Raw genomic sequence first — 72089 nt, forward strand, 5'->3', positions numbered from 1 at the left:
ACTCCTCCCTGCTCGGTGACAGCTCCGATGCCCGGAGCAGCCTTTCCTTCTCAGAGAGGCCTCTCCTAACAGCGCTCCCGTCTCTGCCACAGTCCCTTTCTCCTTCCCTGAGCTCGTTTTTCTCCACAGAAATTATCACTGACCCAAACCATAGCGTTTATCTATTTATTTTTTTTACCATCCACACTGTTTTTACCAAAAAAAGGCAGGTCTTTTGTCTGTTTTGCACACTGCTGTGTCTATAATGCCCAGAACAGTACCTGCACTTTGTAACGGGTGCACAAATACGTGAATGGAGAATGAATGAACGGATAGTGTTTCCCCCAGGGTATTGTCATGGTGTGTCTCTTGCTTCCCACATCAGCCCTGCATCCCCAGAAGAGTGTCCAGGCCGTGGAAGCCACTTAGGAAACAGATGAACCTCGGGTGAACATGCCGTGGACACTGAGACCCTTGGGGACATAGGAGTGGCCAGCACAGGACCTGCCTCCACACAAGCCAATGAGTCGGACGTGCTTTCAGCTCCTCCCCTTTCATATGGTCATTCATTCATTTCCGTACTCAATTCCTTTTACCAAAGTCAAAATTTCTTGCTTTATTCCTGGGAAATCTGCTCACTGCATCAAGGCTGCCCAAGAAATCTCTGCACTCCCAAGGCTAATGCTCCAGTGAGCAGCTCCCTGCTGGTCCACCCCGCACCCGGCTTCTAGCTCCTGGCTTCCTCATCATCCTCCCTCACATCAGGACTTTGTGTTCTCTAAGCTCACTTAAGGGGAAATGTCAATAATTTTCTTACGCTAGGTAATCATAGATTTGCTCTGGTGTGTGAGGCAAAGAGACATTTGATTTATCCCCAGTATTTATTTATACAGTCCGTGCAGGCAGTCAGCAGGCAGATGAGCGAACAATGTCGCCGTTTGTAGCAGAGCAGAGACACAAATGATTGTTCAAGCAGGTAGGCACAGCCATAGAATAACTCGGCAACCATCACTCTTTCCTGCGTGACTTGCATTCTTTTTTTTTTTTAATTCATCACCTCTGACACTGTCTAACTATTTATCGGTTTATTATCTCTACCTCAACTAGAAAATGTAAACTCTATTAGCATGGGGGCTTTCTTTTCACTGCTATATGAAGAGCACCCGATACATAGTAGCTATGAATAAATTTGTTAAAGCAGGAATAGGAATTAAATGTTGAGAAAAACAAACACCAGAGTTTTTTCTTATGGAGTTATAATCTAGCAGGGAAGGTAGACAAGTAATTAAATAATGATTTGTGTGCTCTTAACTGGGATAATTACCTTGATTTCTCCTTTGGAAGCAATGTGTTCAGATGAAAAGCTATTTAAATTTCTAGCAGTGTGTTTCATTTTATTTTAGAGATAACTGTGTAATGACTGTCAGAAATTCACTTCACAGGGAAAGAATAGAATAACCTGTGGGCCCTGATAGAGACCATTACCTTAAAATAGTGCATAAAATATAACTAATATTATAATCTTCGTTATCTAAAAGCAGATTATAGAAGGAAAATGCAGGAAAAACAGGTTCACCAATGGTGGACAAATGTGCTTTTAAGACACATAACTTTTAGAAGAGAGGCAGAAATATCAAAAAAAAGTAGACAGAACTGAAAAAGTTCAGTAATCTGGGGTCATTGAGAACAAAATTAACTATAACCACAGTCCTCACAGCTTTGCAGAACACCAGGTATTCAGCAAGTCTCAACACCCTAGAGAAGATCCTAAATCTTCAAGATTGGTTAAAGTTCAATATATTTTGTATGATGGTTCTTCACTTGTGAGAACTTTTCCATTCCAAATTATATGTTGAAGTTTGGGTGTGTAAAGATTTTGGTCATATTTTATAAACCAGGCATCAATATATTTATACCTAATAATCTGGAGTAAATGAGATCGGGAAAATGCAAACAAGGTGACATTAGAGGGCATCTAGTCTAAAAGGCGGAGCTCGGAGCCCGATTCTTCATCGCCTGTTACAAGAGCCGGATGTCAGGCGGGAGGAGCAGGCATCAGCTTCCTCACCTGCTGATGCCTGTGGGAAAAGTATTTAGGGACAGACAAATCACCACAGTTAGTTTTTTCCAGACTATATATTCTGGCTTGATTCTTTCAGAAGAATCCATAGACATAGATTACAGCCACTCTCTACCCACAGTCCCCACTGTCAACGTGACACCATAGCCATGCTCCAGCCAGGCACTCAGGACTTGGGCTTTTTGTCTTTGCCCAGTAGTAGTACACCCCCACTGACCACGCTCTTCTTCCATCATCAGTCATTCATCACTTTCCGCCACTTTTCTTTCTCTAACCCTTCTTTTTCCTCCTCATTTTATTATCTTCTGCTTTCTTTTCTTGCACAATGAGAATTGTATTCAATCTACCAATCACCATGCTTGGACTTTCATGGTTGCTCACACACATACATTACATAACCTGGCTTCCACAGGGAATTACAGACGGCCCCTGCAAGTCTCCTGACTGGTCCTTCTTTCTCCAGCAGGGAGGTTAAGAACAGAGGTTTTCAGCCAGAAGCCTGGGTTCAACCCCTGACTCCTGCTTACTGCTTACATCATCTTGGTCAAAATATTAAACCCCTCTGGGTCTCAGTTTTCTCATATATCAGTGAGGATAACAATACCTCCTTATACAATTAGAGTGAAGATTTTAAATGAGGATACATTTAAGAGCTTGGCCAAGGGCTTGGCACAGAGTTTCCATTCAAGTGCTTATGACTAGAACATTTAGGTTGGCAACCCCAGCACCTCTGGCTTTGCATTCTTTCCCCAAGGCTCAGTTAACATCCTGCTGATGAAACCTGGAGCCACCTCTCAGCGCAGGTACTTGGTCCTTCACATCCAGCTTCCTTCCCTCTCTAGATTAACAAAGGAGTAACCTGTCTATGGTCTTCCAACTAAGATGAACACAGGAAACACCTACAGAGCTTAAACAATATGCAGACACCGGAACATCACTCCAGACTTGCAGAGTCACAGTCCTTAAGAACGGTGCTATGCACGCAGGACAAAGAAATACCCGACCCAGCCAGGTTCATTTCAGACACAATCTTTCACGAGTCCGTGATTCTAGTGTCACTCTATTTCCTTCTGATTATCTGAAATCCAGTCACTTCATACTCAATGATGTGAAAGTCAAAGGCCATGTACATAAAAATGATTAAATTCTGCCTGATGGACTTTTATATAATTCTCAAGAATATTTCCTGGACTGGAAATGAAACTGTTCGATTGCAGAGTGGGTTTTTTACTCAGCTACAGGGAGAAAAGAAACAGGAATTGCAAAGACAATCCCAGATTCCCAAACTCTCCTTCCAGGACCCTGGAGAGGAAACTTAGAGAAGCAAGTGCTTATTTATTAAAGAGATTTCTTTATTAAATAATAATTGTATTAATACAACATTTGTCTCACGTGAAAAGATGCTGAAAAGATAGCCCAGTTATCCGTGGTCCCTTCTGTGTGGGATGAATATAGATACTTATAAATCTTCTAGACACAACCAGACAGCATCAATAAACTTGAGTGATGGCCCAGCACTAACATAATTAAGAAGAATTAATCCTGCAGATTCTGCAATGATAGGTGAGTTGTCCATGAGAGCGTTGTCAGCACTTCAAATATTTCTCAGCTGACAAAGATTGGACGTTTGGGAAGACCAAATATATGTAGCCAGACACAATCTGACAAGATCTACTAAGATGAATCAACCTCCCCACCCTGGGGAGAAAAAAAAAGAAAAGGTCTGTTAGGAAAGCAGAGAGTAAGCAAAGTTTTATCTCCCAGACTCTAGAAGTCCAAAAAAAAAAGGTTAACGTCAGAAATGCAGCTGATAAGGAAATGACCCTGGGTGACTTTCCTGCAGGACAGAACAGAGGGAGGTTTTCGGCAGCACGGCCACTCAAAGTGTGGCTTGCTGACGGATGCTGTTCTGCAAACTGTCGCAGTTCATGCGCAGTTTTCATATGTCAACACCATTGAGTTCAGCCTTCTTGTTTTTCATAGCGAGACTTTCTCAGCGAAGGAAGCATTGCGTTGCTTTACACTTGGATGCAAGCTCCTTGTCTCATCACGGACTGGTAACAATTTGCAGTCCAGGAGCTTCAAGCAACACCCACCTGGAGTGACCTCTCAGCTCTGATTATTTTACTCCCTGCACCGGGGGTGCTGCCCAGCGCCCTCTTTGGGGACAAGGCGCTCCAGATAGACACATTACAGCCTACGGCTAAATCCACCTCCAGGAGGTATTCGAGACCAGTGGGAGGTGACTCTCCTAAGGTCACACCCTGTCCCTGGGGACAGCCCTCGTCCAGTGATACTTTCACGCAGGGAACAAAGACCTGTCCTCTGTGCCTCAATGTGCACAATTCTTAAAGGTCAACCTGGGGCCTCTGTTGCAATTTCTTCTTCTGCCAAACCCGTTTCCTTCACAGCCCACAGGTGCGGTGCCCGGGACGCGCCGCCTCGTCCCACTAGACTCGCTGAATGCAAGTCCCGGCACGTGTTCCAGGGGACCCAACCTACGGCAACGTGTCACTCACAGAAAACAGATAACAAAACAGAGAAAGGACGCCCCATGGTCTGAAGATAAAGCGGGAACAACACGGAAAAGGCCTTCGGGCTCCTCCGTGCTGTGTTAACCCGCAGATTCCCCGCACGGCCCTCCCTCTCCCCGCCAGAGACGCCGCTCTCGCTCCCCCGCGCGTGTCCAAGTGCCACACAGGTTGAAGGTCACCCTCCCAGGTCACCCTCCCAGGCCTCCCACGCGCCCTTCCCGCGTCCTCACCTGCCAGGGGCTGCAACCCCGCTCGGCCGCTCTGCTGCTGACGCCGACCCTGCCCGGGCCGGCTAGTCTCGGCCCCCACGCCCACCTGGATGAGTTTCTCACCTGCCGGGAGAGCGCGAAGACGGCCCCCGGGGCCCGCACGTTCCCACTGTACCTTAAAGCCCGGGGGTCTCCTCAGCGCCCACCGCTCCCGCCCGGGTCCCCACCGCCGCGGAGCAGCGCCCGCGCCTCCCCGCCGGCAGGGGGCGCCCGCGGGGCCCGGGCCGCGTCCCCGCCCGCCCCCGCCGGGCTGCTCACCCGGCAGGCGCCCTGGCCCCGTCAGCCAGCGGGGCCTGGCCGAGCCCAGGTCATCGGGACGGCGGCGCTGAGACCCCCCCACGCCGTGTCTCCTCGCACTAGGCCGGAGCTGTGTCCCGCAGGGTCACCGTGCGCTGAAGGCGCGACCGCACGCAGGGGGCCCGCGGCATTCTGAGAGCTGAGGACGGGCGAGGGGGCTTTGCAAAGGTGGCGGGTGGTGGGCGACCCCCGAGGAAGCAGGGGCAGCAGGAAAAAGAGGACGGTGAGCCCCTGGGCGCAAGTGACGCCACCCAGGGAGACGCCACCCAGGGAGACACCACCCGGGGACAGCCCCGGAGGCAGGGCCGGCTCTCAGCCCTCCCCACGCTCAGCCACCCTCGCACTGCGTCCCGTGGGGCTCCCGCGGGGCCCCAGGTCGGCCACCGGTGGCGGACAGCTGTGCCACAGACCCGGGGAGAGCTGGCAGCCCAGCAGAGCCATTCTGTTCAAGGCCCCCCAAGGATGACACCGTCGCAGGAAACCCAGAGGGCTGGGCCTGCGCTCAGGTGGGGGCTCCGGGGGACCGTGCTGCGGGAGGGAGTTGTGTTGGCGTCCTCAGAGCCCGGAGGCTGCAAGTCCACGGTCAAGGTATAGGCAGAGCTGCTTCCTTCTGGGGGCTGTGAGGGGGGCTTTGTCCCATGCCTCTCCCAGCTTCTGGTGCTCTCTTGGCAGTCCTTGGCCCTCCCTGACTTGGAGACGCACCACCCCAAGTCGTCTCCAGGAGGCCATCTCCCTGCGTGTCTTCATGCCATCTTCCCTCTGCTATGTCCGTCTCTGCGCCCAAATGCTCCTTTTTATCAGGACACCAGTCATAGTGAATTGGCACCCATGATGAGCTCATCTTAACTTGATTACATCTGTAAAGAGCCTCTGAATAAGGCCACATTCCGAGGTACTAGGGGTTAGGACTTATCTTTGGGGAGACACAATCGAACCCACAAGAGAAATGGTACAAAGACAAAGACCTCAAGACAAACACAGAAGGGCATCTACTTGGAATTAACGCTGAAGAAGCTGCCTTTTTATTCACAGGCTGGTAACTCCTGGAAACTCAGATGACAGGGAGGTGGAGCAGCACTTTGGGGTCTTAGTGCTGAAAAGGTGGTCCCCAGCCCAGCAGCGACATCATCAGAGCTTGTCAGAGACCAGGGTCTGCGTTCTAACAAGGCTCCCCGGAGATTCACAGGCACATTAAAGTTTGAGAAGAGCAGCTTTAAAGGAGACGTGTCGCTCTCACAGACCTCCATAGTGAGCACACAGCTGTTTCTAAACTATCACTAAAGGGTGAAGAAAAAGGTACATCCCACTAAAAAAATAACTTTTGTTCCTTGAAAGCTAGAGGTGATAGTTGCAGGACTGCCTTGCACCATGTATCTGCAAAAAGGAGCCGAATGTTTTCTGCACAGAATTGTTGATGTAGGTTTGAAACCAAAAAGCTAACTACATCTTAGAATCTTGTGGGCCCTGGTGGGTTAATCAAGCCAAATGAGAATGCAAAACACTCTCAGCAACACTTAGTAGCTGCCCTGATGTATTGAGCAAAGGCTTGCCACTGCATCTTCAAAAAGGAAATGCTGGTGTCAGAATGTATCCCCCACCCCAAATAAGTCACACACAAAATTCACTATAATGTACTTAGACCACTTCTGGGAAGCATCAGGTTTTCAAGACTCCAAGGACCAAAAAAATACTCTTGACAACCACCTTATCATCAAGATACACAGAATTACACATTTGCATCCAATATGCAATTATGCGCAAGGACGATGTTTGACCCATGCACTGCAAACGAATGTTCTACAGCAGAAGTTGGCAATATTCTTCAGTCTTACCTCATCACGTTGTTTTTGTCCAGCTGTTCATCAGCAGGAACCAGTAAAGGACTAACTTAAAATAGGAAGTTTCTACGTTTCTATTAAGAGCAAACTTCAAGGCCAACTTCAAGAAAAAGAGACAACACTTTGTTTTCTTCAAGTGCTAGAAAACAGAAGGAAACTTTCCACTGGTTTTTGCACATGAGGCAATCCCATTGGATCACACTAATGAACCAACTCAAAGCTCAGAAGTACAGTGACTCAGGGAGTGGGGCCATACCACCTGAGTGTGGATCCTGGTTTTGCGGTTTTTCGTGTGTACATATGACTTAAACACTGCAGCGCAGTTTCATCATCTATAAAGCAGAGACGATGATACTACTAACCTCACAAGTTTGTTGTAAAGACTCAAGAAATTGACACAGGTGGAGAACTTAGATTGTTTCTGCCTGCACATGCTCAGTGCTCAACAGAAATTAGCTGTTGTTATCAATTGACAGGCCATGAGTTTGAGCTCCCAGGCTCTCTCCTTTATCATAAGAATCAGTCTGACCCCTTCCCAAAGATCCAGGACAAGATGAAGAAGGGTTGGACCCATAGTTGGTCAGGAACCAGGACTCGGAGTCTAACAGGGACGTCAATTGTACCAAATCCAGGTACTCAGACTCAAATGTGATGACAAGATGTCCTAGCAGTACCATAAACTCAGTCATCTGCAGGATCCCTGAGGTGACTATGCACCAGGCAATATTAAGATAACACTTTGCAGACCTCGGCACATGGCATAATCTAGGCAAGACTTGAAGTCAGGGAAGCTTATCTTTTTGTAATTTCCAACTCCGCCTTCTAAACCTGCTTCCTCAAGCCTGCACCCAAAGCACCGCAGGCTGTGTCTCAAGGGGAGGAGAGAACATTCCGGTGACAAACCGCAGCAGGAGCAATGACACTGGATACTATTTGCCGAGTGTTAATCAAAGCGTCCTAATTAACCAGCTCATCCAGTCCTCACAGCAAGTCTACGCTATACAAACCACTCTCCTCATATTATTGATGAGGAAACTAAACCAGAGAGGCAAGAACTTGCCAAAGCTCTCCAGGATACAGAAAACCGTGATACAACACAGTGTGATGAAGAGATACTGACAGTGAATTTTTTAAGAGTTTAGAAGTAGGAGGAACAACTGTAGACAGCAGGGTTGGAACGCAGCTTAGGATGGGACGCTTCGTGGATTTCCCTGCAGGCTCAACTGCGTACGCTGCCTCCTTCTGCGGCACATGGTGGCCTCGGACCTGTGTCAGTCTCCTCTCCTAGGCTGGCGTGAATTTGCGAGGGCAAGGACAAAGTCTTATTCATCCTTGTACTCCAAGCCCGCCCAGCACAAAGGCCCCAGCGTCTGCTAAAGTGAACTAGATGGGCCTTTTGAAAACTGGAGCTGTGTAATCACCGCAGAGGGCCCCTGCACACAGCAAACGTCTGAGAACAGTTTTATTTTCATGTTAGTTTCCTTTTAGTAGCCTGTGGTTTCTCTTCCTTCTCTGCTGTTAGCATTTGTATGGCTTATATAAAGAGACGAAGAGAGAGAGAGAGAGAGAAGAAACTACCTGGGTTAAATATGCCAAGTAGAGAGAGTGGCTAACGACTTAGGAAGCCCAAAGATACACAGATGGGAATCCGCTTACCAATTTTTTATGTTTTGGGGGGAAACGGCTAAATGTCCATCGAGAAACACGACACATTAGATAGTCTCACAAATGGCTGCACTGTAGTTCCCAGGGGTCCTACACCCCTCAGACATCACTGTTCCCTCACTTCCTCCAGGCATATTGTCACCGATGCCTTTCCTGATCACTCCACATAAAAAGGGAACCCCTCCCCACACCAGCCCTGGCCATCTCCTCCCTTCTTTATTTTCCTTCTTTGTTTTGTATCTCTCTTTCCACTGAAAATAAGACCCACAACAACAAAGACTTGTTTTGTTCTCCCCTGTATTTCCAGCACCTTAGATAGTGCCTGTGGTGTGGTGGAGAGTAAATAGAATTTGCAGAAAGAAAAAATTAATGATTCTAATCCTTGGGTTAAGCAAAAAAATCCAAATGTCAACAGTATTTCAGTTAATCAAGGTATTAAACCCAATTTAATCATTTTTAAATCCAGGAGTAAATGCTTTTTTATATTCTGCCACTTGACGTATTATACGGAGCAACTTGAGCAATATTCATTTTCCAAAAGCATCTGAGATACTACTGTGTATCAGAGGCAAACCCTGTGCTTAGCACACTTTCTCTGTGTGTGTGTGTGTGTGTGTGTGTGTGTGTGTGTATGTATGTGTCTGCCTCTGTGTCTGTCTCTCTCTTTCTCTCCCAGTAGATTATATAGGTAGAGAGAGAGATAGATAATCTCACACCTTTGCTCTATCAGTTTGCTCTTATATCCTTTGGCGATAAGCACCTGGGTTCCAGATTGTATGTACCCAAGCTGAAGGGTAAATGTCCCCCAGAAGGACTGCCATGAAGGCATGTCTATTTGCTTAAAGGATTGGAATATGGGTCATAAGCTGTGGTGGAAGAATAAGGCATAGTCACAGATCCAAAATACAGGCACTGCCTCACCAGAGGAAGTCTGCATAGTGAGTTCCAGGCAGCCCAAACCAGAGAAGCTGAAGGACAAAAGAGTAGTCTGCACTGGAAAGGTTCCAGAAGTTCTTTCTGGATTGAGTATTGTGTTCGCCTCTCTCTTCCTGAGAGGGTGGGAGAACCAATCAGAAAATCAGTCAAGAAGAACAGGGAAGGCTATCGTCAGGGAGATTAAACTCAAGTTTATCATACATGGTTTAGGATATCTGTTGGCTTTTAACTACGTATGTATATAATACGTATGTGTGTGTATGTGTGTGTGTCTGTACAGGATTATGAATGTATTTAAGCAGGCACACCCACACATTAATTTCACTGGACTTGCACTTTGAGGAGCATTTGCTTTTCCATCTTTAAGCCAATAAACAAACATGAATGGCCTAACAAGAAGCATCTAGAGAACTGGCCAATTGACCATCCTTCAAGTTTTCTCTGTTCCCTGGATATAATTTTCCTGGGTTTGCAGATACCCTCATCTAAAGCAGGTCAGACACTGCCTACTGACTCTCACCCATCTTACGCTTCTTTTTGCTTCTTTCTGCTTCTTTCTGGTGTTTGCTGTTTCCGTCCCAGCTTGAGGCAGACGGCAGCGAGGACCTCATAGGCTCCCCTGTCCTCTGCCATCTGCTCCCACCAGCTTAGCCACGGTCTGTCCTGCTCTTGTTCCTCACCATACTCCAAACACAGATTTTCTTTAAAAGCCTTTTTGATATCCTAGACATTTTTCATAGCATTTTGGCCTGTACTGACATTGCTTTTTAAAAAATTCAAGTCATTCTTTCAGATGAATTCTGGAGTTTGTGCCCCTTCCCTGACTCATGAACACGTGCTATTTAAATTTTTATTGCATCAAAAAGTATACATAAATTTCTTTAGATATATTCCCCTTTTCTTTTTAGGATCAATAATATTAAGAACTACCATTTCTTCATCATCCACATGTTGTTGGAACTTAACATACATTCTCTCTAATTCTCGTAAGAAGTAGATGTTATTCCTACTTCACGGAGGAGAAAACTGGAAGGTTGCAGAGCTCAGGTTTAGGATGAAAAGTGACTCCAAGGCCCACAGTCTGCATTATACCATGTTCCCTCTCACAATTATATTGCCAGAATTTTTCTCCTTGAGATATGTTGTTGTTAAGTCTCTGACCTTATGATCACACAGATCTCTCCTCCACTTGAAGTCAGCTTCCCTGAGCTTTTCCTAGGGTGGATGTCTGGCGCCGCCCTCTCTTGGTTTTTATGAATTTCACAAGGCACAGGCAACTTCCCCAGGTTCTCTCCTCTCTCAGTGAGCTCATAATTTGTTATCAGAATGACATTTCCTCTCATTGTCTCCTCGATCTTCTGAGCAATGGAAATTACAGCAAAATAAGGCAGAAATCAAGGTATCTGACATCACAACCACAGTGACCAACTTTGTATCAGGACCATAGGCCAAAATTCACTTGGAGGGAAAAATCCCGAAAGTCCTAAACAAGGCATTGAGAGGCCATTTACTCTGTCTCCCTGGAGGACACCTGAAGCAGATGCTGACAGCTGTCTCCCCGACATGCATCCCGCCCTCTTCCTTCCCTGCACTCACCTGCACACACTCCACGTGGTGGCCCTGGCTCTACTGGGCTAGAAGCAGAGGCACAACCCAGAATTTCTATCCCGTGGTTGGTGACAAGTGTCTCAGGTTCACACTCTATCTGCCCCCAGCCCCCACCTGCTGGGTGGAAATAAGGGAGCAGGTAGCCACTGTCACCAACTGTGCTACACAGTGAAGCATCTGGAAAGAAGCCTGGGCCCCTAATGACAATTCATCTTCAAACCCAGAGGCTGCCCTTCCTCTGACCTCCAGTATATGAGAAAATAAATTCCCTGCTGTACTAGCCTGTGTGAGCTGGGGATTGCTTGTGACTTACAGTCAAGGTTACCCTGGCTGATAGAGTCTTCTCTCCAAGACAGTTTCTAGACCTCAAGGAAAGCACATATGATGAAATATTGCATAAAGTCTACAATTCAGGGTGAAAACGTGCTAACTGTGGTGAACAACTACTGTCAATGCTTCTCAAACTCTTTCACCAAAACACCACCAATCAGAGAAGAGTGATTTGAGATGATGGTTTTCTGGAGACAGAACCAGAAGCAGCTCACCACAATCACAAATCTTTCTTGAAGTCTCATATTTTAATGTAAAAAAACTTCATGAATAATGTATATTCTACTCCATGGTAGTTAATATAAAAGAATGGATTTTTCCAAACCTTTGAGGAAAGTTGGACCCTTCTAGCACACTGTCGTGGACCCTGGATTGCAGGCACCTCCACTGCGGAGTCACGTCCCGGACGGAGTCAAGACCAGGGTTTAGCCCACCGGGCCAAATCTCCTGGGGTCTTAGCTTTACTTCACCCACAGCTGCAGGAAAAGGAACCATGACACTTCTAAAAATTAGAATTTGTGGTGTGCTTCATACTTTGACACATGTTTCAAATATATTGTTTTACTTTATTTTCACTATAAAATCTGTGAGACATATAATTATTGTTCCCATTTTACAGGGAAAAACCCGCCAGAGGATCTGTCCAAGCATTTTGATTAAGATCACAGAAGTTACAGCCGACTTTACTTTCTTACTTTAGAACCTGTGCTTTTTCCTCTAGATTATGCTGCCTATAGATTTCTGACCCATAAATAGGCGAAATCCCTAATTGAGAAAACTGAAGCTCTGAAAATGTAAGTACTATGATTTTCTCAAGAGTTCAAGGCTGGTAAATAGAGAAATCAGGTTTCAAACCCGGGTCTACCTCATTTAAAAACCCCAATCTGGATCTACTGACTCAGGGGCCCGAGGTCTCCTCATAATACGGCAGGCAGGTGTTGCATGCCAGGCGTCATTCTAAACACTTTGTGCATCATTAACTCTGTCAATTATCACTATCATCTTCCCCCCTTTACAGACGGGAAACAGAGATGCAATGCGATTGAATAACTTGCCCAGGGATGATGTGACTAGCAAGCGGCAGTGCTAAGATTTAAACCCAGGCATTCTGGCTCCCAACGTTAGTGTTCTCAGTCACTAAATGCACTGTCTCTATGGCAGAGCAGGCAGAACATTGGTGTCCTGACTGCCAGCTCAAGGCATTTCTATCTCATTAGTCATGGTATCTCTGGAATTTACACCAGGTGGATGGATGGATGGGTGGGTATATGGAAAGGTAAAATAGATGGGCTAGAAGTACAGAGAGAGAGAGAGAGAGAAATACAAGGAACAATCCACACAGAGCCTTGGTGTTTTAAGTGGAATGGCACATATAGAATCACCTAGTGCCTGTATCTGGTACATAATATACATGTAGTCAGTGAATGTTGGCTAAATATAAAAACCAGAATATATAAACAATAATTCTATGAAATGAGCATTATTATGCCCACTTTCTAGGTGCAGAAACTGAGGCGCATATAAGCTAAATAACATGCTCAAAATCACACAGCAAGGAAGTATAAGAGCCTGGGTTCAAATCTGAATCTGTCTGACAGCAAAGCCCCGTGCTGTGCTTCTCCCCGTTAGACCAGGGCGGATGATAATGCTGCGGCTGTCTTGGTTCCCTAAGGGGCTCGCTGCACGCTGACCCGTCAGTGGCATCTCCACGAGCGTGAGTGTGAGAGTGCAGGGGCGGTGGGGAGAGACTCTGCCTTGTACGGAGATTTCACCTGCCTTACGGTAAAACATAATCAACCATCTTGAGGATTCTTTCCCTCTTGCCCCATCAAATCGTGGCAAAAACAAAGCTTATTCATGCATTTTTAAGCTTTCATTCTTGGAGGTCTTGAATTAAGAAGATAGTAATTATCTGGCTCCAGGCTTTGGAGAGAGCTCTTTACAACTGCATTCTCAACCACAGCGTCAGCCATCAGGAACATCAGTAAATCTCATTTGTCACTTGTCCAGGACAGGACAAGCTCTAATACATTTAAAGTGCATTCCTGCCCATGGGCGACTATCTTCCTCCTTCTGAGGGTGCCTAAGCAAAGCTCTTCCCAGAGCGCGTCCTTGCCAATGCACGCCTTCTCCACCAGACAAGGGCTCCTGCGATTCCATGGAAGAAGTCAGAGAACCAGGTGTGGGCTGCAAAGAAATCACATAATCTTAAAAGCCATGAAAGACCTGAGAGATCATTGAATCCCCTCCACATTATACACATAAAAAGCCTAAGGATCAGTTAAGTTAAGACTACAAACACTGTCTAGTTTCCTGGCAAAGATTTCTAGAGACCTGAGCCAGTGGGGGCCAGACACAAGCAGGGACAACCAGAAGTTTAGGGTCCTTAGACGCTCCCCACTCTTCACCTGGCAACAGGACTCGCTCAGCAAGCCCCCACGGCCACCCTTCCCACCACAGACCGCTGGAGCCCCTGCCCTAGTGTGGCAATGAACTTCTCAGCCTCTCTCCCCAATTAACGGCACCTCCTGCAGAACTGAGAATGACAAATAGCTCGACATCTACCGAGCTCCTCAGGCCATGACCTCTCAAGGAATTGGGAAAACGGGGACCCAGCTCTGAGACTCCGACCATCTGGCCTCTGGCTGTGTCCATCTCAGGGTGGAAAACAGGGGTGTCCTGAGCATGCCCAGCCCACATAGTGGGTGCTTTACCCCTTAAAGACGTTAGGACCCCTTTATTGTTGCTCAGAAGTCTTGGAAATAAATAGGAACCAGATATCACTCCAGTTAAGTTTTCACAAAGCTACTTTAACAGTAGGTTGAGAATGTACTTTTTCTAAAATTTTTACCTCAAATTGTGCTCAGCTATTACATCAATCAAGATAAGCTAGGCTATGCTGAAGTTAAAAAAATAAATTCCAAAATCTCCATGGCTTAACACAACAGAAATGTATTTGCCTTTTGTACAAAACCCACCGTGCGTGTGAGCAGCAGCCGGGGGCAGGTGCGGTACTCAGCCGTCCTCCACGCGGGACTCAGCCGTCTCTGTGGCTTCGGTCTTGTTGCTCCACCAACCAGCAGGAGCCCCATGTTCTTGGAGCAGGAGATGACAGAAAGCTCAGGGGTCACAGTGTCAGCTGGGAAGCCACACGCCGCACTGCGACTCACGGTTCGTTGACTAGAAGTGATCGCGTGGCCCTGCCTGGCTGCAGGGGGCCTGGGGAACACAGTCCTCTGTTAGCCCAGGACGGAGAGACCAGGGTACAGGTGAACAGTGGTCTAGGACACGACAGCCACGGCGCCCAGTCGAGCCCGCTCCACGCGGACACGGCCCAGACAATGTGCGCCAAGTTATATAAGACCCACTCGTGTGCTGCCACCCATGCCATTTAACAGAGTGCAAATTCCCCAGCTGTAAACTCCAGGACTTGTTCCACAAAGCGTTTAAGATTCGGGAAATGACCTGCCCCTCCCACAGATTTCTTACCTCTCCCATTTTCTTTCACTCCTTGTCCTGTTAGTTGCAGCGGGAGCAACTCGGGCAGAGGCTTAGGCCCTTCTGCAGTAACTGCAGCCCAAGAACTGACGTGTAAACCAGGCTTCGAAGTTAAATGACTTCATTTCCGAGTGTTCTGCGCAGCAGCGTCTCGGGGCCTTCTGATCAGAACTATACGATGCCACTGACTGCCCCTGGATTTTCCAGCCTACCTTTAAAACAGTGCTTAGATGATTGAAAAAACTCCATGGTGCTACAAATTAGGGCGATCCCTCCCCTTCCCTTCATGAGTGTTCTGTAAGTTTTGTCTCTGAACTTACAAATGCCCGGAGAGGTTTGTGAAGCGTCACGGTCACTACAGAAACAGAGTGATGACAATGACATGGCAAACAGCAGGCTGAGCACACGGGATGCGTCACTCCTCCCACCTCTATACTGGGCCCGTCCTACCCCAGCGCCCCTACCCCACCGCAAGGACACAGGGCAACCCCTGCCCGGGACAGTTTCATAGAGGAGTCCTGCGGAGATTTTCTTTGAAGACAACTGAGGAAGAGACATTCTCAGTAAGATTCCACAGGAAGCCTCAGGTAACGGTGGAATAAATCTCTCCAGAAAACGTTGATCACAGCTGACCCCTTTCCCCGTGGCGCCCTGAGGCAGGATGGCGGCTCCTTGCGCAGAACCTGCGATTTTCCGTTCTCCTGCACTTTCCTTCGTGGCTCCTGAAGGAGATGATGCCTTGGAGCTTTCTGAAATGCCAGATGATTGCTGTAAAAGGTGATGCAATACAAGGACAGATCAAATTTATGGAATGCCTTTTATGAGAACATCCCAAAGGGCTCTGCATAATGGCTATAAAATTGTGAAACACGTTGTGGAACAGATTTAATTTTTAAAGCAGCTGAAAATCTCTATTAATGATTTACCATCATTATTCCTCATCAGGGGTCTTTAGGAATACTAATAAAACGACTCTACCTGCAATTATTTCCATCCAAGCGTTTCTTCGTGGAATTCAATCTGATCTTATAGCATGTAATTGGCCAATCAAAATAATGTTCTGGAGGGGGAAAAATGGCATTGTTTCAGTCAAAGAGCCATCCTGTTTTGTCACTCTGCTCCTCCTGCTCCTGCACCACCTGCTGTCTGTCACCTCTGCTTCCGCTTAGCTGTGACTTGCCCACAGTGACACGATGCCTGAACAACCTTAGGGGGATGGCAATTTGATGGAAAGGTGTCTGTCCTTGGGTTCCTGCTGGACAAGGTGGGTGGATTTAGTACTACTGTGTAATTTGCCATGTCTAAATCCTACCCATTCTTTACTGTCCAATTCAAGTCCCGATCCGTACCTAGTAGAAGTCATGACTGCCTATCCAACATGCACTCCAGCTCTCCCGCATTGTCTCACTGCCATGCAGTTTGGGAATCTTGACTTCATGCCCAGCCCAGTCAAGGAGTCTTGACTGGTCTCTCCCAGTCCATTAACAGCATCTCCCTTGCCGGGGTACAGGGCCCCTAACTCAGGCCCAGGTGACCAGCACACGGCATTTCCCCACTGCTGGTTCAGGTATGACCCAGTCAAAGTGTAGGTCAGGAATTATGTGTGACACATTCCTGTGTCAGAAGGAAGCTACACCCCCTCCTGCTGCATATGCCCAAGGAAGCGTGTTGCCCTGATTGCTACCGGCAGCCGTTTCATGTCCATGAGGCAAGCCAGTCCCCAGACACACGTCACATAGAGGAGCAAAGTTAAGGCGATCACAGGGAAAGGGAGACAGAAACCTCACTGCACCAGGCCTAACATCCCATCTGCTGATGGATCGTTTCCCCAGTTACATGGCTCAATAAACCACTAAATCATTTAAATGAGTTTGAGTTCAATGTTCTGTTATTTGTAATCCAAAGAGCCCTTTGAAGCTCCTGCCTCAGTGTCCGATGCACGTGGCCACTGAGCGAAAGGGAAGCCGCGGAAGGTTGGGGATGAGGATGGGGTTACGGGACAGATCCTCTCCTCGTGCCACTAAGACAGGCCAACTGCTCCAGCGCCACGGGGCACCGGACAGCGCAGGCCCTGCTGAGGCAGGGGGCGTGTCCAGGGAGTCCAATGTGATAAAGAGGACACAATCAGGATATTTTCATTAGTGGCAACATTTTAAGGTTACATAGATGATCTTTTAGTGCAATTTCAGATTGTACAGATTCCAGCCAACAAATGGATCACCCCAGGCAAATTGGATATTGGCCCCCAAAGAGTAAGGGAAGTCCCAGCACCTACTTGCTGGGAGAAGGTGTCCTGCGATCCTGCTTGTGCTGGGCAGCATCTGCCCAGAAACCCCGGTGAGCTGAGCCTTCCGTGTGGATGTACCTGTGCCCACAGCCACTCAGTGCAGAGGTGCAGGGGCTCTCGCTTCGGAGAGGCCTAGTCAGTCCAAGAAGCACTTGCTGGGCACCTGTGCAGTGCGGAGAACGCAGAAAGGACAGGGGAGAGATCTACCCTGAGAAATTCGTTCTTGGGCTTCTGGACAAAAAGAGAGAGAGAGAGAGAAACAGAGGGAAAGAGACCACAGAGCCTCCGTCCTCCAATATATAACAAAATTAATAAATAAAAATCAGCCAACAGGGAAGAAATAGGAAGGGTCATACTTCATGCCATAAGCCTTGAAAGTGACATCTAAGGGGTGAATAATCCCCTAAGTAGCAAAATAAAATTTCCACAAGTGGCACAAGCTGTAAAAGGACTTAGTAACAACACATACTGGTTAGTGCTCAATCGGAGATATGAGCGGTATAGAAAAAGAAATGTAGTGTAGGAATTAGATCTCGCGATTGTGGGAACATGGAAGGCGGTTGCTCTGCCTCTGCTGTTGGGGCTGAAGTTGGCCCATCGGGAAGAAACGAGGGACAGAGTGAGGCCGGAGCAGCCTGGACCCGCACCTGTCTCTCGCCGCCTCTCATCGAGACGACCGAGCGACCTGCAGGAGGCTGCACGCAGCTCCTGAGCCCCCGGGCCTGGGCTGGTGCTGCTCCCAGACCTTCCTGATACCTACTGGCTGCTGCCTGTGTCTCCAAATAGTCCCTGTTCCTTCTGCCTATGGGGCACCATTACTCCTGGACGTCCCCTGTCCTACCCTCCCATAGTGGGCCATACTCTCGGAACACTGCATCCTGCCTGCCCCCGCCAAGAGTCAGTCTGCTTCCAGCCAAGCAGGTGCTGTCTGTTCATAACGATGCCCCTATGGCCGTGATCTTCACACAATCAGAAATGGAGAAAATTGTCACTGTCTCAAGAGATAAGCCCAGGACACACAGACTCTCCCACACTCGTGAGGCCCTCAGGTTGCCTGGCGCCAGCCTCCTCAGCCCCCTCCGTCCCGTGGGAGTCTTTGCTCACAGCAGCCCAGGCACCGGGGCCAGCACAGAGGCAGGACACCCACAGTCGAGTCCTACCTCGGACCCTGACCTGCTGTGACCCTTGGCCTTGCGTCCCTCCCAGCTCTGCAGCTCTTGGATTCCACGGTGTCTGCTCTGTAGAGGAAGGACCCCGGGCCAGCCCGGCAGAGGCCTGTCCTCGTCCGGGGCATTCTCGCTGACCTGGCTCCAGTTTTAGGGGGCCAGAAACACAAAACACAGATCCGCGTTGCCTGGAGGACTGACCACCAAGGAGCGTTTTCTCCGCCACATTTCCATAGTGCTCGCTCCTTTCTGTCCGGTTTTGTAGTCCCGTAACTTTCCCAGGCCCCCCACTGCCTCAGCATCCCCTAGCAAAATGCCAGAACCGCTCGCTGCTCAGAGTCCACGGATCTCATCTGGCAGAGCCAGAGCAGAGACATCACAACAGAAGGTGCTCAGCTCATGCCCTCCTCACCTTCTCGTCCCTGTGGTTCAGTCTCCATTTCTAGGGGCCACAGCACACACAGAGTACAGCTAATTCAGGAGACAAGAGACCTGGGTTCTTCTCAGTGCTCTGCCTGGAACTTGCTGTGTGACCTCGGGCAGGTCGGTTAACCTCTCTGGTTCTGTTATCCATAAAATGAGGTTTTGGACTGGGATTCTCTCTAAACTCCTTTCTAGCTTTTATATTCAATAGTTCGTGGGCTGCAAATCCACAGAAGGCTTAATCGCTTTTGACTGATCTCATTAATACAAATGAAGGACAAGACCCTGTCATTTCAAGAGAAGCAGCCGAGACGCCACAGCGCTGCTCTCCTCTGGTGATGAGTTTGCAGGTCCCAGGAAGGGAAAGCTCCTTATTGCTTAATCCCTCTCTCCAACAAGCTACACTACATATAAAATCCTTTAATCACATCTGGTAAGTTCCGCTAAGCCGTGGGGTGGAGCTGGGATACGACGGATGTGCTTTCTGCCCTTCGGGATTCACTCGCTCGGTCTCCTCCGCCGGTGGCTCCCAGGTGACGCCAGGGTCGGGCGGCGACAGAGAAAAGCAAGCGCTTCTCGGGAGCGAGCTGAGGCTGTGACGGCGGAGCCGGAGCCCCCTGAGCAATGTCGGCAAAGGAGGCGTCCTCGCCTTGTGATCAGCCTTGCAAGATGACCCCTCCGTGAGTCGTTCTGGTCCCTCGGGCTTCACCGGTGAAACTAACCAGGCTTAACTAGCCTCTCCCCAGGACTCGCCGACCATCACCAACAGCTGGCTGTTGAGTCAGACCACCTGGAGCCCCCGACGCGCCCCGTGCCACCCGGCCTGCTCTCCACAGCCACCGTGGAAGCCTCGCCCTCAGTGGGTCAGAGAGACAGCTTTGAGACTATTTCTCCTGGCAGACGTCTTTTGCCTCATCCAATCAAGTGAAGGCCGAAATAGGCCAAAAAAGCTAAATAAGAAAGAATTTATCCTGCCTGACTGCCTTCGACCTGAGACATCAGTTTTTTCCTGCCTTTGGATTCTAACTGAAACGTCGACTCTTCCTGGGCTCCAACCCGGCAGCTGCACCATCCACCGTCCTGGTGCTCGGGCCTTCAAACTCGCACTGGCACAACACTGTCAGCTCTCCGGGTCCCCGGCTTGCTGACGTTCCCCGCAGGCCTTGGGACTCGTCAGCCTCCGTAATCACACGGGCCAATTCCTTATACTGAATCTCTCTCTCCCCCTCGCTCCGCCTCCCCCTCTCTCTGCCTCTGTCTCTCTTTCTCCCTCTCTCTGCTTCTCTCTCTGTCTCTCCATATATCTACACACACACACATCCTCTACTAACACAAGCTCCTCGTATTTTAGTTGCTAGAGTCTCCTATGTGAGGGTCAAGTTAGCCTGTTTTCTCCTTCTGAGTTCTGCTCCGTAGTGAAAAGTGTCACAACTACGGTTGAGTGTACTTGGGGACGCCCAGGGTTGCTGCAAACATTGACTCGTGTTTCCATTTGCGTATCAAGTGAATGAAATGAAGGCTTCTAAACCGTCTGTAAGCCTTCTGATGCTCTTACAGAGCCCCCGAGAGCCATCTTTAACCATGATTAACGTTCTTGCTTCAGTGGGACTCTTTCACTCCTGTGGTTGTCAATCAACCCCTCGCCAAGGTCCCTGTGTTCAGGGCAATGTCGGGGGTGACTGCTGTAGTCCCAGTTCTTGATATGTCCCTGTGCTTTAGAATCGGTTCACTCAGAGTTATTAGGGCACCAAAGCCATGTGAGTGACAGCCTTAACGTGTGCTCAGCTGTCCCCCCAGCCTCGGGCAACCCCGTGCCAGAGCAGAGAGGTTAAGTGTTCAGCGCTTTCCCTCCCCTGTGGCGACTGCAGTCAGCAACAGAGATTCATGGCAGCCATTGTGGGCTCTTGTTGCATCGTTTGTCATGAAAATGAGGCATTAGAATTTCAGTGCCTAATATGCTCCCTGAGTTATAGCGGAGAGTGGAGCTGCTCCTTTGGTATTTCTGATAATATGTAGCTTTGTCAAAGCTGATGGCAAACGATTGGTTCCAAAGTGCCCTGGGAAAGCACACTCTTCATGTCCAATGGCTTACATTGTGGGGAAAATTACCATCCGTCAAAATGCAAATGGGAAGAAGCTCACAAGCCTAGAGGAAGCCATTCTCACCCTTGGAAAATGCTTTAAGGTGACACATGTGGATGACAGGCGGAGGACCTCCATGGCAGCCTGAGTGACAGCAGCCTGGTGTGTGGCTCTCTGGCTGCCGACATCCCGCCGAGTCTCCACACTCCCCGAGAGCAGCAGGCCCAGCCCCGTGTGCAGGAGAAAGCAGCTGTCCAGACGGCACTGCGCTGCGTGCAAGTTCCCCACGGAACATCCATCTGCCTCAAAGTGTCCCCCCACCCCCCATGATGATGCTCTCAGAATGGCACCTTCTGATTTGCGTTATGAGAGCCCTCTGGAGATCAATGCATTTAACTAAATTAAACTTCTATCCCCCCAGAGAAAGATAATACATTCACCAGTTTGTGGGGCTCATGTACAGGGAAAAACTAGGGCCAATTGTTGAGAGCTCTAGGGAAGAAGATTTTAATTCAATTAGAACGCCAACGGAAAGTGTTCTTGGCAAAGATCTCCCTGACACCAGAAAGTATTCCCACAATGACGACAGTGGATGGAAAGTTGACCAGGTGAGCATTAAGGATACTTTTGATTCTGACTTCTATAATTTTATCATTAAGTAACAACAGGGAGAACACGGGGATTCTCTTCCCTTCTTTGGAAAACTCATTATTAATGTTAGGATATCACTGGACAGGAAAGGCCCAGACCCCCTGCATGATCTATGTCACTTGTCCAGAGTTTCCATCCTTAGTAAGGAGAGCGTTCTCCGTCTCCAAGGGTGCTTTCCATTCGACGTCCTACGGTTCTCTGAGCCTGAGTAAGTCATATAAAACCTTCTGGTGACATGAGAGTGGCCGAATGATAGTAGAGCACCAGAGTGCCAACGAACGATCAATTCTAATTGATCGGTGGCTGCTTAGAACATTGTGTCACAGGAGGATTCTGAGGGCAAGTCCAGAGACGACTGGGAGATGTTTCCATAAACAGTTAGGATATCTGCCAAAAGGGACATCATCAGGAAATGTTGACAATAAGCCATGACAATTTGTAGTGCCTGCAGTAGACCTTTGAAAAGGCAACTTTTCCAGTTTTGACTATCGCAGGTGATTGATGTCCCAGGACATGGCCAGGGGAAGGTAGTGGCTGAAATGCACTGAAACACCGAGTGAGAGCCACTGGGCCCAGCAGGAAGCTCCCCGGGGCCTCGGGCCTGGAAGCGCAGCTCCAAGCTCAGTGCCTGGGAATCTAGCTTCTTCCTCAGGATAGAAAGTGTCGCTCTCTACTTACCATGTCTGAAGTTATTCTTGAAACCTTTCGGTTGCATTTTGTTCCATATATGGAGGAAATGATACATGCAGATTTTGAAGACTTGAGAAGGCTTCTGGGAAAAAATCACTTGTAAATGTCAAGAGTTTATTGCACAAAGCCTTCCCTGCAGCACAGAAACCTTAAAGCATGAATCGCAAGTGATGTACGACAGTGGTTTCTGAGGCACAAAGCTGCACTGCTGTAGTGCATCATTAATATTATTAATAACAATTTGTCCTTCATCTCTTCAAAAATGGTATCTAAACACATCATGAAAGATGAAACTTCAAACAACCCACCTTAACCTTCAGAAGAGAATAGAGAATTAATGTCTGAAAGCACAGATATAAATTTGGGCAAATGAAAGGACAGAGAATCCCTGAGAGGTGCATGATGTACCCTCCATTTGCCTTTATCTTTTTTATTATTATTTTATTTTTTTTAACTGACAGATAAAATTGTATGTATTTATTGTGCAGAACGTGACGTTTTGAAGTATATATACATTGTGGAATGACTAGTTCTAGCCAGTTAACATGCACATTTTCTCACAGAGTTGTCATTTTTGTGGAGAACACTTAACATCCACTCTCTTAGTATTTTTCAACAATACAATATTTCTTTCAAGACCTTATAAAACGGTGGTAAATATATTGTCACCATGCTTTACAATAGGTCTCTTGAACTTATTTCTCCTAAATGAAATTTTGTATCCTTTAACTAACATCTGCCCAACCCTCCACCCCACAACCGCCCAGCCCCTGGGAAACACGATTCCACTGTCTATTTCTAGGAAATCAACTTTTCAGGATTCCATATACGAGTGTGTTCTGTGACACTCGTCTTTCTGTGCCTGGCTTATTTCATTCAATGTAGTGTCCTCCAGGTTCATCCACGTTATCGCAAATAGCAAGATTTCCTTCATTTTTTTGGTTCAGTAGTATTCCATTTTGCAGCCATGCTACATTAAAGAGATTATCCTTAAATAATGGAATTTCAGGCACCCTGGGTCATAAGAGAAGGAAGCCTTGCAGGACCCCTCAAATCACATCCTACGGTGGCAATTCCTCTTCTGTGCACACACACACATGCACTAACCTCCAGACACAGCCTCCAAACCAAAACATAACACTGCAGCCAGGTAGAGAGCAATAACATCTTGGCAGGCAAATATAATTTAACTCAGAATACGTTCTAGGCTCTAGTAATGGGGCAACATGGAGTACAGAAGAAACCAGCACGAAGCAAAATTCGTTATAAAGATCCATTGAGCTTTCTGCCCCATAACCTTCTAACAATCAAAGCTAGAACAGCTAAGTGCCCATCACTGGCTCACGGCCCCTGTGGTAGCCAGACTAGTGCCCCCCATGAAGATGTTAGCACCCTAATCCCTGGAACCTGTGATTGTGTTCCTTCCTTGAAACAGGGACTTTGCAGATGTGATTAAAATTATGGACCTTAATAGAGGGAATTCATCCTAGATCATCTCCATGGGCCCACTCTAACCACATCAACCCTTAAGAGCAGAGAACGTTGCCTGGCGGGAGTCAGACAGGTGTGGCGGATGGCAGTGAGAGAGACTGCACGCTTGAGAAGGATTCACCACCCCATAGCTGGTTCTGAGTCATAGGGACTGGGGTACAAGGACCAGAGAGGAGTCTGGAGGAGCCAAGGGTGGCCCCCAGCTGGTGGCCAGCAAGGAAATGGGGACATAAGTTCTACCACCACAAGAAATCGAATTCAGCCACTAACCTGAATGACCTTAGAAATGGGCTCTTCCCCAGAGTCCCAGAATGCCGCCTGCCAACACCTTGATTTCAGCCCGGTGAGACGTGTTGAACTTCCGACCCACAGAAACTGTGAGATAATAAATGTGTGTTTCAGACTGCTAGGTTTGTGGCACGTTGTCACAGCAGCAGCACAAACCCAGTCACAGTCTCAGGGCCGCAGGCGAGCTCGGCACCTGCACACGCCGGTGGTCACTCGCAGGCGCTGCAGCAGTTTCCAGGTTTCAGCCAGGCTTTCTCTGCCCTTCGGACAGTCCTGTGAAGGGTGTCCGCCTGGTCCCCAGCTTTAGTTCCCTGCCCAGTAGCCCTGTTCCTTAGGAGCCAGGATTCTTCTCTGCCATGTTCCAACCTTGAATACGGAAGTCCAGTCCCTGGTGCTCGGTGGCACCAAACGAGGCCCCCGATTTGCCGCCCACTCGGCCCACAGCCCCCTTCCTCGCCCCTCGCTGCCTCCTGTCTGGGGTCTTAGCAGCTCCAGGGAAGGCCTCACCCCATGACTAAACTAATGATGCCGTTAGCCACAGAAATCCTGGAGGCAGTTAAGTTTGATTTGGAACCAAGCGTAGAGGTTGGAGGAGGACGCGATCCGCACGGGAAATGGCAGGAGCACACGCAGGGGAGCCAGATCGCGTGGGGCAGTGACGCCAGTTATTCCGCGGGAAGCCCCGAGGGTCCTGTGCTCAGGGAAGCGCGGGATGCCCCACCAGGCGTGTGCAGAGAGGGCCGGGGAGGCCGCCTGTCTGCAGAGGAGGACTGTCATGAGCAGAGTGAATCCAGGCGATCGGAAGGGAAGGCAGTTGGCGCATCGCGGATCTGAGACGCAAGGCTGAGCAGCCTGGATGTAACAGCACAGGAGGGGACACAGACCGGGACGCACGGAAGACAGGCAGACAAGAGGCAGGAAAACATGACAAAATGGAAAGGGAAAACAATACTACCCACATGCCTACCTCGTGCTTTGCATACGTTTTCTCATTTAATTCTCACTGCAACACGGCGAAGTAGACAGATTTCTCCCGCCCTTCCCACTAAAAAAAGGGAGGCCCAAGGTCAAACTGCTCAAAGAGGAAGAGCCACAATTCCATGCTAGGTCCTTCCACAAAAAGCTCCTGCTCTTCCTGCCCGCTCCTTCCCGTCCCCTGCTTCTCGTGAAAAGGCAGAGCCTGAACACGTGGAACCACGAGCCGCGCAGGCGCAGAGAACAGCCGTCGCCTTCATCTGGCCTCTTTCTCTCCACTCCCATCAAAAGGAAAACCTTCCCCAACGCAGAGGCGTAACAAAGGCAGAGAGCTCCCCCGGGAGGGTTTCGTTCCTCACTCAAAGACAGAACAAAATGAAACATTTTCATCACTGACAATACCCAAGTCCAAGTTAACCAGGGCCAGTCCCCAGCCAAGCGCCATAGATGGGGAAGGCGTTCTCTTTGCCTTCTTACCTCTGCAGAGCTTTTTAAAATCTCCTCTTCCCTGTCCACGGGAACTGAAAAACCCTGTGCGGTTACAGTGTCCTGGTTAATAAGATGGAGTCTCTGGCAGAGGGTTCAGGGAGAAAGGAGTAACTGATAAAAGAATTGCATTTCCACAGCCTGAGCAAGAGCGAGACCCTGTCTCTACTAAAAATAGAAAGAAATTAGCCAAACAACTAAAATATATATACAAAAAAATTAGCCGGGCATGGTGGCACATGCCTGTAGTCCCAGCTACTCGGGAGGCTGAGGCAGTACGATCACCTGAGCCCAGGAGTTTGAGGTTGCTGTGAGCTAGGCTGATGCCACGGCACTCACTCTAGCCTGGGCAACAGAGCAAGACTCTGTCTCAAACAAAAAAAAAAAAATTGCATTTCCAACCTACACTTATATTATTAACAGCTCTGTCCTTAGAAATAGGTACCTTTTGTCCTGTATCTAATTTGTTCAGTAATAATAATTTTTAAGTCACAGAAAGATTTGTTTGTTTATTATATTGTTACTTTAAACCAGCATGATTTTGGTGGAAACAATTGCAGTACAGGGCATTTCTTGAGGATTAATGACAAGTGAGAAGGAATGGCTGGCTTGAGACAAGCCTGAAAGCGATTAATCCACCAAGTTATTGAATTTTCTTTTTGTTTTATTTTTCTCTTTTCCCTCCAGGTTTATTAAGGTATAATGGACAAATTAAAATTGTATATATTTATGGTGTACAATATGATTTTTCAATATATGTATACATCGTGAAATGATTAAATCAAGCTAATTAACATATCCATCATCTCACATAAATTTTGTGTGTGTGTGGTGAGGAAATTTAAAATCTACTCTCTTAGCGGTCTCAGACTTAACGATTCTTGGAATTTATGATGGTACAGAAGCCATAGACATTCAGTAGAACATCAATAAATTACATGAGATATTCAACACTTTATTTTAAAATAGGCTTTGTGGTGGATAATTTGCTCAACTGTAGGCTAATGTAAGTATTCTGAGCACATTTAAGGTAGGCTAAGCTATGATGTTAGTAGTTCAGATGTATTAAATGAATTTTTAACTTACAATATTTTTAAATTATGAGGGATAAGCAATACAATATTAACCATAGTCACTATGCTGTACAATAGATCTGCAAAACTTATTTATCTTGTCTCACTGAAACTTTGTACCCTTTGACCAATATCTCTCTATTTCTCACCCTCCTCCCCCAGAAAGGATTCTAAAGCCCTATTTCCTCAGCTCAAATCCCTGCTCTGCCACTTCTTACTTTGTCATCCCAAGCACATAAACCTCCTTACATTTAGTTTCCTAAAGTATAAAGTGGGTATAATAATAGTACCAACCTCACAGGGTGTTAGGAGCATTGAACAAATCAATACAGGTAAAGCACTTAGAATTGTGGGCACACGTATATAATGTGCCTGCTACTCACAGGCAGGGGGGTGGCAGATTGGGAGGCTCAGAAGTGAGAAAACACAGCTAGTGATGTTCTACGGAGTCCTCCAAACACAACCATTGTTTTTCGTGATCTTTCTCCTCACTTTCCACTCATTTTTTTTTTAATGAGGCTGATACAAATCAGGCAAGATCACAGCACAAAGAATATACAATAGATCTAAAGCCAGGATGTTACCATCAAATTTTAGGTTATTTTATAGATGAGGAAAGTGAGGTCCAGCAAGATGAAGGTGACTTGTCCAAGGTCGCACAGCCAGTGACTAAGTGGGGAAGTAGCTGGCTTAGAATCCACATCTGCCGACTTCTAGTCTACACTTCAGTCCATCCCAATGTTGTGCTGAGTCCATCCTGCTAGGTGACAGCTGACAGTGAAGCAAAATGTTGGAGTGAATGTGATTTACAATCTTGAAGAGTAGGTTGGGACAGCCGAGCTGTTTCCCATCACTCTGGAGACAGGCTACTGCAGCAAGAGGGTTTCAATTAAACCTGAACAGAAGAAACTGCTCTTTCTTGGGCAGCTACCAGGTGTTCTTATTCTTCTGACGCCGGTCCAGCACCGTGGAGACTGAGGCAGGCTTCTGTGAGTCCCAGGCGCTGCGGTTCTGCACTGTGTTGGAGCACATGTTGTTCTATTTTCTTCTTGCATCTATTGTTGATGATAAGAATTCTGCTTATGATTTAATGTTTTTCCTTCATAGAAGGCTTTCTAATTTTCCTCTTTTCCTTGATGATCTACAATTTTGCTATGATGTACTTAAGGGTGGATTGTTCTTATTTGCCCAGTTCTGGATTCAGTTGCTTCATCAATCTATAACTCGGGTATTTCTTCAATTCTATAAAATATTCAGTAATTATCTCTTCAAATATTTCTTCTCCCCCATTTCTTCTATTCAGGCCTATGGAACTACTATTAGATATATATTGCATCTTTCATTGTATCCTCTACTCTTGACTTCATATTTTCAGTTTTTATATATCTGTGCTACATTGTAGATGATTTTCTCAGATCTATTCTCTATTTTGTACATTTTCTCTTTAGCTGTCTTTTTATTCATTGTTTAGTTTAACTGTCTCCTATCCCATGGAGCATTTTTAACATTAAGATTTTTTTTTGTTTCTAGCATTCTCTTTTAGTTATTTTTAAGATAAACCTTTTGTGTTTTATAATATTGTGTTCTTGCTTTATGGTTTTATTTATTTAACATTTTAAGTATGTATTATAAAGATTCTGTTACCTCCAGTTCCCAGCAGCAAATCTTCATCTGTGTTTGCTGTTCTTCTTTTTTTAAAAAAAAGTTCATTACCTTATTTGTTTTTAATTATTTACAATATTTAAACTCATTTTCAGTGTTGACTGTTCCTTGTGGGTGCCATGAGCACCCTGGTATATGGAAGTACCCATGTAGAAGGGAAATATTTGCATCTGCCAAGAGATCTATGGGTTTTACCCATATGAGACCAGTTTTTGTCACTTTCTCAATGTCAGACCCCTGACATGTAGTCAGTGTGAACCAGATCCCCACAGCTGGAAAGTACAGGGAAGTGCAGGGTTTCTTTTCAGCCCTTGATTCCACCAAGTGCCAGATTTTCCTGTAGCCTCCCCAAGTGAGTAGACAAACGTTTTGATGATTTCACATACGGGGCAGTTTTTGGTAACCTCTGGATTTGGGCAACTAGCTATCTTCTAGTCCTCATACACGACGATCACCCAAATACCTGTCTGCACAGGTATTAAGATTCATCCCCTCATAGTCAAGCAACATTCTGATTTTGTGTTTCTTCTGTTTTGTCCAGAACCTGATGATTTCTCTTTCCTGAGCTCAGCTCTCTATATAAAGCTTTGGTTTTATTGTTGATGTAGTTGCTGTTGCTGCTGTTTGTTTTATCTACCATTTCTGTGTTGGAAAAGAAAGAGGGCATTTCCTGTGTCAGCTCAGTCCACCAGGTTGACCTGAACTCACTCTGATTAACTTTCAGCACCCACCATTACCAACAGAGAGCAGACCTGAGGGGGTGGGACACACAAATGGTTAATCCTTTAGTAGAACAGGCTAGTAGGAGAAGTCTGGAGCAAGAATCTTCAATTAATGTAATGGGTTTAACCAATAGGTTTCAAATCTTTACCTGATAAAATTTCAAGTCACTTGGCCACCTCTCTAGGCTTATTTGTTGCCATTTCCATCCAATGGGATTCAAAAACCATTCATTGAGATAATTCTGTGTGCAGTATCTGTTGTGGCTCTAAAAATGAATCAAATAATCTGAAGAGCTGCTAAATATTAGGTTATTAAGTATGGAATGTCCAATTTCATTAAGTACTGTTTGACAGTTGATATCTCTGACATTCCACTTTGACACTTCTTGTTTTATTTTTATTGTGAAGGTATATCCTCATTCTTTCAAACACACAGTTTGGCTTGTGATTATCTTTCACTTTTTTAGAGCAATTTTTGTGAACCCATGGATAAGTCAAGAATTTGTGTTATTTTTGAGTATGAGTTTTGTCATGGAACCAATGCAGTGCAGACAACTTGAAATATCAACAAACTGTTTGGGAAGGTTGTGGCTAATGATGTACAGTACATTGATGATTTGAGAAGTTCCATTCTGGTGATTTTAATCTTGAAAATGAGCCATGTGGATGACCTGAAGCCAAGGTGGATAATGATGAGCTGAAAGCTGTAATGGAAGGGAATCCATCTCAACCTATGTGTGAATTAGCAGCAAGGTTTGACGTTACTATTCAAACAATATTGGACCATTTGAAACAAATCAGCAAGGTAAAGAAGCTGGATAGATGGGTTCCGCATGAATTAAATGAGTGTCAGAAGAGAAAGTCTTGAAGCTTGCCTTTCTTTGCTGTCACGACATAAAGGCGAACTCTTTCTATACCGTATTGTGATGTGTGATGAAAAATGGATTCTTTTTGACAATCACAAGTGTTCAACACAATGGTTGGATAAAGATGAAGTGTCGAAACACAGTCCAAAACCAAATATTCATCAACAAAAGCTAATGGTGTCTCTTTGGTGATCCAGCACTGGTATAATCCACTATAGCTTCATGAAACCTGGTCAACCCGTTACAGCAGATGTCTACTGCAACCAACTGGAGGAAATGATGAGGATGCTTACAATTAAGCACCTGAGATTGGTCAATACAGACCGGCCAATTCTCTTGCAAAAAAACAATGCTGCTCAAACTATAGCAGCTGGACTTGGAAACTCTGTCATCCACCATATTCACCAGACCTTGCACCAGCTGACTACCACTTCTTCCAGGCTTTGGACCACTTCTTGCAAGGAAAAATATTCAGTTCTCAACAAGCTGTGGAAAATACCTATCGTGATTTCATTGCCACTGGCTTTCCAGGCTTCTTCGCTGCTGGCATAAGCAAGCTATGGTTAAGATGGCAAAACTGTGTTGATAGTTTAGGCGCATACTTTGATTAATTGTACTGCTTCTTGTTTGAGATATACTAAACTTTTGATTCAAAATCAGATATTTCATATTTAATATCCTAATACGATGGGTGAAAAGGTAGTACACAGCTAATTAAACCCTAAGGCAAAGTGTGTTAATTACTCAAAGCAAGAAACTCAGTGTTACATGAATACAAGGAGGAAGATGATGTTCCTGGCTGAGGAGCAAGGAACAGCCTCGTGGAAGACTGTGAGCAGCCTTCAAGGCTGTCTGCACTGCAACTCCCAGAAATGCATGGAAGATCAAATTTACAAAATATAAAATAAGATTTAAAAATGAAATAAAGTAAAATATGAGCAAAGAACAGAAGTGAGAAGTGAATGGGATGTTCACGGAGCAAGGGTGGCTTGGTTTGACAGGAGCAAAGGGCCTTCAGTAGGAAGAAAATAGGTATCCCCAAACAAGGTCCAAAAAAAGAGAGAAGAAAATAGGATATGAGGTTTAAAAGGCAGACCCCTTGTTAATTGCAAAAATAGCTCATAAGATAGTAATTATGCTTTTAGTTTCTGTTGATTAAATATACATGATGACAGAGAACTATGGATTCAATAAATGCTTTAAATTTATAGTTTGCTAATCACTATGTACCCTTGTGCATGTTTTTAAATTTGGGTAACTATAGGCAAGACAATTATTCAAAGTAAGACAATGCTTGGACCTCATGCAATAACGCCTCGGCCCAAACGTGGGGATACTATTTTAGAAAGCCCCATAATCTACCCAAAGTTCCAGCATCCGTGTCTACTCCATCAGAGGGGTTGCCAGGTAAACCAGTGGCTAGATTTTCAGGTAGAAATTTGTAAGTAGGAGTTTTCCCTTCATCATAGCATTGGCATGTGCTGCCAGCTTGTACACCCCACTTCTCTCCAGGTTGTGGGGGTCGGGTAGGAAAAATAAAAGAAAGAGACCAGGAACTTGCTCTAGGGATGCAGCACAGAGGAGGCAGAGTTGAAGCTGACCCCCCATAAGGACACTTCCTGCCCCCCACCTGCTGTTACAGGTCAAGGCTGTAGACACAGCCCTCCCGTCCATTCATCCCTCCCCCTGCTGCCTCTCCAGATGACCCTTTCCCATCCCCCCTCCTCCCCCAACACACACACACACACACATACACACACGTGTATACACATACACACACATGCACATGCACACGCATGCACACGCACACAGCACTCCTTGCTGACCCCAGAAATGCCTGGGTAGGATGCATCAAAGTAAAACCAATTACAGTCACTTGCGAGCTGCTTATCATTCATGCCTAATTACCGAGTAGCATAATAACCATGGTGCATGTAATTAATTACATGTTTGATTAGCTTTATTGTAAGTTTTATTTAATATCAATACTGAACTCTCTTCTGTGAACTCAGCCTTCCTGTCTGGGTGCTGCGGTTACTGGAAGAAGCAAGGGCCCGGGCACGGGCGGAGTCACATCCACAGGGACTGCCAGGAAAGCCACCTGCCAGAGCGGATTTAACTGACAGAACCGAGGGGTCAAGTGCAGTCCCGGAGATAGGAGTAAAGCCAGGGTTTCGGTAAGCGGGTAGACACCAGACAGACAACGGACAAGAGTACGGGCAGAGTGGGATAGAGAGCCTCGCACACCCGGGGCAGAGCAGGAGCAAATGCAAGCTGAGGGCGAGGCCCAGACTGGGTACAGGAAGGGCACCTGGGCAGAAGGTGTCTATTTAAGGAACTGAAGATAATGTTGGATCCATGGGACCAACGCAGCATATGTGAAAAGTCTGGGTGGGGCAGAAGTGCCCTCCAATGATCAGACTAGAGTCCCCAGCAGCAGCACCGCAGCAGCCAGAACGTGTAAGCTGCCCACATGCCAGTCAGCGGATGCCTGGGCGAGCAAACGTGGTCCATCCACACAATGGAATAGTACTCAGCTTCTAAAAGGAAAAATATCCTGACACATGCTACAACATGCAGGAGCCTTGAATATGTTATGCTCAGTGAAATAAGTCAGTCACAAAAGACAAACACCGCCTGAGTCTGCTTGTGTGTGACCCCCGTAGACCTCACCACCGTCCAGCAACTACAGCGTAAGCCCAGGCTCAGGAGGGGCTCCAGGAACCTGTTTCCTGCCCGGGCAGAGCCCTTTCCAAGGAGTGGTGCCCCGGCCGTCCTGAGAGTTGAATGTTTTTAATATCACCCCCCGGGCACGGCGGTGCACACCAGTAGATGCAAGCGGGAGGATCACTGGAGCCTAGGAGTTCCAGGCGGCAGTGAGCTAGGATCACGCCACTGCACTGCAGCAGGGTGACAGAATGAGACCCTGCCTAAAAAACAAACAACACGAAATCCAGCAGACTCGGTGTGTATTAAAACCACGCAAAAGTACTTTGTGCTTATATGTACAATAGAAATAGGCACAAGGCTTAGAAATTATAAACAAATTTTTCACCTTTATGAGTGTGATTTTAAAGATATGCTGAACAAAAACAGCTCTTTCTTGGACAGTACTGTCCTGCCCACCAAAGGATGTCCCTAGATTCCATCCTTTTAATGCCTATAGTCATCCCTTGGTGTGACAACAAGAAATGCTCCCAGGAATTTCCAAAATACCTTTAGGGGTGTTACTAGCCCCACTGTGAGTCCCTAATCCAAATGGACACCAGAGACACTGACAGGTCACCTCCTAGTGACACGTTTGCATGAAAGTCATGACTCTCCAAAGGGCTTGGAAGAGAGGGGAAACCCAGCCCTTTCTCCTGATGCTGGATGTTAGAAGAAAAGGGAAGGAAGGAAGGAAGGAAGGTCAAAATGAAGGTCAGGTTTGAAGCTTGAGGGAGTTGGACAAGGGCAGCTCACACCATCTCACGAGTGCTGACTGCGTGCCTCTCCTCCCAAGTCCACATTCAGTGACAACACGTGAGACCCTTAGAATGGGCCTTGGCAGGAGTATTTACACCAAGGAAATCAGGACACCGCTTCTGAAAAAGCCTGCTTTTAAACGTTTTCCAACACCCCTATCATCCATATAGGTGGGTAAGAGAAGAGGAAGAAATGTTTTAGGGGAAGATGATGAGTTCAGCGTTAGACATTTTGAGTTTGGGGACGACACTGTCTAATGACTAGCTAGTTTACAACTCACTTAGGAAAACAGAAATTCCAGCCAGACAATTCCCATTTTCTTCTGTCCTACAGAGTGGAATGATTGCGCCGGCCCGACGCTTGGAGCGGTGGGTGCTGCACATCTACCCCTCTGCCCTGCAGCCGGTTGGGGCAGACAGGGAAGGGCGGGTCGTAGATGAAGCACGTCCCCCCCTGTGTTGACGGGGAGTGACAACAACTCTCTTCTTGACCAAACTGTCCTGGGGCTGCCCTGAGCCCTCTCTTCAACAAGGTGTCAACGAGGCCTAGAAAATGGCAGATTCTCAGCACAAATGATTTCATCCACACCCCGCCTCCTGCACTAAAAAACATGGACAGATAGTTCCTAACAGCTCAAGGCCACACCCCTGACATTCAGGGGAGTAACTCCCACTCTCCTGGCCAGGCCGGTGGGCTCCTTGCTCTAGTTTGCACTGCAGCCTCCTGTCACACAGAAAAGAGAAGTTCACTTCTCCTCCAGACAAGCACAGTTAACAAAGCCAGTCTCCCCCAAGCCCAGCTCGCTCGCTCCCCTCCCCACCCCATCCCCTGTGCACAAACCACCGCTGGGCTGGGCCCACACGGCGTCTGCCCCATTGCGGTGGTTACCACCGAGTGAAGCCCACCCTTACCCTGTCACCAGCATCTGGCTTCATCTCGCACAGGACGCCTGTCCTTTCCCAAGACGCCACACTCCTTAGGATTCTTGTTTCGTGGTTACTTTTTTCTTTCAATACTGCCCTTGAATAGTGCCTGGCACATCGTAGGCCCCTACAGATGTCCTTTGGAACAACCGAATGCCCTGGGTGTTATGTCGTCCTGAGTCCACAGATGGAGAAAGGATGGGGTGGAGCAGACACACCACGTACTCCAGCCGCCTCGACTGCCCTCCCTGCACCGCGGTGCCCACCAGCCAGCCAGCACCCCGCCGCAGGAAGGCCCACTGGACTGACCCAGAAGCCTGCAGGCCACAGAGCCCCGAGTGGCCAGGGCCCCTGGTGTTCCCCATCACTGTCTGCACCAGGGCTGCACTTACCCCTGGGAGAATATTAAGTTAACAGGAACACATTAAGTGCTGGTGTAAATTAAAAGCCAAATCATTCTATAATCAAATAGTCATTATCCCAAAAGGAATTACTCACTGGAACACTTTTATCAGTATTTATTGCCCCATTATATTATAATGGGCTATTTAATAATAAAAAAATACATTATATTGATTAGAACCTAGCATTTGGATTCAGACAAAATCACAGAGGTCCTGCGTATATTTTCATTTATCCTATAATTTATTCCGCTCTGCTGTCCTTTTATTTTGCCCTGATCTGCAGGAACAGTTAAGGACATGGAGACAAATGGCCCTCCCTGCCAGGGAGCAGTATGTGTGGACTCAACGAACCAGTTTGGAATTGGGCGTCATTCTCTGCTATGCTTACAGAAACCAAATGTTACCACTTAAATACGCATCCTAACCTGGGATTGGGAACACATAGCCCCTGCCTGCAGCACAGCGAGGAGGAAACAGAGGATTCAGCCACTTCGTGGTGGAATGAGCCACGGGGCATGGAGGGAGTCAGGCGCCCAGGGCAGGAGGTGAAGGGAAAAGGGGACACGAGGGAAGGGGAGGATGAAGGGAAAACAGAAAGGGGAAGAGAACAGATTTGGGGAAAAGGAAACACAATGGCTGAACTATATACAAAAAGATAATTAATATCCAATAAGTCAATAAAACCATAACCTTTGAGGTTATCTTTGCTATTAAAGAATCAGAACCTTTATCAGATTTCTACTAGTTAACTTCTAATTTTACGGGGTTGTAAAACAGCTGGTGTTAATGACTTGTTAGTCAAACATAATTACATTTCCCAAGATAGGCAGAGGATCTTCAAGGGGGCTTGTTAGAAAACGCTTTAGGCGTTTGCATCCTTTTGCCATAAGGAAACTGCGACTGTAAGCATGCCCCTTGCCTGAGGTCTGCGAGACTTTCAAGTGAATTACTGACCCTGAAGGTGGTTGTGGGAACCCCAGATTCGTGGCCAGTTGATCTGAAATGAGGGTGCCCCTGGTGCCCCCCAAACTGTGACTAGTGTCAGGACTTGGGGCGGACTTGGCAGTCTTTAAGGGTTGTGCCCTTAACCTTGAGCTTGGTAAGTCTGGGTACCTTCTTTACTAATTACAGCCTTTGCTGCCTAACAAATTGCCACAAATTTAGTAGCTTAAAACAGCACACATCAATATCTCGCCGTTGCCGTTGGTCAGGAATCCAGTGGGTTCCTTTGCTGCCCCAGGGTCTCTCACGAGGCTGCGTCGAGGTGTCAGCCAGGCCCGGGGTCTCCTCTGAGGCGCCACCTCTGCACTCTCAGGGCTGGCGGCAGGATCAGTCCCCTGCGGGTCAGGGCTGAGGTCTCAGCTCTTGCAGGCTGTTGGCAGGAGGCCACCGCCAGTGCCCTGACACGTGGGTCCCTCCCTGCGGCAGCTTGCTCTGTCCAAGCCAGCAAGGGAGAGTCGAGAGAGTTGGCCAGCAAGACGGAAGTTCCAATCCTACGTGACGCAGTCGTGGAAGTGGCATTTGATCACCCTGTTGAGGGGACGGGATGACACAAGTGTGATACCAGGAAGTGGGCATCACTGGGGCCATCACGGGGTCTGGCCACCACACCTTCTTTCAGCAAACTCCCAAGGTCGAAACCATTTTACCTATTTTAATTTCAAACCACTGATGACCCAGAAGAAAACCTAAGTCTACAGAGTGGAAGTCCGTTCTCTCAGTAGCATCCCACCCTCCTTCTCCTCCCTCTGTTCGGCCGGCAGTTCGAGGCCAGAGAGCTGTGAGGAGGACAGGCCTGAGGGGGGGTCGCAGGCGCGGCTAGGCCTCAGCCATCAGGGCCCAGGCAGGTCCCACGCTGGTCCCACGCTAGGCTCTGAGAACAGGAAGACCAGTAAGACACAGGGTCTGCCCTTACGGGGCCCAAAATAGAGACTTCATGCCAAGGGTGTCTGTAGACACTGGTGAGTAACAAGGTTTGTTTCAGAAAGAAAATTTGGGTGGCAATGTGTAGGATGGGGACGATAGCGTTTCTGTCTTTTTGCAGTTATTGAAAATCCCATTCCTATCATCAAGCCGAAGTCCCTGAAGTCCCTGAAGCCAGGAGACCTGCCAGACGAGCCGGCAGGCGGGAAGAGCGAGTGTTCACTCCCCACGTTCCCTCAGGGGGATGCAGCAGGGACCTTCCCTTTCTGCTGCCTTCCCTGGTGCCACCGCCCTCCCCAGCAGGACGGCCGGACAAAGTTGGCGTCCGCCGCCCCCAGCCACTCCCTGAAAAGTCACGTGCAAGCCAATAGCAACCGGCATGCCACCATCCTCTCTCCGAAATTGCTGGAACTGAGATTCCATCTGCCCCGGGATAGCTTTCCTGAGCCCTGGGGGATTGGCTCACAATGGCCCCGAGGCCACTTCTGCCCCTTGCTACCTACCTCTACGTAATAAACTCACCTGTGTGTTAATATCTGGTGCGTGTGAGTGTGCTCTGTCTCCCCAGGCTCCGGCAGTGGGTACGACTACAGCCCCAGGTGCAGTGCAAAGGTTTGGACGCCTGTTCCTGGTGGTGGGCACAGCGATCGGCCTGGCCTTCCACACGGGGGCGTCCTCCCTTGGGACTGGTATTGATAATTAGCAAACCTGCTCCTCACCGTCCCAGGGTCCCATTTTGAGATTCTACTTACCAGGGGGACTCTGAGTACAAGCTATTGTACCAGCCACAGTGCTGACGGCTAACAACGCACGGGAAAGAGGTAAACTGAGAGAGGTTAATGGAGGGGTTTTCCCAGAGTTGCTGGCAAGGTTAAGGGATCAACAAAGGAAGACGAGTTAACCGGGACCAATATACCGTTAGGAAGCTGCTGACACTTGTTGGCCTGAAGAGGAAAGGGAGGGTCGGGCTGTGGGACCCAGCGAGAACTGTAACCATAAGACACGGTGGGGCAGAGAAGCCTGAGGCAGAGAAATGCAAGCACTGCCACACTGCAGCCAGCAGAAATGCCCCAGAGTGATGAATAGGCGGATCTCACCTCCACCCTTCCACCTCCCATCGGGGGAGCACGGCGCAGGGTGTAAGGACGGATCCAGGGAGAACAGGGCTGGAGAGCCAGGCAGAGCACACCCAGAGCGACAGCGAAGTCCCAGCGCCCAGCTGAATTACTTTGTCCAAGTCACAACTTCTCTGGTCTTCTGTCCCCCCACCTACACAGTGCCCAGCACATGGCAGACCCCCGACCAGCAAGCATTAGCTGGATGAACGAATGCAGGGAGGAGTGGGGCAGCAGAGTAGCCCCTGCAATCCTGAAGTGAGCGACACCTGGCTGCTGTCTGGTCTTAGATTTTTCTGTCCCTTCCCCTCCGCTCGTCAGTATCCAGGACCTGACCGTACTTGGGAGGGTCTTTACTGAGATTCACTGCCGATGCCAAGAGCAATCACTGTGTCCTCCGTCCGCTCCAAGCCCTTCCCAGCTCCCTCCTGTGTCAGAACCAAGCCGAGTCTTGTCGTGGGAAATTCAAACCTTCCGTACTTTAATTCCTCCCACATTGTCCCCAAGAACCCCAACACTGCCCTTCTGAGCTTGGTGTGATAGGTTGCTTGACTGATGGGTTGATGGATTTGGTTAGAACCAGAGACCCTGTGAAGAAAGCACCAATCCCCAAGAACACTCACGTGTCGCTGTTTAAAAGTTGACAGAAAAATGGACCCAAATGTAATTTCCAAGTGCTTTCACCTTCGAAAGCAAACAGCCTATAAAAGCAGATTTATTTTGCCAACCACAATAATAGATATTGTGCATCAGCAGTTCATCGGGGGGACGCTATTTTCCTGTGACCCTGTTCAAGACCCTGTTAAATTGGTGGCAAGCCCACGGCTATTAAAGCGTAGGGCTTCACAACTGCCCTGACTGCGCCTGCTGGGATGACATTGTGTCCTGCAGTTATCACCCTCTCAGGGACTGTGACAGGAAACAGTCCAAATCTAGGAACCCAGGCCCTGGGGAACGGAGCAAGTTCGGGGAGACCAACCTGTCCTTGTCCCTCCCAGTTTCCAGCCTGCCAGTTTTCCCACACCCCTTGCCAGATCCATCTGCCCAATACCTTTGCCTAATCCCGTGGCTCGCGAGAGTGATGTCTCCTTGGACACTCACTGTGGCACTCGAGCGTCCCTAACGCCAGCCCCCTCCTCCAGACACTGGCACCTTTGGCTTCGCTGGACCTAGCCTCGGCCCTGCACACCCACCACGCCGCACGCTCGCCTTTGGTCGCGCCACTGCGCCTGCTGCAGTCCCTGCCTGCCCCTCCGTCACCTCCCAACATCACATAGTGGATGTGTTGGGCGTTCCTACCTGTCACCAGCACCCTCCCCTGCACTGGAAATGGCATTCCTGGACCCTTCGCCAGTCGGATTCATTTTGATGCCTCCAGCGAGGCACCCGCGCAGAATTCAGCAGGCGGATAAAGAGAGAAAGCCGTGCTGCTCGGCTGCTTGGCAGTTGCCAGATAAACAACAGTGGGGCCTCTGTGTCACCTGCGTTGGTGCTGAATGGAGACCATTAGCACCCCCAGCGTCTCCGGGTGACCTCCCAAGGGTCTCGCCCATCGATGCTGTAGGAGGTGGGATTTCCAACCATCTCTGCACTTGGAGATTTCCTGGAAATGACCTCCTGGTCTTCACAGCCTCAGCTTTCCAGTGTAGTTTAATCCTGCAATTCTCCATATTGAGTCTCTTCCTACTGTAAACGTCGAAATTGCTTCTCTCTCCCAGCTGCTCCTAACCGACAATGTGGGGAAATGTGAACATCTTTCATAGCTGGCTCCAGAAACGTTTTTAGGAAAGAAACTATGTTTGCTTGCTGGGGGCAGGGGGGAACCACGTAAAAAGTACTCAGAGAGAAGATGGACCACCAGGGTCAAGGTGGATGGAAACCTTTCTCCAGAGAGGCAGGGGCTGAGGAGGAAGAGGCAGGGTGGAGCCAGAAGATGATAGCACCTCCCCATCGCCTTCAAATCTTCAGCAAACTACAGTTCAAAAACAGCATACCAAGAAGACATTTCCTGTAGAAAATGATTTTAAAAAAAAAAGAGTGACCTCTTCACACAGAATGATTTCAGGGCAGAAAGGAGCTGGGAGAGCCGAAGCCCAAGAGAGTAGCAAGAATCCTGGAGGCGGCTGCTCTGCCCACCGCCCTCCCTGCAGTGCCGGGAGCCCCGCGGGGCACCAGGCTCCCCACCCGCCCCCCTGCCCAGCAGTGCCCAGGCCCTCCCTCGAGGACCCGCACATGACCTGGGGCCCTGCCAGTTGCCCAGCCTCACCTGGTCAATTACTTCATGGTCAATGGTGCCAATACTGTGCACCTTCTGGAATGATAACCCAAGAAGAGTGAGTTTAACAGAAGACATTTCAGGCACAGCTTCAAGTAACGAGAGATGTTGGTGGCAGGGAACTTTGGAACTTTTTGGTAGTCGTAAAGTCAAGTTGTATAGACAACTCTTAGGCATGGAGAATTATAAAATGTGAAAAGAGACAGTGTTAACCATGAAAGCAACTGGCTGAAACACTAGGGACCCTAACAAACAATACGGTACCTGCTCACTCAGAGGTTACCTGCTCACGCCCCCCACAGACATGTTTACGCAGATCCCAAGGCTCCACGTGGAGATTTCGTACGTGGGTGAAAACATCCTTTCACAGAAGGACGCCTCTTGCAGTTATTTGCCATGAGGATTCTTTTCCAGGGAGCGGTCTGTTCTCCCTGCCTTCTGGGGCAAGTTGTTTCAGCTCGACAGAACCAGAGCACTCGTGACTTCCTGGGATCCTGCCGACACTGCTGAGTGCAGGGAGGCAGATGCAGGAAACCTACCTGTCTGCAGGGCACCTTCCTGGGACTATGCTCTGTGGAAGATTTGCTATGAGAAGGAGATTACAAACTCAGATAATACTCTTCAAAAATGCTCCCTATGTCCCCCTCCTTTTGCAGATTCACCATGTACCTCAGCAAAATAAGGACAGTAGAGTCCACCAGTAACGAAACCCTTTTAAATGCCAACTAATCTGATGTCCAGATTTTTCTCAGCGACAAATCCTTTCTCAAAGGGTCCTATGACACAGCGATTCCAAGGATGCCTGTCTGGGAAGCCCTGCTCTGGAGCAAGTCTGGTCCTGGTGGTGTAAATCCCGGGCCCTCTTTGCCCCCCTCCCGGACACCTGCAGGAGATGCCCTGGAAGGGAGCGGCGCGTCCACAGGCTGCAAAATCCACGGCTCGTCTCCACGAGTCGCAGGCAGCTTCTCCCACACTCCAGACCAGGAATCTGCTTTAGCATAGACGCTTTTGAGACTGAAATCCACTCACCATCTTCCTGTTGTCTCCAGAGAGGTCGACCCTCACCATGGGACCGTCAAGAGACTGGCCAACAGCCCACAAGGTTCAGTGACAAAGGCAATACCTTCTTTATCACAGAGCAGCCGAGCATCGTTCCACGTGCTTTACGTATATCAATCCATTTAGTCCTTGCGGAAACCCCATGAAGTTGTAGTCAGTTTGGGCTGCGTGCGTTTGCTAATTGGAGCTCATTGGAGTTAGGCCCCTGCCCTGCCCTGAGTCTGGGAGTCTCCCTGGATGATTCCGTCTCAAAGGGGTGGGTGGCTCCCAGGTTCTGGGCTGTAGAACTGGAAAGAGGCTGGAATAAGACTGACATTTCAAAGCATCAGAGAAAGAATTTACAATTGCAAGTTTGCTAAAGTAAATGTTCTAAGAAAGGGGAGGGGGGTGGATAGTAGGAAGAATTGACTAAAGGTCAGCGCACCTGAGGGGAAGCTGCAGGCTCCAGACCCCCGGAGTCAGACTGCAGAGATGGCCCCACAGTGCATGTTCAGTCAGCTGTCCTCGTGCTTCCAAAGCTGCCAAACTTCCAGTGTGTCAGTGTAACAACCAGAGCAAACAGAAGCAGGGTGCGTTGCTTTGCTAAGCTTAACAAATACCATTCTTTGTTTCCAGCTTCACTGATGTTCGTTCGACTGACAAAAAAATTGTATAAATTTGTGATGCACACCATGGAGATTTAAGGATACGTGTGTAATGATTTCTGCCATCAAGCTAATGAACACATCCATCACTCACATAGTTACCATGCTTGTGTGGTGAGAACACCAGAAATCAACTCTCTTAGCAAGTTTCAGGTGTATATTAACTATGGTCCCAATGCTGTACATTAGATCCCCAGAACTTATTCATCTTATAACTGAAAATTTGTACCCTTGAATCAACATCCCCACATCCCTGGACCCCTGACAACCACCATTCTATTTGCTGTTATTCTAAATTCAACTTTCTTTAGGTTCCACATGTGAGTGACTCCGGGCACCACACATCTCTGTGTGCCTGGCTCATCTCATTTGGCATAATGTTCTCCAGGTTTATTCACAGTGTCACCAATGGCAGGACTTCTTTCTTTTTTAAGGCTGAAGAGTACTCCCTTGTGTGTATACACTGCATGTTCTTTATCCATTCATCCGCTGACGAACCCGCGTCTGGGCTGTAAATAACGCTGCGGTGAATACGGGGGCACAGGTATCTCTTGGAGATACTGACTTCACTTCCTTTGGAAATATACCCAGGGTGGAATTGCTGGATCATATGGGAGTTCTACTTTTAATGTTTTGTGGAGCCTCCATACTGTTTTCCGTGGTGTCTGTACCAATTTACATTCCCACCAACAGCGTACCAGGGCTCCCTCTTCTCCACATCCTCACCAACACTTGTTATGGCTTCTCTTGTTGACAATAGCCATCCTAACAGGTGCAAGGTGATATCCTACTGAGATTCTGACTTGCATTTCCCTGAGGATGTGCGATGTTGAGCACCTTTCCATATACTTTTTGGCCATTTGTCTATCTTCTTTGGGAAAATGTCTATTGAGGTCCTTTGTCCATTTCTCAATCTGGTTGTGTGATTTTTTGCACAGGCAACAAAAGCAGAAATAAACAAGTGGGACTGCATCATATTAAAAAGTCTCTGCACAGCCAGGGAAACAACCAACAAAATGAAAAAGCAACCTACGGATTGGGAGAAAATATTCTCAAACCATGTATCTGATAACAGGTTAATAGCCAAAATATATAAGAAACTCCTACAACTCAATAACAAATGTCATTTTGATGAACTAGCTCTCCCTACAAAATAAAGCAGGCCAAGGGAAAAAACCCAGTCGTGATAGCTCCATTTTAAAGAGATAACTAGCTTGGAATTCAGAGAAGCCCTTATTTTGTGTGTGTTTTGCTTCATTTCAATGAGATCCCACCCAAGAAAACTTACTCTCATTCAAACAGGAATTTTCCTTGGGACCCTGGACGCCCACACCTTGGTAAAAGCAATTCTTTTTCTTTAATGCTCTGTATTGCTTTTGGTACATTACGGGTATTACTTTCCAAACGCTACAGGGAGATGGTCTTTATAGGCCCAGTAAATCACAGGATAAGAACTAATTGAAACTTGCTTGCTGTACCTTTGTGGGCTAAGTCTTGCCACAGGAAAGCAATCAGCCAGCAATTAAAATGCTAATCAGGGCTCACCCCAGTTGGGTGCTCTTGCCAGAATGCATGGGCAGATCCAGCAGAATTCATAGCAGCCAGCCAGGACGGGACTTAATTTAGAAGCCATTGATTTATCAGAGCTGCAAATAACACTGCAGGAGACATTTTGCCAGTGAAAAATAACAACAACAACAACAATAACAATAAAAGGACCATTTGTTGTGATGCAAACCAAATTATTCTCAATGATCTGAGCCTAGTCAGCTCTGCTGTTGAGGATTTAGTGCTACTAAAACCAACATCTTGGGTCCCGTCCCCGAGGGCTTGCTTTCCTGGGACCCAGCCCCTGGGCAAAGCTGCAGGTACCGTATACAAAGATTCTGGACGCCAGAAGTATGGCTGAGGCACGTTAACGTGGGCCCGTCTTAGGGACTCTGGGATTGAACTGACTTCCTTTCAAATCCTGACTCTGTAATTGTTAGTTCTTGGTCTTTGGCAAGTTATTTCATTGCCACCTGCCTCAGTTTCCTCATCTGTATAATGAGGATATTACCAATACCTACCTCATAGGTTATGATGAAGTTGGGTATGATCATGCACAGCGGTTAGCACAGGCCTGGTAGAGAACGATCGTTTGTAAGATGAATTATGATCACCATCACTACTAACCTCTCCAGACCCTGCCCCTTGCCTGGTCCCCACGCTCACTTGTTCTGCACGGCTGCCTTAGCCCTGTTGTCTGCCTCGTACCTGTCCGGGGGCTTTCTCCCCAAACCCTCTGTCATTGCTTTATTAGAAATCTCAATTTCTGCCTCACCCCTGCCCACTGTCCCGGGCGACCCCCAGCACCGTGCTCCACTGCGGTGGCTGGACCCACACGCCCCACACCTGGCCGGCTCCAGCGTCTCAGCCGAGACCTGGTCTCCCAGGCAGGAAGCTCAACATGTTCCTACCACATTTCCCTCCTACTAAAGGGAACTTGGGAGCAATGGGCTTACATAAACTCCAGTTCAATTAAACAAAACATACACAGCGTCCATTGTGGGTGACACGCTGTGCTGGACACTGGTTGCTGCCCTTTTGTAGATTCTGAAATTAGATGGCACAGTAAAGAGAAGAATGCCCCCTCGCGCGCGCACACACACACACACACACACACACACACACAAACGGTCCTCACACAAACAGTCCTGTTCCAACCCCCAGAACCGTAAATATGTTACCTTGTGTGACAAAGAGGGCTTTGCAGATGTGGCCTTGAGATGGGAGATTATTTTGCATCATCCAAATGCAAGAAAGAAAGGAGGATTTGGACCCAATTAGTTGGGACAGCTGGTTTAATCTGGGCGGTCATGTTTTAAATGAGATTTAATAAAAATTGGCTTGGGATTCAGGAAAGAGTTTTTCTGGAGAAGTTCTCAAGAGCAGGAATAGGGAGAATAGATTATGTCAGCTGACATAAACATATGGAAACCTTCCCTTTTTGCTACTGTTATGGGTTAAATTGTGTCCTCCAAAAAGATACGTTGTAGCCCTAAACTTTCCCCCTCAGCCACCACCTATGAATGTGAACTTACATGGAACTGGGCTCTTTGCAGTTGTAATCAGGTCACAGTAAGAGCATTATGGATTAGGGTGGTCCCTAATTCAGTAAGCCTGGTGTCCTTATAAGGAACGAGATATTTGGGGACAGAGACAGACACACAGGGCAGAAAGCCATGTGACAACAGAGATTGAGCTTGGAGTGATGCGTTCACAAGCTGAGAGATGCCAAGGGTTGCCACAACCACCAGAAGCCAGAAGAGGCAGGGACGGATCCTGCCCTAGAGCCTTCACAGACAGCCTGGTTCTGCTGACACCTTCATCTCATCCTTCTAGCCTCAAGAACTAGAGAATAAATGTCTGTTGTTTTAAGCCACCAAGTCTGTGGTATTTTGTTATAGCAGCTCTAGGGAACCAAGACTCTCACTAACTGGAGGTTTGAGAGAACGCAAGTCCCTTAAGCTGTCTCCACTGCTGCCAATGCAAGCCGAAGGCTCCACTGCCAGCTCCTCCATGAGTAGTGACAGCTGTCTGAGTGGTTAAGCCACCCTAGAATCCCATCCCGCTCCACTGCTTCTTGACAAACCAAAATTGTCTAGATTCTTGGAGCTGAGGATTAGATGACACATATTTTTCACTACCTAGTAATGTTGGGCATGTTCTTTAACCTCTCTCTCCTGGGTTTCCTCATCTATGAAGTGGAAGCATAGCTATGGCCCTTCTACATATGCGCTTGTTATAAAAATCAACTACCATTAGTTATCTGATTACATCCCATCTACTCTGGAAGGTGCTGAGAGGTGAGGAAGAAGTATGATCAGAGATGGCGCTGAATAAATCACGGATCTGTTCCCTAACAAAGAAAGTTTTATGTGACATTCAGCCCAGACTTGTGATTTGATTTACTGAGAGTTTCTCACCTTTCTTCTTTTGCCTAAGTCACCCACTTGAGTGTTTCTCCTCTTTGGGGACCTATAATGCCAATTATATTTTAATCAGTGTGATGCTTAGAGGTCATGGTGCCAGGGTTGGCTCTCTGCAAAACAAAGATGGGGCCAGGCATGGTAACTCATGCCTGTAATCCCAGCTACTCAGAAGACTGAAGCAGGAGGATCACTTGAGCCCAGGCGTTGGAGGTTGCAGTGAGCTATGATGATGCCACTGCACTGGGAGACAGAAGAAGACCCGGTCTCAAAAAAAAAAAAATGGGGACCAGTCACCAGCACCTTCTCATCTTCCCTACCTCCTGGGGCCCCGTGTTTACCCAACCCTATTCCCAGACACACATTGGCTACTAAAAGTATTATATAAGTAATTGCTCAACTAATATGTTATTAATAGCTGGTAAAAACGTATTACTCCTCCCACTCTTCATGGTTAGAAAAATTAGCCGGGTGTGGTGGCATGCACCTGTAGTCCCAGCTATTCAGGAGGCTGAGGCAAGAGGAGTGCTTGAGCCCACGTGTTTGCAGTTTCAGTAAGCTATGATGATGCCACTGCACTCCAGCGTGAGTGACAGAGTGAGACCTGGTCTCAAAAAAAAAAAAAAAGTGTCCATCCTACCAAAGTGATTTACAGATTCAATGCAATCCCTATCAAAATACCAATATCATATTTCAAAAGCTAGAAAAAATAATCCTACACTTTGTATGGAACCAGAAAAGAGCCTGAATAGCCAAAGCAATCTTAAGCAAAAAGAACAAATCTGGAGGCAGCACATTGCCAGACTTCAAACTATACTACAAGCTATAGTAACTAAAACAGCATGGTATTGACACAAAAATAGAGACACAGACCAATGGAACAGAACAGAGAACCCAGATATAAAACCATCTACATACAGCCAACCAATCTTTAACAAAACAAACAACAATATATACTGGGGAAAAGAAGCCCTATTAAATAAATAGTGCTGGGAAAATTGGATACCAACATGCAGAAGAATGAAACAGGATCCATATCTCTCACCACTCATAAAAATTAATTCAAGATGGATAAAAGACTTAAATGTAGTGCATGAAACCATAAGAATTCTAGAAGAAAATGTAGAAAACACTCTTCTAGATATCAGCCTAGACAAAGAATTCATGACTAAGACCCCAAAGGCAATCACAGCAACAATAAAAATAAATGGGATTTGATTAAATCAAAAAGCTGCACAGCTAAGAAAATAATCAACAGAGCAAATAGACAACCTACAGAAGGGAGAAAATATTTGCAAACTATACATCCAATAAAGGGCTAATATCCAGAATCTACAAAGAACTTAAACAAATCAGCAAGAAAGAAAAACAAATAACACCATGAAAAAGTGGGTAAAAGACATGAACAGAAGATTTTTAAAAGAAGATAGACAAATAGCCAATAAACATATGAAAAAATGCTCACAGTCACTAATCATCAGAGAAATGCAAACTAAAACCACAATGAGATATTACCTTACCCCTGTTAGAATGGCTTTCATTAAAAAGTCCAAGAACAATAGTTGCTGGTATCAATGCAGAGAGAAAGGAACATTTATACACTGTTGGTGGGACTGCAAATTAGTACAACCTCTATGGGAAACAGTATGGTGACTCCTCAAAGAACTAACAGTAGACCTACCGTTCAATCCAGGAATCCCACTACTGGGTATCCACTCAAAGGGAAAGAAGGCATTTTATCAAAAAGACACCTGCACTCAAATGTTTATTGCAGCAAAATTTACGATTGCAAAGATGTGGAATCAACCCAAATGCCCATCAATGCATGAATGGATTAACAAAATGTGGTATATGTATACCATGAAGTACTACTCAGCCATAAAAAAGAATGAATTAATGCCTTTTGCAACAATTTGGATGTAACTGGAGACCACTACCGGCTTCCCTGCCCCGTGACTTCTCCATCTGGCTATAAAAGCCGTAACGATCAACTCACTGGCTAAACAGTATCCTAGCCTATGATGCCATCTCTTCTAAACGTCATATATTTCAGTGTTTACCAATAATTTATGTGGCTTCTGTAGGAGTCAGGCAAACCGTGGACCACTATAGTTGAATATAGACAGAAAAACAGAGCAGACATCACCAGGAGACCTTAAGTGAACTGTTCGTTAGCTAAGCTAATAAACTCTCCTTCCACCACAATTCCCACTTCTCCACTTCCAGAAGTACATGGAGACGCTAGCAATCCAACAAATGACCTCAGGCTAATTAAATCAATAGTCCCTGCAAATGAGGTTTTTAAATGAAAGTGTTTTAAAGACCTTTTAAAAAACTGGGATTCGTTCCTGTTGGGGATAACATTTGAGGACAAATCAGCAAGTGGGAGAGAGGAAAGGAGGGAAACAGAATTGTCTTCATTCATCTAAAAAGTCAATTACCATTGGAAAACGATAAAGCGAATATGCAAAGACTCTCTTCTGTCCCACTGAACATGCACAAATGCTTTCTTGATAGTTATCATCAACCACCCAGGAATCAACACTGAGAGCAAATAGAAGTATTTGTCTTCCCACATTAAATATGAATACACAGGTTTTGTTTCTCAAAAACTGTTATGAACAGCACGCTGTAACGGACCCCATTACCACAAAGAGAAAAACATCAGCGTGATTGTCCGACTGACTCTGGGCCTAATGTCAATGTCCTTGAATGTGTCTGACCTTGAGCAAGTCCCCTACCCTTCCTAAGCTGTTATTTATTCAGAATACGCAAATGACGATAGCTGCAATCAGCTCACAGAGATTTCATACATGGATTTAAAACTGTATAATCTTAAACAAAGAATAAATTCCAGGGATTCCAAAAGTCACATTTTTGTCACATCTTAACATCTATGAAATCAGGGTTTCTTGTAGTCCCCCAGTCACTGTCAGCCGAGGGAGGGTGCTATGGCTTGAGTGTGTGTGTGTGCCTCCTGTGTATGCTAGAACTTGAACCCCAAGGTGACGGCACTAGGAGCAGAGGCCTTTGAAAGGCGACTGGGCCATGCAGGCTCCACCCCCACGGATGGGATGAATGCCCTTATAAATGAGGCCTCGGAGAGCGGCCCAGCCCTCCCGGCTCCGCTGCCACGGGAGCGCACGGCGTCTGCCCCTTTCCTGCCATGTCCCCAGGTGAGCGCTCAGCAAGACGCAGCACCTAGCTTCACCCGACGCTGAGCTGCTGGTGCCTGAGTCTGGGGCCTGCCAGGCTCCGGAACTGTGAGACATAAATTTCTATGATTAATAAATCATCCAGTCTAAGATAAGACAGGTGGTCACAACCTGGCTACCGCTGGGGTTTTGTGTGTGTGTAAACCCCGTCTTAACTGCTCACCCGTGTTCACTTCCACCGGGCAGCGCGCTCTGCTCTCTCAAATGTCTTCCAGACGCCTGTGGGAGTGGAGGGGGACACGGGAACTCTCTGTGCTCCCCGAGTTTTCTGTAAACCTAAAACTCCTAGTGAAGTGTTTCAGTAAAGTGTTTTAACTAGAAAATTACTACGTTACAAAAAGATGACGTGACTTAGCATTAAATGGAACGTTACTGGGTTCACACAAAGACGTGGGAACAGAACTGCCAGAAACAAAGGTGACACGAGCAAAGCAAATACTCATTGCCGAAGGACGGACAACCCACCTGGAAGCGCGCACCGCGCTCGAGGGACTTGGAGCGGCGCGAGAGCACAGGCGAGGCGCTCTTGGGGAATGCGTCTTTACCAGCGCTCCTCCTGGCACAGAGGACGTGCCTGCGTGGACAGATACTAGTGATGTCGAGTCAAAAGATGGTTCAGAAGAGTCAGATTCTGCATGAGAAGACATTTCAGGACGATCCCACCCAATCTTACTTAGATTTTCTTTCTCAGACATGTACAGAGTGATACATCTTTTTTTTTTTTTTTTTTTGAGACAGAGTCTCACTGTGTTGCCCAGGCTAGAGTGAGTGCCGTGGCGTCAGCCTAGCTCACAGCAACCTCAAACTCCTGGGCTTAAGCCATCCTACTGCCTCAGCCTCCCGAGTAGCTGGGACTACAGGCATGCGCCACCATGCCCGGCTAATTTTTTCTATATATAGTTTTTAGTTGGCCAGATAATTTCTTTCTATTTTTAGTAGAGACGGGGTCTCGCTCTTGCTCAGGCTGGTCTCGAACTCTTGACCTCGAGCAATCCACCCGCCTCGGCCTCCCAGAGTGCTAGGATTACAGGTGTGAGCCACCGCTCCCAGCCTGATACATCTTTTTTAAATCTGTCTGAATAAGGCTAAAATATGTCTTTCAATAAATACAAAATAAAATTCTAGTAAATAATTATGCATTGTTTAATTGGCAGATTACTTTCTTAGTGACACAAAAAATGACAGGCCTCTTACAGCATAAGGTGACTTGGATTCAGGGAAATATCACATGTGCAAACACAGACACACTGAAATACAACTCAGCCTTCATTTGAGTCACACTTTCGGGCTGAGGATCTCCCCGTATAGTGAGGTAGTTTGTCTTTACCCAAAATGGTAGTAGACAGCCACATACCCCACCTCATCACTGGATTTTGGAGAATATTTTAGGTTATAAAAGAAATCAGATTCTCCATTGGATGATGCAGTTGTCACTCTTGAGAAGGTCCAATGGCTTTAAGGGAAAAAAGAAATCTAACATTTCTAAGCAATGGCAACACCATTAGAGTTATTATACAATATCCCAAATGGACATTTGACAGGGATAAAATCTATTTGGATGCATAAGTTTCAATCTATCTGTTTTTTAGAAAACAACCTCATGACCTTATACATACCCCCAAATGGAGAACTGTCCTAAACGAGTCTCCTCAAATGTCCCTCTCCTTCTCTCATGCCATTATTAAACTCTTCTAGCAAGAGCAGTGACAAAGAGGCCAAAATTGCCACAACCCTTGGGTATTTGATTGTTGACTACTGAACAAATCCTAAAGCCAAAGAAATAAACAGTGGAAATGTTTTATTTATCATGAGTTAGGTGATAAAAATTTTTGAAAGGCAGTTGGACATTCCCTAAAGTTATATAATATAGACATCTACTAAGTCTGAATCCCTATAAGAGTTTCCTGTGTCTGCTGTAACAAATCTCAAACTTGGTGGCCTAAAACAACACAATTTGTTCTCTAAGTCTAAGCCAGAGTTTCAGCAGAGCCACACTCTGTCCTCCAACTTCTAGAACTGCATTTCTTGTGCTCTTTGACACACGGCCTCTTCCTTCATCTTCAAAGCCAACCATGTAGCACCTTGCATCAATCATCATGTGGCCTTCCTTATGTAGCCAAGTCTCCCTCGGCCTCCTCCTGGTAAGGACACTTGTGACTAGAGCTGGGGCCCACCTGCTAATGCAAGCTGACCCCTCCAACTCAAGACGCATAACTTAACCACATCTGCAAAAGCTCCTTTGCAATATAAGGTAAAATTCACAGGTCTAGGAATTAGGACCCAAATATCTTTGGGGGCCATTCTTCAGCCAACCATCCCCGCTACGAGACTGTGAACTCATAAGGCAAGAACTGCCTTTCAAACTCTGTCTGCAGGAGCCTCATACAGTGCCTAGTAATGTTTGTAGCGCTCAACAAAGTTTGCTGGTGGATGGATCTACTTACCTGTCCGTACTTCTGCAATCCCTTCCTTTGAGTGACCATGGCTGGTGCTTCACCATGTTTCATACAAATACAGTGCTGGCTTTACACCGTGTTTTGCATAAGCACTTTAAAAACGTTGGTGAGCCATTGACTTTTATCTCAGAGTTTCCTTCAAACTCTCTGGTTTTCAGTGATTTCAGAATGGGGATTTATTTCTTTCCATTTCTATCAATCTTCTTTGTTTTTCCATTCATCTATAAATTTTCTCAAAACATCTGGCCCAGGGTCACCAGGCCCCGGTGGAGAATCTTCATCCCATGTGGCTTCACCCAATCGGGATGACCCCGTATATTTCAGCTGTCGGCCAGTTTAATCATCCCTTCTGGCGAGGAAGTTTGGCTTATGGATAAATCAAAACAGCTTCGCACCCAAAGTCAGGGACAGACTAACTTCCTGGGAAGAGCTTTGCTTTGCAAATATATTGCTTTCTTGGTCATAAACAAGGTCACCAACAGTGCCTTTCACCTTGATGAGAAATTCAGAATTTTCAAAAGGAAAAATTGCCCTGCAGGCAAAGGAATTTTAGCTCATCTCACAGAGCCTTTTTTTAAAAAAAACATAATTTCTCCATCATAAATTTGTCCTGGTTAACCCAAGAAGACCCGTGGTTTATGATTTGTGTGACCAAACATCTTAAATCTCACTGCTAACTACAAGTCCCTAAATCTCACTGTTTTTGCTGACAAGAGAGGAAAATCTGGAAGGCGCAGGCTTCACAGGCATTTTTCTTGGCTTTGGCTTCCCCTCCAGTGGCTGTCACGTCAATGTTGTCACCTTTGATCACTTTGTTTGTTTGGACAGGAGAGTATAAAAAAGGACAACCTGTGCCCCATCCACCCCGTGAGGCTGAGCCCCGTCTGATGCTCGAGGGAACGAGCACAGCACCCGCCAGGAGACGCAGGTGACAGACAAGGTTCAAGGAATTACCTGGACCATAAATACGTGTGGGGCAGAATGCATTTTCCAAAAATGTTCACTGAGTGAAAATGTCCCACACACTCTTCCAGAATCTTGCCCCTCCCCGTCAAGAGGAGAAGTCTATTTACCTTTAACCTAGGAGGGACTTTGCCTGACCCCATATATAGAATCCAGGAGAAGAGATGCTGTATGACTTCCGGAGCTCAGTCATAAAAGGCAGTGTTCTCTCCCTTTTCAAGCACAAATTGTGTGGGCCTTGGACCCCAATCACCATGTTATTTTAACCCCCAGACCATGTGGATAGGCTACCTGGAGTGTGTTCCATCCGGTAGTCCCAGCCAAGGTTTCAGCCAGCGTCCTGCACCAACTACCAGATGCAGCTGGCAAGTGAGTGAGTGACAGCGTGATGGAGTGACAGAGCAGGGGAGCGAGACCGCAGGAGAGTCCAGCCCCTCCACTCCAAGCCACCCCAGCTGATGCTGAATGGAGTTAACACAAGCCATCCACACCAAGTCCTGTACAAATTGTAGATTCATGAGCAATATTAAATGATCATTTTTAAGCCACTAAGTTTTGGGGTGACTTGGCACACGGCCATAGTAAACGGGACAACACGGAGATGGAAGAACACGGCAGCTCAAAGGAAGGCAGTGGGCGGAAGCTGGGGACCACGCGGAACACCCCGGCAAGTGAAGCCAGCAGGAGCAGAGCAAGAAGCCACGGCGATTCTGACAGATCGTGGGACCTTGAAGGATCATGAGGTAAGGAATCCTCTTCTATTTCTCCAACTTTAGGAAAAATCATTTTCATGCTGAAAACCTGTTTTCATAATCAACAACTGCCTATACTGTGGGTTGAGAATACTGGTTAAGTGTCCAAAGTTAAGTTCTTATTTTGAACGATTAGATAGCCAAGTTGTTGCAAAGGCCAGGATTCTGTTATTAGTCCATCGTTGTATCCCAGGGCTCTCTTCTAAGCCCCAGATGACACCTGCATCTACCTGACCCACAGGTAGCTCGAATTTCGCATGAGAGGATGAGCCCATCTTCTCACCTCACCCCGCACACACTCCTCCGTCTGAATTCCTGTCTCAATGATGGCACCACCACATCCTTCAATGTCTTAGCCCAGAACACTAAGCAGCATTCTAATAACTTCCTTGCTCGCTTTTAACTCAAGCATAACCAATTATTACTTTTCAAAAGAAGACAAATGGCCAAGAAACACATGAAAAATGCTCAACATTTCTAATAATCAGGGAAATGCAATATCAATTAACTCCAATGAGAATGGCTTTTATCAAAAAGTCCCAAAACAACAAATGATGGCATGGATGCGGAGACCTAGGAACACTCATACGCTGCTGGTGGGACTGCAAACTAGTACAACCTCTATGGAAAGGAATATGGAGATACCTCAAAGAACTAAAAGTAGAACTACCATTTGATCCAGCAATCCCACTACTGGGTATCCAAGGAGAAAAAGACATTCTGTAAAAAAGACACCTGCACTCGAATGCCCATCAATACATGAGTGGATTAATAAAATGTGGTATATGTATGCCATGGAGTACTACTAAGCCACACACAAAAAAACGATGAACTACCTATCGTATTATCCTGGATGGAGCTGGAGCCCATTCTTCTAAGTGAAGTATCATAAGAATGGAAAAACAAGCACCACATGCACTCACCATCAAATTGGTACTAATTGATCAACACTAATGTGCACATATGGGAAGTAACATTCACAGGGTGTCGGGCAGGTGGGAGGGGTGAGGGGGGATGGGTAAATCACACCTAACCGATGCGGTGCGCGCTGTCTGGGGGATGGGCACACTCATCGGCGGTGCAAAGGCAATATATGTAACCAAAGTGTTTGTACCCCCATAATACTCTGAAAATAAAAAAAGAGCAACATTGTAAAAAAAGAAAAACAAAAAAAAATTTTTTTTGAAGTTCAGAGTTTAAAAAAAAAACCACTGGATCTGCCATTGAGTCACTTTACAATTTGGACAATTTGTTTCCTTTCTCTAAGCCTCAAGTCCTTCATCTTACAGTGAGAAATGGGGGTACAGTGTCCCTAAGTTCCTCTCCCGTTCTCAGTTCTTGGGGGCTGGCGAGAAGCCTCAGCGGGGCCAGGGAGTGTGGCCCCCAAGTGGCTCCCAAACTTGGCCAAGCAGCAGAATCACCTGGGGGGGCTTTTGAACACCTGAGACTCCTTCACTCTCCTCAGATCCCCTGAATCAGGACCTCTGGGGACAGCGCGGGTGTGTTTGGAAAAGCTTCAGGGGTGGTCCTGAGACTCCTGGGTCTGAGAAGCTCAGAAGTGCAAACAGCGTGTTTCTCAGCTGGATCACTGGCAGCCCGGAGAATAGGTGAAACAGACTCTGCATTGAAGGATAAACACTTTCTGGCAAAAGAACAGATAAACACACCAAGGGAACAGAATAGAGAGTCTAGAAAAAGACCCCCATGTACACTAATTTACAACAAGCTAATTTACAGCGAAGGTGCCTCTGGAAGACCAGCCCAGGCAACTGGATATCTGTGGGAAAAACAATAAACCTCATCTTCTAAATTGTCCTATATATAAAACTTAATTCAAAATGGACCATAGACCTAAGTGTGAGCAGTAAAACATTAACACTTCCAGGAGAAAACAGCAGAATATCCCCACGAGGGTGGGAGAATTACTTACATAGAGCACAAATGCCTCTGAACATAAAAGAAAATATTGATAAACTGGACTGCATAGTAATTAAGAACATTTATTCACTAAAATGCATCATTAAGAGATTGCAAAGGTAAGCCACAGACTAGGAGACACATATATATGACAAAGGACTTGTGCACAGAATGTGTGAAACTCCCACAAATTATTAAGAAAAAAACAACCAACTTGTTTTTTTAAAGTAGGCAATAGACTTAAGCAGGCAATTCACCAAACAGGATATTCAAATGGCCAAAAGCATATGAAGTTATTAGCATCATTACTCACCAGAGTAATGCAAATTAAAGCCACATTGAGATGTCATACACATCCACCAGAATGGCTAAAATTAAAGACTGACAGTACCAAGTGTTGATGAGGATTTGGAGCAACTGCAGTAGCTACTGACACTGAACATGCAATTACCCTACAACCCATCAAATCTACTCTTAGGTATATACCCAACAAAAATGAGTACATATGCCTACCAAAAGACAATTCAAGAATGTATTACAGCTTTATTTGTAATGTTCAAAAGCTAAGAACAATACAATTGCCGGTTAAGAGTAGAATGGGCAGGGTGCCGTGGCTCATGCCTGTAATCCTAGCACTTTGGGAGGCCAAGGTGGGAGCATTTGAGACCAGCCTGAGCAACATATTGAGATCCCATCTCTACAAAAAATACAAAACTTAGCCAGGCGTGGTGGTGCATGCCTGTAGTCTCAGCTACTTGGGAGGCTGAGGCAGGAGGATCACTTGAGCCCAGGAGTTCAAGGCTGCAGTGAGCTATGATGACACCACTGCACTCCAGCCTGGGAGACTGAATGAGACCCTGTCTAAAAAAAAGGGGGGGAGGGTAGAATGGACTTAAATTATAGAGGTGTAATTCTACACTGAAACAGCACATAGCAATGGAAAAATAGACTGTCCTCCACGCACAACACGGCTGAATCTCACAGACACCATGATGATAAAAAGATGGCAACACAAAAAGTTGTATCTATAATGGCACAATTTTTCAGAACTTCAACAACAGGTGAAACTAACCAGTGGTGGTGCACTTCAGCGAGCTGTCCATCTGTGGGTGGTACCGTGCAGGGAGAGATGTGCCAACCCAGGGAAGGAGCACGCGGGAGCCTCTGGGTGCCATAAGCGTCCCTGTCTGGGTCTCAGCGTGGTGGCCACACAGATGTATATATATATAGAAATTCATCAACTTTCCCATTTAAGATTTGTGCCCTTTGCTGTATGTATGTTATAAAAGTTTTAAAGTTAAATCCTGTCAATTTAGGACATCATTCAGGCTACTATTAGCACAAGCTCACATTTAGACAAATTTAGGTACGACTATTTGGCTCTGCAGGACCACAGAGTTACCAGATAAAGGAGCAACTCTTAGCACACTCATGAATTAGGGTCACCTTTACACTCGCTGTGGAATCACAAGGTCTGCTTCCTACCTGAGAACTCCTGAGTCACCTCCTGTGTTCATTGAATTTACAGGAACATTTTTCTTTTTTTTCCAGATTTGTTGAGGTATGATTGATGAATAAAAATTGTATATATTTACAGGGTACAATATGATGTTTTGATATATGCATACATTGTGCAATGATTATCGTAATCAAGCTAATTAGCATATCCATCACTTCACACAGTTACCTTTTTTGTGTGTGTGATGAGAATAGCTAAGATCTATCCTCTTAGCAAATTTCAAGTATACAGTACAGTAGTATTAACTACGGTCCCCATGCTGGACATTGGATCCCCAGAACTTGTTCATTATACAGCAGAACCTGCATACCAACATCTCCCCAGTTGCCACATGAATTTAAGAGACAAATTTCCTCTAGGACCTCAGCCTCACACACTTTCACAAATCGATGGTCCAGGACATTTCCTAACACTCTGTGACATGATTAGCCTTGATAGGAAAGCTCTAAATAGAATATTCTCAAATGAAGCCTGTAGACTGATGGGCGTTAGACCTAGTTTAGCTGGAAATCTGCCACATTGTGGCAGCTCATACTCAAGAACAAAGCAGGTGGCATTTCTCCAGGCCATCAGCAAACTGGCAGTGCAGGCAGCTGCTCCTGGGAGCGTCCCTGGCCTGCCCTGAGCTGGTAGGTGACCAGAGCACCAGAGTTCTAGAAGCTGAAGATCGGTTTCAAACCCCCCAATTGAAGAATAGGGGATCTTTCTCTCTCTTCGGTCTTAGCCTAAGGACTCAGGGTCTAGAGGGAAACCTTCTCTTGGAGGGAAAATGGAATACTGAAGCACGAGGGACTGTGGGCAGCCTTACATGGCTCTGCCTCAGGGAACACACCAACCGTCAGGAAACGCCGCCCAGTCCCAAACCTAAAAACTGAGAGGAAAGAAAATGCCATACTTAGCGGCGCAGTGGGAAATAGGTTTGCTAGCTATGTGAAGTACTATTTTGGGGAAACTTGGCTTAGGCTGCAATACTTCAGAAAGAAATAACCAAATGCTTACCTCTCAAGTTTATTAGAATCTGACCTCTGTTGCGGATATTTTTGCACACACGGCGCATACACGGCAGGTCCCACTAACGGGAAGGTACCATAGAGCAGACGACACTTGTCATCCCTCTCTGCCTACCACCCCAGACCCTAGGCCAGAGCTTGCACTCAGCGGTGTTGAGTGTTTATTGAATAAATGAACAAACAAATGCTACATAAATACTGTATGCATGCTGCCATCTTCTCACCGATTAAACCATTATTTCAATAAAAACAATTTGGTCCCTTTCTGTGTAATTCTCTTAATAAAACCTAACTAGACTGAAAACAGGGCATCGCTTGGAGAGCAAGTCAGGTTAGAGTATGGGTTTGGGAATGATTGTTTACCTTTATTTCTAAATTCCAAAACAGATCATTTGTTGTTGACTGTACGAGAGTCAGCTGGGGATTATTGTTAACAGCAAGCATTCTGATGTCGTTCAAATCTGGGTTTGATCCCAGCTCAGCCATTCGTTACGCTTGCAACCTTGGGAGATTCACTTAAGCCTCTTAAGTCTCAGTTCCCTCATCTGCAGAGCATGAATAATGGCAGGACCTGCCTCACTGGCTGGTGCAGGGACGAGGGGATTGGCACAGGGAGGTCCTCAGTGAAGCACCTGCACACGGAAACTTCAATGCACGGCAGTTAAGTTCGGTGTCATCAAAGAGCATGAAGTTATTGAGCAAGCTAGCTGCTCTCCTACAAGCCTTCAGTAATCAGAGCTTTTACAAACAACAGTTAGACCCTTCCACTAATTATACTATTAATATTTCCCAGAAAAAAATAACGTGCTCCAAATTGTTGTTATGCTTACAGTGTACCAGGACAGTATTCTGAGTTATAAATCTCATTTGTAATTTTCACAGCAACTCTACAAGTCATGTTGTTATCCTTCTTTTACCGAGAAGGACACCTGAGAACAGAGAGATTAGGTCATTTTCCCAAGGTCACAGAGCTCATAAGCAGCAGCACTCAAACCCAGGCAGTCTGGCTCCAGAGTGTAGACCCTCGACCCCGGTCTATCTTACCTTCTCCGTGACTGCTGGTTTCTACTCCAACTGATTGATTATCCCACACTAGTTTCTACTCCAACTGATCGATTATCGCACACTGGTTTCTACTCCAACTGATCGATTATCCCACACCTAGAAGACATTGTGATTTTATTTTTATTACTCAGGAGAAAAAGAAAGGGCATATTATTTCCAGGCATCAGCCAGACCATTAGAAAAAACTCCATATGTCTGTGCTTCAATCACTCAGAAAATAACAAAAAGAAATTCAAGAAAGAAAAAAAAACACTTGAAACATTTGATTGCTAAGAATTCTACATACCTTAAGAAAGCCTCCAGCTAAAAATAATCTTTGGATCCAATCTTCAATTACAAAGGGATAAATTAATCCCCTCTAGACTGCAGCAAAACTTAAAAGTATCCTCACTTCTCCCATTATTTTTCAATCTATTCTACTGAAAACAAACCAAAAACCTACAAGAAAATAATTTCGAATGCCTTACTGTTGTGAAATCTAACTGTATCACAAGAGCAATGTCTCCTCAATCCAATTATTGCAAAAAGGCAGTTTCTTCTTTGGCCACAGGGCTGTGTCAGCACAGGGGAGGGGTCTCCGGACACCTGGGCTCTGGGCCAGGGATAATGCAGCGCTGGGCACTCAGGCAAGGCCAGGTGTGGGTTGTTCCTGACACTCACACACAGAAGCTCTGAGCACAGGTGCAGCCAGAACAACATGGGGGCCACGGGCTGGAGCGCAGGCAGGAACCAGGTGCATGGGCCCGAGCCCCAAGTGCAACGTCCAGAGATTCCGTAAAAGTCAAATTGGAACATGTAATCTGGAGAGTTTCATTTATTCACTAAAAATTATTCTCATTAATAATCTCTATGTTCCAGGCACAGAGCTAGAATACGGTTCAAATCAGCAAAGAAAACTGAAATCCCAGAAAGTAGTTTAAAAATCAGTCATTGAGAGAAATGGGTTTCTCCAAAAGACGAGAGCACAAGGCAAGACCGGCAGTTACCAGGAAGCAGAGGTGTGGAGCCTGCGCGTAGTCTGCCATTACTTGTCACTTTCTGTGGTCATTGTCCTCACGTGTTCTTCCCCACTAGACCTGCTCTCTAGCCTGAGGCCTGGTGAGAGCTGACGCCAGCCCGGCACGGTACAGACGCCGTCAGTCCTGGGTGACAGCGGGGGTGGACCGATGGGGAAACGAGTTTGCAGCTGGGGACTGGAGCGGGCTGGTCTGGGGAGTCGGGTGGGAGGTCAGCGGTGGGTCAGAGTCAGAGTGGAGCCAGCAGTCGTGCTGACGTCAGGCGAGTTCAAGGGCGAGTCCTGAAACCTTGGACTCCTCACCCTCAACACGGAAATAGTAATTTACCACAGGGTTGCAACGAGGAGTAAGTGTGATAATATATTGGTGGTAATAGTTGTAGTGGTGGGAACAGTGGTGGCAGTAAATAGCGATGGTGGCAGTGGCAGCAATCTGAGCAGTTGCCGTGGTGACGGTAGCAGCAGTAGCAGCCATGGGCACAGGGGAGGTGGTAATAACTGCTCCCCCACCCAGGTGAAGGGGAGTCCTCGGGCAGGGCCGGCCTGCAGGTGGGAGTGAAGTGTGCAGAGAAGGTGAAAAGCAGGCCTCACCGGAAGCCTTGCGGCCCACCACCCACCACCAAAACTAAACAAACAACACAGAAGTCTACCTACAAAGGTGTTTATTGCAATACTGTCTGAGGTCCCTTTAACTGGATAATTGCAGATCCGCTTTCTATCCCTGTCCCTCCAGTCTCCATCTCTGGCAATTCGGAATGGGGAGGAAAGTCTTTTCCATCCCCTGGGAGCAGAACGCCCGCCCCAAGCCGAAGGCCGGTGAGGACGCAGACAGGCTGGGCCTGCCGTGCCTCGCTGGGGGGACGTGAGCACAGCCACAGCTTGGCCACTTCTTACAAAATGAAACATGCACTCAGCATATAACCCAACAACCACACTCTTGGGCATGTGTCCCGGAGAAATGAAAACATGTCCACACAACGAAATGTGTGTCACAACACAAATGTTCACAGCAGCGTTATTCATGACAACAAAACCTGAAATGCCTTCCAATGGGTGAAGGGTGAAGCAAACTCTGCCACATCCATACCGTGGAACAGCATCGAATGTGGAAAGGATGAGCTTTTGACATACACGACAACCTGGACAGATCTCAAAGGCGTTATGCTTGGTGAGAAAAAGTCAATCTCAATAGGTTGCATACCATGGAATTCCACTTATGGAATATTCTCGAAATGGTAACAGGATAGAGATGGAGAGGGGACTATTGGGTGCCAGGGCACAGGGACAGGTGCTGGGTGGGGTGAATATGAAAGCTGTAGGAGGGAGCTCCTCTGTTTTCACGGGATTTTGGTGAAGGTTACACGAATCTATACATAGGATAAAATAGCACAGGACAAAACATACGGACACAAACAGATGCACGTGAAAAGTAGTGAGATCTGAATATGGGCTGCAGTCTAGTTGGCAGTGTAGTCCCTACACTGCTTCCCTGGTTTGGATACTGTTCTATAGTTAGATAAGATGTCACCACTGGGGACAGCTGGGTGAGGGGTACACGGGACGCTTTGTACTATTTTTGCAACTTCCACGAGTCTATAATTGTTTCAAAACATGAAGTTTAAAAGGCATACCTTCTGCCCACCTACACTCATACGAACACAACCCTCTGTTTCCACCTGGATGTGTCAAAGGGCCCTCAGATTCAAGAAGTCTAGAAACAAAGCCATCTCCAAGCCCCAAGCCTGGTCCTCCCAGCTCCTCGTCAATCCAATCGTTCCTGGAATCGTGCAGACCAGAAATTCCACAGGCATTTTTGTTAATTTCAATAGCTTTAGGGGGTACAGCTGTTTTTCATTACAGGGATGAACCGTATCATGCTGAAGTCAGGGCTTTTAGTGCACCTGTCACCAGAACAGTGCACACTGTACCTGACAGGTAGGTTTTCATCCCTCACCCCCCTCCCCACATCTTAGTTTCATATTTATGGCCACTTTATGACCATATATACCCCTGGTTTAGTTCCCACTTATAAGTGAGAACACGCGGTGTGTGTTGTTCCCTTCCTGGAATGCTTCACTTAGGATAATGGTCTCCAGTTCCACCCAAGTTGCTCTTGACACCCCCTTGTCACACTGCTCCTCGCACTGACATCTGATTCATCAATGAGTCTTGTTGGTTCTAACCCCATAAATGTGGACTCTAAGGACTTGATCATCTCCACTGCTGCCACCCTCGTCACCCCCTCCATGAGGACAACACCAGCAGCCCTTCAGCTTGCTCACCTCTGCCCAGGCACTCCTGCTCTGTCAGTCATTCTCACAGCGAACCCGAGCACGTCTCCCTGTGACGTCAGTACTTCAATCACCCCTCATCGCTCGTGGGATGAAGGCTGCCTGCCTGACACCGCCTAAGGGGGCAGGGGCCGGGCCCTGAACACCCGCCCAGCCTCTGCTCCCCCCAGCCCCGCCGGCCCTGGCATTCCCGTCCCGTCAGCCTCTTTTACTCCTTGGGGCCTCTATGCCACCTGTCCCTGTCACCTGAAGTGTTCTTCCCTTTCCTCCCCACCTGGCTAAGACCTGCTCTTACCTCAGAGCCCAGCGGAGTGGCCGGTTTTGTGGAGCATCCCCCGCCCCGACCTCTCCAGCCAGACCAAACCACCCCCTTCTCTCACGGAGCAGCTTCCGTGCTGTTTGCTGGTTTGACTGGGGGATGGCGTGTGTCCCTCCCCTGGCCCCAGTCCGTCCCTCACTGTGTGAGCAGAACTGTGCCTTTACCCTTCACGGTGCACGTCAAGAGCTGTGGGCTGGGCACCTGCTGGCTCATCATAGGGGCTTAGTATTAATATCTGTTGTAAAAGAAAGCACGAGATGGTTCCACAATTGCAAAGCCCACAGATGTACAAAGTCACCTTTTGAGGACAGGAGAGCTCTCCAGCGGGACAGTCTGTCAGCTCAGCTAAGGAAGGAAGGAAGCAACTGCGGTGAGGGAGCGAGCAGGTGCGTGCTCAGCAGCTCTGAGCAGAAGCACAGGGAGCCGTGGAGGCAGGTGCTACGTCTCCTGGCTTGTAAGGAGGAGAGAATGGCAGCCCCACTCAGAGACTGTACAGAGGACGACACGGGTCCACTCTCACAGAGGGCCTAGCCGGAGCCTGAGTGTGGTCAGTGATCTGTACATGTCAGGTACTATTATTATTATTATTATTATTAGCTTCTTAAATAAAGCTGCCCAGCGAGATGTTCATTCAGGACAAGCGTTCCTTACAGGTGAGGAATCTGATGCAGGATGGTTAAGTGATGTGCCCCAAATTACCCAAAAAGTAATTGACAGAATCAGCAGAAAATCATGCCACCCAACTCCCTGCCCAGTGCTCTTTCTGCCTTCAGATTGCCTCGTGCGGCCTCTAATTGTTGACGTGGATCCTGAGACTCCTACCTGGAATGACGGCCTGCCCTCAATCCAGCTGATTCAGCTGGCCGTCACCATTTGGGGACATAGATTACTGTGATCAGATTGTCTGCTTCCAACAGGAGCCAGAAACCCAAAATTTTATGATAGCTCCTGAAATTTAAATGTTAGAAATGTTAAATTTTTTTTTAAGTTTTAGACACTTTAAAATGTGTGTGCCAAATGAACATCATTGGATGGAAGCCTTTTTCAGGAATTATGTCTGCTTAACTAACCAGACTTCACTTCCAACACGCATCCCTTTTTATTTGATTTGTGAGAGTCAAATAACACCCCATTAATAATTAATAAATATACTATAAATATTGTTTCTATAATGTCCTATTTTCATGTTCCCCCACTCATTTCACCATTGTGTTTTCCAAATCTAAACCAGAAAAGAAGGTTTAGTAAGTCAGAAATATCCCAAAATGCCAACGCCCTGGGCCATTACCTTGTGTTGGGGACTGTTACCTGACTAGAAATCAAAGAAAGGTGGTGTTTGCCTTAAAGAGAGAGCATTTCCAGCAAATATTACAATCTGCTACAAATGTCTGTGTTTTAAAAGCATAATCATTCTCACCCTAAGGAAATAAAAATGTATCAAATTCTTGGGGTCAGTGCAATCTTGTCTGGACTTCCGTCCTCCTCACTCACTAATGAAGTCCAGCGAGAGTGCTTCATGGCACCTGCAATGTTGATAGACTAGAGGACAGGAAAGAATCCTAGGCTAATGTCAAGCCCCAGTGGAAAACATTTTTTGAAGTGAAAAGGCAATGTATTTAATAGGATGCTAAGAGGCTATTATACACAGAGGGGAAAGATTCATTTTAAATAGACTATGTATATATGACAGCACAAACGACCATTGAAACTCAGAAAAAAATGTAATGACTTTCCTGGAGAACCATGTAATCATCTCTGCTGACTCGAACCTTTGACTTCAGTTTCAGATCAAAGCCAAAATCATCTGATGCTTCCTATTTTTAAGTGAAATTTCCCTGCTCTGGGGTTGGCTCGTCAGCATCAGTAACCAGGCTCACCCATGCTCAACTCTGGAAGTTTCCTCACCCAGAACTTCAGGGAGATATATCGGTAAAGGCTATATCCAGCTCCTCACTATAAATCGGGTCTAGAAATTCCAACGTTGTGCAATGCCAGGATCACACAGTGTTGGGGAGGCGGTATATCCGGCACAAGCCTCCCAGGAGACGAAGATGGAGCTTCAGGATCCAAGTGGGTCTTTGTCGCAGCTGCGATTTGGTGTCTTAATGGCCACTGTCCTGTTGGGATGAAATATTAACCAGAACAGTTTTGGTTCCCATGCCTGCCTGAAACTCCCAGGACCTTCCCATTTTAACTACCCAATCCATAGAAAAAGGGGCACAGAGACATTAGGGACGTAGGGACTCACCCTCCATCTCTCCCCTTCCCAATAATGAAATGATCTTCTGTTTTCCTCCCCCCATCAAAGCAAAAATTGCACCTGACCAAGTTAAGCAGGCAAGGAAGACTTTATTCAAGACGACTGCAGAAGGGAGAGAAGCCAGCACTGAGTCTGAACTCAACACTGCTGAAACAAAGGGCAGGAGAGTTTTTAAGAGTTGGGGCAAGGGGAAGATTGTGGGCATCTGTGTTTGCTCATTGTCTTTACCCAAAGGGAAAGGAAATTTCTTGTGTCTTCATGACAAGTGATAGCTTACAACTTGGACCAAGGTACCTGCAGAAGTTAGGCTCGCACCCTCCCAGGTAAACCAAAGATAGGAATGCCATCTTCTCTGACAATTACAAAGGTGTGGCCCCCAAGTCCTTAAGAAAGACATTCCTGGGTTGTAAACTGGCTTTTTAAGAGATTTACATCTCTCAAAGGGACAGAGAAAGGATTTACAGTTACAATTTTTCTAAAATAAATGCTCTAAGAAAGGAAGGTCAAGGCCAAGAGTCAGGAAGAAGCCTGTCCAACGTTCAGCCCAGCTGAGCAGAACATTCATGGTTGTGGTCACCTGGGCCCCCCCAAATGCCAGTCCACCCGGTGTGAGAGTAACGGCAGGGCAGAGGACGAGAGCAATGGCCGATGGCATTAGACCCCAATGTGTGCCACCATGAGGATGTCACCACAGGGCTTGACTCTATTTGTTTATCTTGTATGTGTCAGCAGAGTTGATCTAATGAGGAAGGGTTTCGAGGCCAGTGATTTCTCCCAGGTCTTTTTTCTCTGAGGTTCTGACACTGCATCAGGCTGGGTGGGTGAGATATTACCCCCTACAACAGTGCTTCAGGCAAACACCCAGGAAGGCATCAGTCCTTCCTTCCAGGACATACTCGGATTGCAATTTCTACTGCTGTTTTTTATTCTTCTCTGAATTTAGGCAACTGTGATATGGGGGGTTTTGTTTATTACTTCCTGCTGGAAGCTTCTGAGGAGCAGCTCAGAATGCATCACGGAGTTGGCCACCTAGAGGTGACAGGACTGTGAACCAAAATAAAATCCTAGGCCCCCCTGCTGAATGAATAGACCCCCTCTTGGCCAAGGGAACCCCCTGAGAAACCCTAAAACCGAGTTCCCAGCCACGATGGGATGGAGACAGACGGGCCTCATTATTCCCCAGCCCCTGCCGACAGCGTGAGGGTTTCTCCCCAAGGACTAACAAAAGCCAGTCTGTGATCCCTCCCCGTCTGTCCTTCCCATGTGACAACTGACCGGCATTCCTTCCTAGTAAGAGCGCACCAACCTGGAGTGGTTCGGACCAGACTTCAGAGGCTGCACAGAGAGGGCTTTCGTGTCCTCTGCTCCATCTTCGGACATCAGAGCGCCTAAAGTTCCACCCTCGGATCACGCCGAGGCCGCCACTTTCCGAGCATGGATCCCGCGAAGGGGCATGAAGCTCGACTGCGCATGTGCGTGTTTCTCCTTTCATAAATATTCATGACTCCTCCTAGAGCTTATTAAATATGTATATTCAGGCACCTCACTTAGTGCAAATTCCTGTTCCCTGTATCATTCCCTCACAGGATGCGTTTCTGGCTTCTGGCCGGAGGCTCTGCTTCCCAGCCTGTCAGAATGGCCACCCTCAGGCTGCACCCCTTGAAGAGAAATAAGGCTCTCCTTTCCAAACTTAGGAACCTCAGCATTCTTCAGTTGACAGGAAGAAGCACGTGACGATAAGCTCCCACCTTCCACGGCTGGGGCTGGGTTTCCATGGCCACGGCGCGAGCGCCCCTCTCCGAGTTGCGCGGCTATGAACGGTCAGGGGGAGGCGCTGTCACGATAGGACATCTTTGGTTCTCCTGGAGAGAGTTGGGACCCATTCTACTAAGTGAAGTATCCCAAGAATGGAAAAACAAGCATCACATGTACTCACCAGAAAATTGGTTTCCCGGATCATCACCTAAATGCACATCGGGGAAGGATACCAACTGGATATCAGACTGAGGCGGGGGCGGGGAGGGGATGGGTGTATGCCTGCATGATGAGTGCGCTGCGCACCGTCTGGGGAATGGCCATGCTTGAAGGTGCTGACTCGGGCAGGTGGGGGTGGGGGGAGGGGATGGAGGGATGACTACACGGTGAGTGCCAGGCGCACTGTCTGGGGAATGGACACGCTTGAGGCTCTGACTCAGGGGGATGGGCGAGACATGGACAATGTATATAACCTGAGCTTTTGTACCCCCATAATAAGCTGAAATAAAAAAAATAACATAAAATAAAATAAAATAAGAATGAAGCAGGAAGACCTGTTTGCCGTAGCGGCTCGCCACAGCCAGGGCTGGACGCGGAGGTCAGGCCCGGGGGGATGTAAGGTGGTGCACAGAGGCGTCTGATCCAGCAGATGATGGATCCCGCAAGCCTTCTCGTGCGAGGGGCAGGTGAAACAAAGCTCTAAAGCTGAATGTAGCAAAGCAAATGGGCGCCTGGACAGATTCCGGGAGTGCCAGGAGACAGTGCAACAAAAACCGAACCGGGCGCAGCATGGAGAAGTGGTGCATCTTGCCCAGAGCTGAGTCTTGTGAGTGCAAGATTCTACCAGGCCTCCCCTGGTCTGGCCCATTTCCACTCTCCAGAGGGAGGGCCTTCGTGGCGAAGGCAGTGCCTTGTATGTATGAATGGGTAGCCTGTAGGTAGGAGACATACGAGGGAAATGGAAATTAAATTTGCCTAGAAGCTGGCATAGCATGGAGTAGAAAGACACAACACACGCGCGCGCACACACACACACACACACACACACACATTTTGCCTAAGAAACTGTCTTAAGTATGAGAGATCAGGGTGCTTTGCAAGTCAGACCAACAATGGCCTCTTCATGCTTGATTGGAGAAGAGGAAATTGCTATTACAAGCATTTTTTTCTGTTAATTCTTCTACATGAAATAATTGATAGCATGTCAAACTTTTCCTCTAAAACATTCATCTTACCCATGTGCTTAATAGGAAGATATTCTCAGCCTGCAAAACTGCTGCCCGCAGCAAAGCAATTATTTATTTTAACATTTGCATTTAAACCAAATGGTATTAAAATTCATCAAGGAGAGATCACTAATATCACAAAAGTGAGGGCAATGCTATCTCAGCCCAGCTCTTTGAAGCAATCTGTCCTCCAAATAATGAGACAGCCTATGTTCAACACAAATTATAGCTGACTTTATTGTATTTTCCATTTAGATATGATTGTAACACCATTAATGAAAAAAATATCCAGTAGTTGGCTTTCTGTCAGCAATGAAGTCAACCTCAAGCAATTGTAGGCCAAGAAAATCCCTTTTGCTATAAGGTCACTGTGTCCATTTTATTAGATCAAATGGGTTTTCAGAATTCTAAATAAAGCAGCAATGTGCAATTTTGACAACGTTGCTTACAAAACACAATGTGTACAGAGCCTGTAGCACCAGATAGCTTCAGCGGCAGGAGGTCCTCCCTCTCTTTTAGCAAAGCAACTGTTTCATGAATCTGCCAGAGTCCAAGAGCTCTTTATGGTCAAGGGAACATTCCCTGGGTGAACTTTAATTAGTGGTAAAATATAATCCCAGATAAGTCAAAGAGGATGACAATTTATTCTTGTAGGACTTGAATCAATACCCCTGGAGCTCCCGAAGAGCCAGTAATTCGTATTTATTGTTTAATTGCTTCTATTTTATTTCAACCACTGAAGCGCCCTTGGGAGGAGGGGAAGGAACCGCAGCCCCTGCTGTGCAGAAGGCAGTTGCAAAATCATTTGGTGGGTGTGTTACTTTGTCAGATAACGGTCCTCCCTGCCCTGCTTCTATGGGAGCCACTTGGGCTGTGTGTGCATAAAGTGTTAGTAGCGGGAACTCATTATTGCCTTTAAACTACACACTAGCTTCAGCAACTTTTTTTTTTCCCTCCAGCACACTGGAATAGACTAGGCAGAACAAGATAAAGGTATTTCATTAAGACCACTAATGTTTTTTACTTGGTGGGGCATAGTTACAACACCCAAAGTGAGGATATCCACTGGGGCATATCAAGCCCTGAGACCAGGCTTAGACGGGGCTCGGCTTCTTGCTTCCCAGAGGTCCCTTTTGACCCGCTCCCACATAAACTCAGACCTGCAAGAAAATTTGGTGATCATGAGACCATCTCAGTGTAAGTGAGGAAGCCATCCAGCTGCACGAGGGCAGGACACAACTATTAGAAGACAAATTTTCTGACTTCCCATCCTTGGCTCCTTTTCCTAGGGCCAGAGCTGGAAAATTAAGCTCTCATTTCTCAGACCCTAATCATTCAGAACCAGTATCCATTGAGGTAAGGTCTGGGCTGTGAAAATCCTAAAATTAATTTTTAAATTAAATATAAAACTTAGCTCTGAGTTTTATGAGAGTTATAAACATAGTATAAACGTAAAAGAAATAAGTTTGCTAATAAACATGATGAACAAGATTGCGGGATACATGTGTAACTGAAGTTAATAGAACAAACTATTTTTGAATACATATTAATAGAAGGACATAGTAACACATCTTAAGCCAAAATCAAATACAAATCATTGGTAATGGTCCATTCATTCATTAAAACAGAGCCTTGGAGTTTGCAATGATGAATGCACAACACTTCTCTAATCTCACAGTGTCCATGTAAACTCGGGGTGCTACGACTGTTTAGATGAAGGTTGTAACTCGGACTTTACCTTAGCCCAGTGTGTCCCAGTAATGAGTCTCAGCTGTACTGACATATGCATCTGTCTATACTCACCCTCTTTATAAAAAATTACAGCCTGGTCCTCCAGGAATTTGTGTTAGCTCAGACATGCACCCACTTGGGAAAAGTTGAAAACAATAATAAAGCCTATAACTGGCTCAAGAAACCAAAGCTGTCACAGTGGAGCAAACAAGCAGGCCGGCGAGTGAGTGCTTAGTTCGGAGAGGCAGGGCCAGTTACTCGGGTCCCGTGGAAGGGGACACCTTCAGGTAGGATGGAGAATTTGAGGAAAATGGAAGATCTTTAACATCAAAGAAGAATGAAGAGAGCTGCCCAGACAGGGGCAAAGATAAAAGGCGTATTTGGGCAATGACAGAAAATTCAGCTGGATCAGAACGTTCACATAAGTAATAGCATCTATGCCAAAGAAAGTTTGTGGTGCGTTTTGACAAAAGACGTGAGCATAATGGCAATCATTAAAATAAGGGTATAATGGCAATTCTACTCAATGAAAGAGGAAGCAAAAAAATTTTACCAGGAAACCTAGGCTTAGGAACTCTATTAAAACCGTGGTGATAATAACATGAGTGTATACATGTGCCCAAACTCACCAAATTGTAATTGTAATTAATAATTATGTGCAGTTTTTCATATACCCATTCATCATATCTCAATAAAGTTTGGGGAGGAAAAAGAGCACCTATGGAAATTCAGATTTATGAAGATGAATTAGAAAGACACTAGCAACTTTACAAAAGGTATAATTATTTTTCAAGTGACAAATTAAAATCGTATATATTTATGGTCTACAACATCATGTTTTGATACACGGTGCAATGGCTAAGTCAGGCTACCGAGCAATGCATGACCTCACATACGTACCATCTTTTTGTGGTGAGAACATTTAAAATCTATTCTCTTAGAAATTTTCAAGTACACAATACATTATTATTAACTATAGTCACCATGTTGTACAATGGATCTCCTGAATTTATTCTTCCTTGCTGACATTTTGTATCCTTACAAGAAGTTAAACATAAAAGTTCTTTAAATGCCAAAGAAAAATTAAAATACATTAAAAAACAAAAATCATGATGTAGATGTCTAATTAATTCACATAAAATAGGTAACAGTATATTTTTAAAAAGCAGTTTACAAATCGTCATACCAGTATAACCTGTGTATGCTTTCAACATAATCAGAAAAAATTGTTCAAGTCTATACATGGGAATATTTATGTCGGATGGCTAGTAAGATGTTAAGAACTTTTTACTTTCTTTAAATAATTTTTGGAATGTTCAAAAATTCCATACAATAAGCAACCATTAGTTCCCTAATCAGCATAAATAAAGCTAATTTTATCTTTTAAGTTAAAAAACAATTAAATGCAAAGCTTAGCTCTGAGTTTCCTGACACAATGTAAACGCTACAATCATGAAGAAATGAAGCTGGGTGTGCGGTCTGAGGCCTTGGTAGGATTGAGTTGACCTGGCGCGGGTGCCACCTGCCCTTCTCCCCTCTTCCCAGCTCAAGGTCACCAGGGCAGATGACCCACTGGCCCTTCGGCACCTCCTCTGCTCAGGCCAGCTTCCCGGTGGGTTCTGGGCTGCTGTCCCCGCCCGCGCTCCTCATGTCCCCTCGGGCCATTGGTCCCCACAGTCGGACACTCAGGCCCGGAGCAGACGGTGCAGCCGGAAGTGGCTGCTCAGAGCCAGGTCCAGAAGGATTTGTGGTGTTTGGGGAAATCGCCAATGATGGGGCCACCGGGAGAAGGAGGATGTCAGGCAAGAGGGGCTCAGGAATGTTTTAAGATGCAGCCCCTGTCCTTGAATTGCTACCACCTGGCTGGGACTCTTAAGACCACCCAAGGCGGGCGCGGTGGCTCACGCCTGTAATCCTAGCACTCTGGGAGGCCGAGGTGGATGGATTGTTTGAGCTCAGGAGTTCGAGACCAGCCTGAGCAAGAGAGAGATCCCGTCTCTACTAAAAAATAGACAGAAATTAACTAGACAACTAAAAATATATAGAAAAAATTAGCCAGGCATGGTGGCTCATGCCTGTAGTCCCAGCTACTCGGGAGGCTGAGGCAGGAGGATCACTTAAGCCCAGGAGTCTGAGGTTGCTGTGAGCTAGGCTGATGCCACGGCACTCACTCTAGCCCGGGCAACACAGTGAGACTGTGTCTCAAAAAAAAAAAAAAGACCACCCAGCTCGGGCATGCAGGGCTGCCCCGTGGACCCTGCAGGCTCTTCTCTGAGCCCACCTGCCCTGTGCTGCCCGCCCCCCAATCCCTGGCTGGGTCAGTAATTCTGCGCAAACGTCCGGTTCCCTCCTGCACGCTGGTCCCGCCGTCCCCTTGGTCTCGCCCTGGCGTTTGCACACGGAGCCTCAAATCCTCCCTCCTCGCCTCTCACCACTCACAACAGGGCACTTCCCAAGGGAGCCGGAAATCAGTGACATTACTCGGGCAGGAGGACGACATGCATGAAGCTTGCACTCCGTGGGCACAGAGCCCGACCGGCCTCTCGGTGACAGAGACACCTGCCCGCGCTTGGGTGACCATCCCCGCCGCCCAGGCCCTCCGCGCCCTCCCCCGCCTTCCTCCAGCGCAGCCTGCCCTCCGGGGTACAGCTGACTCCACCTTTGCTCTTTCCAGAGCAGAACCGCCTGTCCCCTGGGGCCCTCCCCTCTCACGGCACGGAGCGGTCGGGCTGTCCCGGGCTCCCCTGCACCGGCCACTGCGCCACATGTCCTGCCCCGCGAGACACCCCGGCCCACAGCCGCGCAGAGCCGCGACCACAGCTGCGCACAGAATGGAAAACCAAGTCCTGAGACGTCCTCGGCCAAACGTGTCTTCTGTACTCTAGAAGTAAGGAGGAGGAATCCGAACTTGAGTAAAAGG

This window comes from Lemur catta, chromosome 11, assembly GCF_020740605.2.
Source record: "Lemur catta isolate mLemCat1 chromosome 11, mLemCat1.pri, whole genome shotgun sequence".
Classification (NCBI taxonomy): domain Eukaryota; kingdom Metazoa; phylum Chordata; class Mammalia; order Primates; family Lemuridae; genus Lemur; species Lemur catta.